Below are 72,089 nucleotides of genomic sequence, written 5' to 3' on the forward strand. Positions count from 1 at the left end.
CAAGATGCTATAGAGGATTTAGCCTGGAAAACAACAGGCCCATTTTATGAATATTCATGTGCAACAACCACAACCAAAAATATCAGAGGAAAAATATCTAAGACTTTTTTGGGGCATGGGAGGGGTGTTACATTGTTTAAATTGAGAACAGATGGGGTCTCTTGGGTGGCTCAGATGGTTAAGTATTTGCCTTCAGCTCAGGTCATGATCTCCAGGTCCTTAGAAGGAGCCCCATGTTGGGGCTCCCAGCTCAGCAGGGAGTCTGCTTCTCCCTCTCCATCTGCCTCTCCTCCTGCTTGTGCTCTCTCTGCTTCTCTTTCTCTCAAACGAGTAAATAAAATCCTTAAAAAATAAATAAATTGGGAACAGATGAAAATCAATGTGTTGTTCTGCTTAAATGGGAAAGGTTTCAAAATAAATTTGGTAACTCAAAAATAAAGATTTTAACATTAGACATGCGATAACTCAGATAACAAATGAATAGCTTCCTAATAAATAAAGACTAAAAATTTATCAACATTTATAACCACTGGCATAAAATTTTTGTTTGTCCTAAGTAAATGAGTACTTAGGAGACAGCAACAACAACAAAAAATCCATTAAAAATCCATAGATGCCTGATATTCATAAATACTTTTGAAAATGAACATGAAATAATTATTAAGATTTAGATTCTGTTAATTAGGAAGTTTGTTGGCTTATAATAGACGAAGATGCTGGATATATCAAAGAACAGTACTAAAATCTTCTTAATAAGTATCTTTAACTATATATAATTTACCATTTTCAGTAATTTGCTTTCTCCTTTAAAAAAAATTTGGGGGTACCTGGGTGGCTCAGTGGGTTACAGCCTCTGCCTTCGGCTCAGGTCATGATCTCAGGGTCCTGGGATCGAGCTCCGCATCGGGCTCTCCACTTGGCGGGGAGCCTGCTTCTCTCTCTCTCGAGTCTCTATCTGCTTCTCTGCCTACTTGTGATCTCTCTCTCTCTCTGTCAAATAAATAAATAAAATCTTTAAAAAAAATTGAAGATTTTATTTATTCATTTGAGAGAAAGAGAGAGAGAGCACATGAGTGAGTGGGAGAGAGGCAGGGGGAAATACAGTTTCCCCTTGAGCAAGGAGCCAACATGGGGCTTGATCAGAGGACTCCAAGATTATGACCCAAGCCAAAGGCAGAAGCTTAACCATCTGAGCCACCCAGGTATGCCTCCTTTCTCTTTTTTGAGGGTCCGCTTGCTCAAGGTACTACTTAAGAGGGAATATAGCATCACAGTCAAAACACAGGCTCTATAACCAAATCACTGCGTCGTGACCTTTAACAAGTTACTTAACCTCTCCATGTTTCATTTCCCCATCCATAAATGATAATAGTACTTATTTCAAGGAGTTGTAAATATTCAAAGTTTAATATACTTAAAATATACTTAAGCTGACTGGCACTTTATAAACTTTAAATAAGAGCTCCAAAGATAATTGGATTTTTACCTTCTTATGTGGCTTCTTAGTTTTTATGAATATTTTTATACACTATTAATTGCAATATTCTTGTGAAATATCCATTGTTAATCCTATTTTTCAAATATGGGAATGAAGCAGAAGAGATTGCTCAAGGCCACTTAGCCAGTTAGACCCAAATTTGGAAGCAGAGTCCAGATCCCATGGCTCCTGCTATAGGATGCAATCCACTGTGTCCCACTGTCTCTTGACAATTGAATTTTAACTAAGGCTGTAGGTAAGTATGTGCATGATGTGAGACAGAACTTAGGATATGCAAAGAAAATAATCTCACTAAAAATGTATTTTACTTTTAAAAAGATTTACTTATTTTGGAAAGAGAGAGAACAGAAGTAGGAGGGGCAGAGGGAGAGAGAATCTCAAGCAGACTCTTCATTGAGCGTAGAGCCCAACACAGGCTCCATGTAGGGCTTGATCTCACGACCCTGAGATCCTGACCCTGAGATCATAACCTGAGCCAAAAAAAGAGATGGACACTTAACCAAACACAACACCCATATATCCCTAAGAATGTTCTTTTAGAAAAGTAGTTATTTAAACATAGCTAAAGAAGTGAACAGAGCACAATGAGGAGGCAATTAATCAGAAGTCCACCAGCTGGTTTCATTTTATTTCAGTGTATTGAGCACAGTGTCAATCAGGGGCTAAGAAAGAAATCCAGCCCCTGAGTCTGTGCTCACCAGTTTTCCCCAGGGTGCCAGGACCTTGCTGTGGGGCAAACAGAGGCACAGACCCTGAAACCCACCAGGGGAAGACAAGGCAGTGACTGTCCTTAATTAAATCATCTGTAACCCTTTATCTTGTTTTGGTTCTCAGAAACAAATCAAGGACATCATAAACAGAATGTAAATTGGCCTTTGTAGTCTTGCCCTCTGGCATAATTAGCAGATGCCTGATCATAATGCAAGCCAGTTGAGGGAAAATCTATTTACATAATGAAGTATGCTATTTCCATGTTATCTAGAAACTGCTTCTTGAAGTTTCTGTGTTCCTTTTGTTAGGATGACTTGGAAAGGGGTGCTTTACTATGTTAATTCCCAGCCTAGAATCCCTGGACCTAGAGTCCTCAAAATATAAAGGAACATTTTTTAAAAAAATGAAATGGAAATGTACTGTCATAAGCTTTCCTAAAAGATAGCTACAAATCCTAGTGGATTCGTTTTTTTTTTTTTGTTCTACAGTCTGGAAACACTGACAGCATGAATGGAAAAAATGTCACTTTAATATTTAATAGCAATTTTGAGAAAACAAAGCTTTCCAAACAAGGTATACAGAGGAGAGAGACAAAGAGTGAGAGAGACTTTAAATTGGAAATGTGGGGAATCTTTCCTAGTAGACAAAGGGAGGTCATTTTCAGATGGAAGACAAAAAATGATGAAGGTTCAAACAGAAATCATAAAGGAGGAAAGACTAACATAATACACTCTATGGGTGTTATCTAGACTTATTTAGGTCTTAAAAGCAATTTTTCAATGCAAATTGGATTTTGAAAAGAGATATGCCTAATTTGCTTGGCTACCTATCTTTTCTTGCTTCATCTGCCAAAGTATACTTCACTGAAAAAGATGGAAGAAATCTAGCAGGTATTTTGTAGGATTTCTTTGCAATAAAAATGTTTAGAAATCAAATACATATCCACCTGTAAGGTGGCAACTTACCAGCTAATGAGAAGTTTATAAGCAATTTAGCTATACATAACTTAGTAAAATTTAAAGTGGAGTATATTAAAGCTAAGAATATAAAACCTACAATTAAAAAAAATAGTAGCTATGCAGAGATAGACCTGGTGGTCTTACTGAAATATCAAGAGTAAGATTTGTGTTCATGTTCAATGTGTTTATAATATGATTAACTAATTAAAAAAAAAAACTCTGGGAAAATTTCTTTTAAAATTAAATAAAATGGATAATTTTAGAAAATACTTTGACTTAACGACCCCAGCCAAGAGAAACCTAAAGACACCAGTTGCCATAGAATAAAAGAGAAAGTAATTAAAAAGCATCAGACCTTGATGGTGTCATAAAAGACTTGATTCATCCTCCAAAGTAAGCTTTAGAAATCCTGTCACGTCAATGCTCTTTAATTATTCCAGTGCAGGGGAAAACAGATAAAAATGCTTATTTTATGCAAATGAATAAAAGATTTTTTCCTCCAAACTTGATAGATCCCATCAAAAAAGAAAAGTATAGACCAATCTCTCTGATTAATATCTACATAAATATCTTTGATCACTTACTAGCAAATAGAATTCAGCAACGCGTTAACAAACTGTACATCTTGTCCAAGTAAGATTTACTCTAGGAATTAAAGAATAGTTAAATATTAGAAAATCCATTAATAAAATCTAAGGTTGCTGAGTTAAAATTTTAAAAACCTCGATGGTCATGTCTGTTTCTCAGAGATGCAAGAAAGGCATTTGACAAAATTTAATATCTATTGTGCTTTAAAAATAAAAGAAAACACTCAATAGAGTAAGAATTGATAGATAAGTCCTTAATATGGCCACATTAATATGGGCTGAGTTTATGTATGCTTCTCACTACTATGTAAATTTATTTAAAAATAAAGTGAAAGTATTACATAGATTTAAAATGGAAGACAACATTTCTTTAAGTATTAAAAAAAGAGATGTTGGGGCGCCTGGGTGGCTCAGTGGGTTAAACCTCTGCCTTCGGCTCAGGCTCAGGTCATGGTCTCAGAGTCCTGGGACCGAGCCCCATGTCAGGCTCTCTGCTCCGTGGGGAGCCTGCTTCTTCCTCTCTCTCTGTCTGCCTCTCTGCCTACTTGTGATCTCTCTGTCAAACACATAAAATCTTAAAAAAAAATAAATAAATAAAAAATAAAAAAAGAGATGTTTGGAAACAAGTCTTTAAACAAATGTTTAAACAAATTGAAGTGTCCAGGTGATGAGGCAGAGCCTAGAGTCAACAGACTCCAAGGGAACCCAGTGTGACATTCCTAGAGCCTGGAGAGCTGTAGAGTTAGTCCTAGAAGGTGGAGTCTAATGAGTGAGGGAGCCAGGGGAGGGATGGGAGTATTCTGCCACTTGAACTCTTAAGAACAGTGTGGAGATGGGGCACCTGGGTGGCTCAGTGGGTTAAAGCCTCTGCCTTCAGCTCAGGTCATGATCTCAGGGTTCTGGGATTGAGCCCCGCATCGGGCTCTCTGCTCAGTGGGGAGCCTGCTTCTCTCTCTCCCTCTGCCTGCCTCTCTGCCTACTTGTGATCTCTGTCTGTCAAATAAATAAATAAAATCTTTAAAAAAAAAATAATGGTGTGGAGATTCTTTTGGGGTTTTTTTTTCCCCTCCTGTTTTTGATAGTTTGGAGATTTGACTTCTGATTTTTCACAAGAACTGGATTTAAAAATGCAATGTAATGAAATGTCCATAAACGATTAACCTTATTATCTGGTCAGTAAGATACAGGTTTGCCTCCTCTTATCCCACTTACATTTTTTTCCCTATTTCCCTTCCTGTGATTTATACATTACTCTGAAACTTCTGTATTCCCGGAATTCTTTTAAAAATGGCAACCTCTTACCAATGACTTCTAATATCACAAGTTTATTTTGCAAGTGGGAAATTGTGAGTGTTTTGAGAATTTGAAAGAAATATATAAGGATAATGCTTTCCTAGCTCTTACAGTTTCATGTCACTGGATGGTGCATGTCCTGAATGTGGGCACCATGTCCAGTGTAATCACTGCCATGTCCTCGAGATCCAGCACTATGCCTGCACACGTTAAATTAAGGATACGAGTTGATGGAGTAAGTGCCATCTTAATGACCGTTACTGATTTTGCTGTCTACATTGATAACATTTCCTCCTAAATATTCCCCATGTACCACACTGATAGTCAAAGAATATTACCTTTTTTGCAGAAAAACAGCTTTCCTCCACTAAGACTAAATAAGTAACAGGGACCGACTATAAAAGCCATGCAATCAAGTTAGTGTGAACTTCACCAAGGCCATTTGACTCAGCCATGTAAAAGCTACCAGCCAGATGAGAGGTTTCCATTCTGAAGAAGCAAATCAATGAGAGTTGAAGAAGACTTCTAACTAACATATTCAAAAAACTGTAATCCAAACACAGACATTGCCAGGAAACTGCCCGCTTTTTAAACCAGTAGACGGACATGGTGGTGAAATGATCTTTCTAATTCATTTACCTAAAATCTTTCATTTTCCTTACTGGTCTCATGCTCACAGGCATAAGGTCACTGTGAGATTAGTGATAAAGATACACAGGTTTCAGAGTTCATAACACAGCTGACTTGGGAAGATTTCACATGTCCAGTGCATGCCCCCCCAGAGAAGAGTGTTTATTTCAGCCAGTAACAAACATGGCAAACGATGTGTCTCTCTGACGTCATCACTACTGGTCACTGGAAATGCTGGCTGAACATCAGCCCAGAACCCACTCCCAAGGGTCCCCTGCCAAACTGCTTGACTAAATCCAGACAAGTTTATAATTTTTGATTTGGCTGAAAAAAATGCTGAAAAAAGTCTCTTGTGCTTGGCAATCTAAACACACTTGAGGACATTTGAGGGTAGACTTTTTTATACTGAAAAAGTACTTCTGAATTTCTTAAAAGCATCTTTATTGAAATATAATTCACATACCATACAGCCCACATACCGTGGGGCTTTTAGTATATTCACAGTTTATGTACCCGTGATCACAATCCATTTTAGAACATTTGCGTTGCCTTGAAAAGAAGCTTCCCACTCCTGCTCCATCACCTCCCCCATCTTCTTATCCTCCTCAGCTCTAGGAAAGTACTAATGACTCCCCTTCTTTCCCCCAGAGTTGTTTTTTGTTGCTATTTGCTTATTTGTTTGTTTAGCAATATGCTAGTCTATTTCAGTGAAATCTTTTTCCCCTCTGAGTGTGAAACCTTTGGTGTCTAAGAGGGCATTGCCTAAGGCCTGCACACAGTTAGGGTTAGCAGGGATCTCTTTGAAGTCTTTCCTGATCTCTCTTTTAAACCGGCTGCCTCATTGGATCTTATACCCACCTGTTAGGCTCCACTAATTACCAACTGCTTTTGATGATGCCATGGGACATAAGTTGCTCTGTAGTCTAAACCTGTGAAATTCAGTCAGGAGTAGGTTTTGAGGAGTCTTAGTCATTATTCTGACCTCAGGAGGATCCTTCTTGCTATCTCTTTCTCTGTTTTGTCTCTAGTGAGTCAGCTCTTCTATGTTTATGCTTTTTGCTCCTCATTAAGAGGACATATTGCTTTCAGGAATATCCTGGAGATTGAACTTCATGCACTAAAATAAAGGCAGTTCCTTTGGGGAGAGCTTCCAAGGTCTCTTTTCTTAGAGACTATCTCTCCATCTGGGAAAAATTTCTCAATCCTACCCTGGGGCTGGCTGGAGCAGTTAGTGTCTGGTCCTCTGGTCTTTGGGCCTCACTGTCCTGGTGTGGATCTTCTGTCCAGTGATTGAACTGATGTCCGAGCAGCAGGGAGCCCCTTCTGGCCAACCACTCCTGGAGTAGAACTTCTATACTTTGCTTCAGGGCTGACTGGAGGAGAATGGTCTCCAGTCTCTCTCTCACGCACCCCTGGAATATATCCTCTTCAAGTTAGAGTCAGAGGGGAGGAGAAATGTTGATGATCTGCCTCTTCCAATAAGATACAATAACCCTGGACGGGAAGCTGAGGGGAGGAGAACCCCATAATCTTGGTTACATTCACCTGGGTTGGCGCTATGTCAGGCTGAACTGAGGGTGGAGAGGGAGAGAGGGGCCATGTCCCCCATGCCCATGACTCTCACTGCTTTTACTGAGTTTTGGTAAGTTTTCTCCAATTAAATTTTTTGGGTTTTTTATTTGTTCTATGCCATTAGGACAATTTCCAGAGATTTTAAGTTTTTGCTGTTTTGTTTGCATTTTTTATTTTTTAAAGATTTATTTATTTTATATATATATATAGAGAGAGAGAGAGAGAGAGAGAGAGAAAGAATGCACAAGAGGTGCAGGGGGAGAGAGAGAATCTCAGGTAGGGTCTGCCCTGAGTGCAGAGGTAGACGCAGGCTCAGTCTCATACCCTTGAGATCAGGATGGGAACTGAATTGAAACCAAGAGTCAGACCCTTCCCCAACTGTGCCACCCAAGCAAGCACCCCTTGTTTTATTTTTAAAATATACTTCACCGGTTTCGCTTGTTTTGCTGGAAAGTGGGTCAGGAGAGCTAGGCGGCCAGCATCTCCACAGTGGGACTCTGATCCCTTGCATGTTGTTTTCATGACGTCCTCTTCTTTATGGCGTGAACTCTGGGTAACTGATGCTAAAACCAATGGCAAGAACATTTAAGTGTTTGTTGACATCCATCAAGCGTTGCAATTTATATCTTCATAAATACTTTCTAGGTGAAGAAAAACTACTACAAAAGATTTTTATGGATAAATAATGAAATTAAGAAGTAAATTGGCATCAGTTAACAGTTCTTAGTGTGCGAACTCTAAAAGCATTTGGTACATTTAAAACTATTTTAAAGATTCCAAGCCATATCACTCCCTGTGTAAAAAGATAACCTCCTTTTATTTCTGTAGCTTTAGCGTCAAAGTTGGAAAAAAAATATCATAGCTATGTATTATGCCCATCTCCTACACAGTTCAAAGTGTAAAATCCTGGAAGGGGTTAGGATATGGTTAGCACCTTGGAAAGCCAGTGGTGTGTACCTTTCTTTAGCTTTGCACATAAAATAATGGTATTAGTTAATTTTACCTCTCAGTGTGTGTGTTTTTTTTTTTCAGTGTGTTTTTATAAAAAAAAAAATAAAGGTTGGCCTAAGTGGACAATAAATGTTTGCTTACCTTCTTTCCACTGCTTTGTTTAGCATATATGAACTGGCACTCCTACTCTGTTATTCTGAGATTATTCTGCAGTGGAGGAGCTGAGGTCGTGACTGAAGGAACCCGCTTTGCCATTGTATAGAGAGCTAGGCTGGAGTTTATGTTGTTCTTATAGCAGTCTGTCCCTTTCTCTTAGCTCCTAGTACCTCGCTTTCCCTTGAACCTGAATGAAAAGTTTCAAAGCAGTCTTGTTCTAAATTTCAAGTTGCCTGATGGTCCCACTTATCATTCACATATAGATATAAATTTACAGTAACAGTTCAGTTATATAAATTTTCTTAAAAGCCCTTGTCAGGAATACTTACGTATATATCCATCCATTCTGTCACTTATTCAACAAGGCAATTATTATGTTCAGTGATGAAACTCATACGAATAAGACAGAGAGCCTATGATAAAATATTAGGGGAGTGAGACATAATGGCATGTGCTATGAAGGAGATATTTACAAGGCCATCTGGGAGTAAGAGGAGGACAGAGTCACATGACAGGCTAAGGGATAAAGAAATAATCCTCCTCTCCTTACGTTAAGGATCAGGTCCTGATTCACTATGAATTAAGGAGTATAAAATATGTATGTCATTGGGAATGGAATTAGAAGGAATGTGTGTGTATGTAAGACTTTTGGGACATCTGGATGGATCATATGGTTAAGCCTGTAGAAGCCAGGTTGTTGTTCATCTGAGTCAGCAAGCTTGAATTTGGAGATGGCATAAAAATGAAGCTATATGAGAAATTTAGGTAGAAAAAGTCAGTGGCAGGTAAAGGAACTCAAAAGACTGACTTGAGAGAGACTTTTTTTGTAGAGTGGAATAGGAACATCATCAGTCTCAGGCAAAGTTATTGCCACGTGTTTACACATGTTCTCATTTCTCGTTTATTTCTAAGTGAGGAGTGGAGGAAGAAGGCATACTATGAGAACCATCCAGGGTGGGGAAAGAACAATAACAATATGGCCAACACCTTACCCATGGGGATCCCAGGGAGAAATCTTATTACCCACCAGCACCCTGCTTGGGAACATGCATAAATTAGGATTGCCTCGAGGAAGAACAGTGATCCATAGGGTAACTCTCAGGCCTATAGAACGGAGATAGTCAAGGCACTTTAGTCAGACCTTGCCTAGGGTAATACTATGGACTTTCATAATAATCCCTTCTTATTCTTGTCTATAGAGATGAGCAAATCAAGGCCCAGGAAGCTGAAGTGTCTTGTCCAATGTCACATCATTATATCGGAGAGAAATAAAAACTATAACCCCACTTTTAAAGTTAGATATCATCTCCCAAATATCAGGCTGCCTTATAACTGCAGAATGCAGTCTTCACTTCTGTAAAATTTTCTAGTCTCACCAGATTTTTTGATGCTTGGACTCCCTCCTCCCTTAATTTTACCTAGTAAATTTAACACCACACGTTCCTATACTCACAATATAGCAAACCAGAAAAACGAAAATAATTGCATGCCCTTGAACTGGTGGGAGCTGAGGAAGAAGAACAAAAAAATGACCTGACTTCTAAGATCCAGATGGTCACACTGTTGGAGTAATTTCATTGAATAAACAACAGTAGAAATCCAACTCAACACAACTTGACTGAGTGGTCATTGGATTTATGTCTACACATTGTAAATGTTTAATAAGAGAAAAAGATATCATATGGATATTTCACATGTTATCACCTTTCCTGATCTTGGTTGACTAACCAAGTCATAGAAACTCTCTAGACACAGATGGAAGGGAGACCTTCTCATTAAGAAATATTTGGATATAATTCACTTGTATTTTGCTTACTCATATTTTCCCAGTTTCTAGCACAGTGGCTAGCATAAAATGGGTCTTGATAATCTTTGATAAATAAGTGAATGAATAGTGCAAAATTGTTGTTGCACATTTTATATCATATTGTATTAGTACTTTATGACATGTTCCCAAAAGCTTCATCCCAACTAACTTCAAGATCGCCTGCCAGAACTCAGCCTTTGCAGGTTTGCTCGACTTGGTGGATTCATCCAATAATTTTTTTTTTAAATTTAGTCAACATACTCCATATACTCTGCCAGGTTTTAGGCACACAAAGACATTTTTGACCAAAGCCATAATTTGGAGCCAATTAAGTCATAACAGTCAATACTAAAAGTATTGTTGATGCTTCTTATCTCTATTTTCTCAACTTCTACTCACTGTTGAACCTACTCTGGTTTGGCTTTTACCACTGCTGCTGCACCAGAAACACTTCTTGAGAGATCACTAATGACATGCATGTCATCAAAGCCAGTGCTGTTTTCCCTCCTTCCTCTTATGTGATCCTGCAGGTGTACTGACACTGTTCACCACACCCTTGTTACTGAAATACTCTGATCCTTTGTCTGTCATGACCTCACATCTTTTTGTTTTTTTTTCCTCTTTCTTGCTTTTGCCTGTTCATTCGTTGCTACCTGGCCTTAAATAGTTGCTATTTTCCAGAGTTTTATCCTAGGCCTATTATCTAGTTTTTAATTTCCTAGTTAATCTCAACCACAACCAGAGCCTCAATCATTTTACAATTCTCTGCTTTATCTGTTGACTCTAACTCTTCTCTGAACTCCGGATTCATACAGCCAACGGACTCCTTGCTTATCGCATGGGCATCCTATGCATCTCTAAAGCCAAGCTCATAATTCCCTCTCCACATCTGGCTCTCCCCCATTATCCCTTATCTCAGGGAGTGAGTCTGCTATCTATTCAATTGCACAAGCTGGTAGTTGGGAATTATCTTGGACATCTTCCCTTTCTTGGTCTCCACATTCAACCAGTCACCGAGGCTCCCAATCTTTCTTCTAGTTATTTCTCAAATTGACCTACTTCTTTTTATGTCTATGACTATTATGCTGGTTCAAGTTACTGTTACTTCTCATCTAGTCTACTTTTAATAGCCTCCATTCTGGCGCCTTACATCTGCTTTTGCACTCCTTAAATATTCTCCCTTCATTGTGCACAAAATGATCTTTTACCCCACTGAGCCACCCAGGCGCCCCCAAAATGATCTTTTAAAAATGCAAATCTGTTAATGTAATTCTTCTGCTTTAATGCCTTCTGTTCATATTTAGATAATATTAGATAATATTAGACAATATTCTAAAATTCTAAACATAGGCCACAGGCCTGTATGATCTAATGTCTGTCTACCTCATTAGTCATATCTGGAGCTGCTCAATCTCCATGTCCTCTGCTTGAGCCACATCAGTTTCCTTTCAGGTCTCTGAATATACTTTCTCTTCCTGTCTTAGTGCCTTTGTATACACTATTCCTTCTGTCAGCAATGATCTCTGTCCCAGAGATCTGCTAATCTCCACTCATACACATACTATTTATTGTTTATATATCACTCCTGCATTTCCTGATCCTCCAAAATAGTTGTTTCCTCTGTGAGATGCTCTTAGCTTCATTATGGTGCTTATTATAGCTACAATTAGTTAGTTGTTTAATATATTTAAATTCCCCATTCAAAACTAATGTGTTGAATGAATGACTCCAAAATCTGTATCTCTAGTTCTCTCTCCTGAAGCATTAGAGTTTTCTTTGGGTTTTTCTCCCCTTTCTTCTTCCTGATTATACTCTCTGAATGTTTCCTCTCATGCATGCCCAACCTCATCTAATAGTCTCATTATGTACTGGGTCTACATCATCTACATGTACTTCTTCCAAATCAGAGACATGGGAGTCATCCTCAAATCCTGTTTCCTCCTCATCTTCATATCCAATCATCCTAAGTCTTGCTGGGTTAACTTAATGAGGCACTTTCTGCATTCATATTGTTCACCAGCTCACAGACACCTTTAAGTATTTGTTTGTCTCATCTTCTCACTCTTCTGTCCTTTGATTCTAGAGGCCTTGCTTTGGGTTTTTCAATAATATTTGGTGGAAAAGTGGACCTATCATCCTATTTTGAAACTGGATCAATCTGAACAGATATCATTTGGACAGCTTTTTTTCTAGCTTATAATAAAAAAATCTTCCTCAATGGAAAATTTTGAGGCTACTTTGAGGAAACTTGTTTTAAGATAATCTCTTCCTTGGGGGGGGGAGATAATTTCTTCTTTGGGGCCAGAAAACTGAGACTTCTCATTAATATATAAATGTTTCCAGAGTTAATATCCAGAGACAAATTTTAGTTTGATTCTGCTCTTTTTGAGGGTTCCCTGCATATTATTTCATTTAAAAATGATTTAAAAGTGAACAAAAGAAAGCTGGGAGACACAATATATAAACAGACAATGGCTGGACTACTTAGAATAGAGCTCTGACCCACAACTTCTACTGTAACCAGCTCAGTAAGCAAACCACAACCTCTGCAGTAATTGGCCCCAAACAGTCAGGGCTTGCTCAATAATTTCTGATGTCTCTAATTTTTGTCACTGTTTTCAACTCAAGGCCAACAAGAAAAGGGCAAAGATAAACCCCAAACTAATCAATGGGATACCTTGCTTCTAGTTAGCTCACTTCCAACTTCCCCATTCTAAAAACTTGAAATGAGAATATACCTGAAGCCCTCCTTTTTTTTCCCTCACCATAAAATTTTCCCACTCCCCTGCCTACTTTTTGAGTCTCTGCCAAACCCAGTAGATGTGGTTGACTCCCTTGCTACAGCAAGCTCTGAATAAATAACCTTGGCTTGTTCTATTTGGGTGGCCACTATTTATTTTCATACCTGAATGTTGTAGTAGTTTTAAATCTACATAGTGTGTCTTGTTTCAGTTACCAATAAATAAATAAATAAATAAATAAATAAATAAATAAATATTATTTCAGCAAGCAGAGGGAGAGTTTTACTATCTGAAACAATACATTGTGTTTAGAATGTGGCCATAGTGGCTGAGGTCGGAGGGGCTGGTACCCTGAATGTCCACTTCCTAGGAGATTTGAGAGGCCCAGGGTACCTTGTGTAAATTTCCTCTGCCCCAGCCTTCTCTAATGAACTGAAGGGAACACCCAGTCTCAGATAAGACAAATAAATAGTCCATTGTTTATTCTAAATTTAAGAGTAGCTTAAGAACTTTTATAGGTATGCTTATCTCCTTAATATTTCTGGGATGATTTCTGGGCTGGGAAAGGGTGGGAAATATAAACATGGCATTATGCTTCCAAGGAGCACAGAAAAGAAGTTAGGAACAGGGCAAGCTTTATTGGGAGGTAAGAAGTTTCAGGCTTAAGTGTAGGCCAGAATACTTTTAAGGACAGTGGGAATTTTCCCAGACTTCTGGCTTTAGTACTACGTAGTATTGCTTTTGGTGTAAGTGAATTGAAGGGGAGCCATCAATTTCTGAATGGAAGTTACTAGACAATTACTGAATTTATATACCAAGATATAAATGTTCTAACAGATGGCAAGTCTCAGTGTAATTGGTACACAGATATCAATTATATTAGGAACATCTGAAATTTTGCAAGGCCGCCCACCTTCTGACAGAGCCAGATAGCAATAGGGCAGTTAACATTGGATGTGTTTCCTCAGGAAATCAGGGTTGACATAGTGGGAAAAGCCAGCCTCAGAGGCTGGAGGCAACTGATAGGCCCTTGCTACAACATATTTTTCCTTTACTCACTAATTGGGTGCAAATTTTGTAATTCATTTTGAACCTGCAGGGAGTGGTTCTTATCAAACTCTGTTATTATGATGGATTTTTGTTGTTTTATTAGGCTCCTTTGTCTTCAAATTTGGCCTTAATATTAGACTTTGTCACTACAGTCATTTTTAAATGTCTGTTTAGTCATTTGAGCTAGATAAATGTCTTTCTTAGACTGTCAGCTACCAACCACGCCTGTGTACATGCTGGGAACAGACTCTGAGAAAGTTTAAATATATTTATTCAAATATTTCTAATTATATCATTGTAATTAATAATGATAAATATCTTTGAAGATATAAAGAGCTGGGTATAATTAAATCCTGATAATGATAAAACAGTAGACAACTCATTTACTTACCTAGTGGAGCAAGTCGGACTTATATATTGAGACAAAAGACCCACATGATTTACAGATTTTAGATCTGATTTTATAGTGGGTGAAAGGTATTGATGAAAAATAAATACAACTTAGGAGAGGAAGAACAAATGTTCTTGTTCTGTGTTTTTATTGTCTACACAAGAAAGACTCAGATAATTCCAAAATGTATAGACTTCATTAATTTCGAATTCTACCTTTTAATCAAAAGACTATCCCAGATATTGAAGGATTTTTTCATCTGTTTTCTAACCTCAGTGTGTGGTTTAATCAGGAGCTATATTGTGGTTCTAAATGAAAATAAAGAATTAGATAATATATTCATTCCTTCATATAAAGGACTATTCTATGCAGGGATTCCATACTGTCAGATATGACAGAAGCTAGAAATGGGAAAGAAACATTAATTAATCAGTTTGGTCTCTATACTGAGGACAACATTGTTTGGTACAATATACTCTTCAGTGTTTCATAGTGTCAAAATATTCTACAAGATTAAGTCCAAGTAAAAATATCTTGAAACCCTGAGTTGTGAAGTAAATCAAAGTGATGGAAGATTAAATTACCCCTAAAAGCAACATCTATGCCCTAGAAATCTACTAATGCATGAGGAAATTACTGAGAAAAGCAATTGTTGAAAGAATAAGGAGTAGAAAACACTGCTAGAGCTGAATATTGAGTTGGATGTCTACAAGGCAATATCCAAGTGGCCTAAGAGTCCAGGAAAATTCAGATGTGAATTCAAGATTTTAGAAGACATCTACTAGTGGTAGACATTGTAAGCTCTCTAAAGCTCATTTATAGGTGAACAAAATCATTAAAAATCAAACCAGCTCGAACATGGATCTGCAGAGCTACTCTTTCCAGTATATAGAGGGGTAATCCTCTTGCCACTTCGTATCTTCTTCCTAATGGAGAGAAGAAAACAAAGAAAACACCTGCCAGGGATTCACATGTCTTACAATCCATCTCTAAAATATCCCTATGAAGGTGATTAGTCCATTTAACACACAGTAAAACTAGAGCTTCATGATATCAAGGAACTTGACCAAGATTGACAGTCATGGGTCTGTCTGATTCCAAAATTATGCTGTTTCATGATGTGTAATCTATATGCCTTTCTAAAATACATTCATTGTGAACTAAAAGGAATGCTTATCAGTGTCCACACATGAGTTAATTATTATTTAGCCCTCTTGCCTAGATGCTCCAGGAATGCCTATCCATATTTTAGATTACCCATTTTACATGATGAGTGACTCCAAGAATCTCTGACTTGAACTTCTGTTTCCCTGGGGGATACTCTCAGGGTCCTTTGTAACATGTTCTCCTTTCTCTAGCCTCCAAACCCTGGACTTCCTGAAAGGTAGGTCCAAGGCCCTCTTCTGATTTTTCTCTAAATCCTCTTCCTAGATTTTATCTATTTTCATAGCTTTATACTTCATCTCTAAAATATAAATCCAGGATGAATCTCATATTTATATGTCTAACCAAAATTGTTATTTGTGGTTAACCTAGAAGAGAAACTAAGACTGGAGGTGGTAGTCAAAGGGACTTAGTTTAATTGTTCATATTTTAGGTTTTATTTTTAAGTAAGAGAAAAGCTATTTTGGCATTTCCTATGAAATTAAAATTAACAATTTCTTTTCTTTTTTTTCCATTTTATCCATTTTATTTATTTTTTCAGCGTAACAGTATTCATTCTTTTTGCACAACACCCAGTGCTCCATGCAAAACATGCCCTCCCCATTACCCACCACCTGTTCCCCCAACCTCCCACCCCTGACCCTTCAAAACCCTCAGGTTGTTTTTCAGAGTCCACAGTCTCTTAAGGTTCGCCTCCCCTTCCAATTTTTTTTTTTAAATAAACATATAATGTATTTTTATCCCCAGGGGTACAGGTCTGTGAATCACCAGGTTTACACACTTCACAGCACTCACGATAGCACTTACCCTCCCCAATGTCCATAGTCCCATCCCCCTCTCCCAATCCCACCTCCCCCCAGCAACCCCCAGTTTGTTTTGTGAGATTAAGAGTCATTTATGGTTTGTCTCCCTCCCAATCCCATCTTGTTTCATTTATTCTTCTCCTATCCCCCTACCCCCCCATGTTGCTTCTCCATGTCCTCATATCAGGGAGATCATATGATAGTTGTCTTTCTCCGATTGACTTATTTCACTAAGCATGATACGCTCTAGTTCCATCCACGTCGTCGCAAATGGCATGATTTCATTTCTTTTGATGGCTGCATAGTATTCCATTGTGTATATATACCACATCTTCTTTATCCATTCATCTGTTGATGGACATCTAGGTTCTTTCCATAGTTTGGTTATTATAGACATTGCTGCTATAAACGTTCCTCAAAATGTTGAAAATAGAACTACCCTATGACCCAGCAATTGCACTACTGGGTATTTTCCCTAAAGATACAAACATAGTGAACAATTTCTTTTTTTAAAAAAAGATTTTATTTATTTTTTTGACACAGAGAGTGAGAGAACGAGAGCACAAGCAAACAGAGCAAAAGGCAGAGGGAGAAGCAGACTCCCTGATGAGCAGGAAGCCCAACATGACGCTCCATCCCAGAACCCTGGGATTGTGACCTGAGCTGAAGGCAGATGCTGAACCAACGGAGCCACCCAGGTGTCCCCCAAATTAATAATTTCTAAAAGAATCTCCCTTGGGGTTTTTTAATCAACCTGGATAACATGAACCCAAACTGGAAAATGGAATCAAGACTCTGTTGCCTGAATAAGCAAAAATCTTTACAATCTTTTGTCTTATCAAAGCTAATTCTTTCAGGTTCTGTTATATGTTGCATTTGGGTGTTGGGGATGCAAGTTTTGACTGGTCAGAAGATCAAGCCCAGTGAGGAGGAGAATGCAGAATTTTCAGGGACTATATTCATTTAGGAAAACTGTTCAGAGTCATCTCGTAGGGACAGGGCCTGAACACTGCCAGGATTTTAAGATCAGTCTTTAGGAGGTATTTAATACCTTCGTTGGCTAAGTAGCTGAAATCCAAGAATAGAAAGGTCCTGGGACAGTGTGATAAAACAATAGAAACAAGTATTTGATAACAGCCAAGTTCATTGACAAAGAAATCATTCTTTGCTTCAATTTATTCTTCACTCTCATCTCTAACAAACTTAAGGATTTACATGAAGTATGCACTGCATTTCTGCATGTTTTATTTTATAATCCCTATCTCCTTGTCTCCACTGTGGGCCCCAAAATCCATTCTTCACACAGTACCCAAAGTAATTCTTTTTTTTTTCTTGAAGATTTTATTGATTTGTCTGAAAGAGATAGAGAGAATGAGAGAGATAAAGATGGGGTAGAGGGAGAAACAGTCTCCACGCCAAGCAGGGAGCCCAACATGGGACTGGATCCCAGGACCCTGGGATCATGACTGGAGCAGAAGGCAGATGCTTAATTATTGAGGCACCCAGAGCCCCTCCAAAGTGATTCTTTAAGAATACTTTCCACTCAGGGCACTTGAGTGGCTTTTCATCACACTTGGCATGAAATCTGAATCCCTCATTTAGTCTCTAAGCACACATGGACACTAGACCCATTCTCCAATCTCCTGCCTACTCCTCATCCACTCCTTGTCTTTCTTGTCTTTGTGCTTGTAAGCAAAGGAACAGGAAATTTGTCCCTGTACCTCTCTTCTGCACAACTAAGTCTAGCATCATTGTTGGAACATATTGGGAATTTAGTGATTTAAATAATTATGAACAAAGAACTGGAACTGAGAGATGAGCCCAAGGTCACAATCCTGTGAGAGTTAGAAGCACATTTTGAACTCCAATTTTCTTAACTTAGATCCATTGTTCTTTCTACTATACCAAAGATGTCATATTTATTTGTGTAAATGCTTTTTTGGTTCATCAGTCTATTTGATAAAGGATTATAATGGTGAACATTTTTCTTAGAAAAATTATACACACACATACACATACACTATGAGAAGATTGTTCTTAAATACCTGCTTCTGGTCATCATCTATGCTTGATGAAAAGTTTCTTTGGGGAAAGGAAAGAAGCAGTTGGGTGGGGCATAGAAGAAACTCATAATTAGTGGTAGCGTTGAGATTTGAAACCCAAAACTGCTATGTTTCCAAGTTACTGTGTTCCATTTGCAGTGCTTATATCCTGAATAGGATTGAAGAGATCTATTGGAACTAAGTATGATTTGCATCCAAATAATTCTAGCATGTGTATATCTTTTTGAAATTGGAGCTATGAGAACAATATCTTCTAATGTCAAGATAACCTAAAATTATAGTAAGAAAACAGCACTACTATGAAATATCAGCTGTCACCCGGAGGCTACTGATTTTCTACTTAGTGAATAGGAAACGATCTTACCTTGAAACTCCAATCCTAAATAGAGTAGACTCTCATTGGTATTGAAATAATTCAAGTTTTGGATTTATAACTTATCTGCAAGATAATTCAAATAATTCCCTAATATCTGGATTTTTGCCATGAAAACATGCCACTGGTCTTGAAACACCTGCCATTTTGCCCACGTGAAAAATAAAAGCAAGAGAGTCAATAACTAACAACACTCATCCAGATAACCTACTTCCTGAAAACAGTTGCTTAACACTCTTATGTACAGATTACTGGCCTTACTGTACATTTCTGACTACCACAATGTATGAAATACATCATCTGCTATTGGACTGTGTATAAATCCAACCATGCTTGTTCCAAGGGTAGTCTCTCTCCCTCCCCGGCTGATTTTCCTATGGTAAATTTATTTCCTTTTTGGGAAAATGCATTTGCCCCCTTTCCAAATATTTAGTTCAATGAGCTCATTTCTGGAATCCAAAAGTCTGGAGTCTTTAAGATTTGGCAGATTAAAAGATAATCTCTTTTGGGAATGGAGCTTAAATACAATGAGTTTTGTCCATTCTAATGGTATCAAATCATAAGCTTACACATCCAGAGTTGTTTCAAAATTCTGTATTATCATTTAAAGAAAAAGTTTGTGTCATATCTAAAAGGCAGGGACCTTATGTTATATGGGTTTATGACTAAGTCAAATGCATATCTGCTCTCTAAGTAATTTATTTTATTTTATCATCACTTGAGAAGAGTAGAAAGACGGGAGAAAATATATCAAATAAGTTCTTTGGCATATTATAACAAAATACACTGGCTGTTAAATAACTTGCAGGAGAATTTCCAGAACGCATATTGAGAAAAAGCAATTGCTCATCTTTGGATAGTCTAGGGAAAGCAGAGGAATCAAGACAGAATACAAATTGCAAAGTTCTTGAGGTTCCATAAGGATTCTGCTGCAATTGATACTTCTCTATACACAAGAAGAAAGACAAAGCATTTAGATATATAAATTTCAGAATAAAATACATATGGTAATCATCACAAAAGTCATCACATTTTATTTCCCATCTGCTAGGTGCTAGATACTCAAGAAGTTGAGACTTAGTAGGGTTAAGTTCTTTAGCTAGTAAGGAGGTACCACTATACACCAATGTGACTCCAAGGTGTAGCATAGCTAATATTTATTGAGCATTCATTAAGTGTAGAGCACTCTTCCAAGATCTTAATCCTCAAAACACAAGGTAGGTACTATTAATACCATCATCCCTGCTTTACAGATTAGTATATCAAGGCTTAAAGTGGCTAACTGTACAAAAGTTTGACAACTAGCTTATTATGGAGAATGGGCATGAGCCCAGTTCTGTCAGCCAGAATTCCAAGGCTTTTAAAGATTTGTTTTTATTTGAGAGAGAGAGAACATGAGCAGGAGGAGGGGCAAAGGGAGAAGAAGAGAGAAAATCTCAACCAGACTCCCTGCTGAGTGGGGAGCCCCATACAGGGCTTGATCTCACGAGACCATAACCTGAGCCAAAATCAAGAGTCCATGCTTAACTGACAGGGCTGCCCAGATGCCCTCGGAATTCTTTTAGAATTTTAGAGTGTAGACACTACTCTATTTCCTTCCAGTGGTCAGGACAGCTGCAGAGATTAAGAGATGTGGGTGTTAAAAGCAGGTGGTGGCTTGCAGTCCATGTGATCTTTCCAGGCAAGTCTTACTGTGGCTTGGGCTATCCCTGCTGTAACTCTCTGGAATTACCTTGGAGATTGCCCAGGGAAGTGCCCTAGCTGAAAACTTTGAATGACGACTCCTTTCCCAAACACCTAGATTGAACAGGGATGATCTAGGATTTATCACAGCAGATAGAAGGCATGAGCATACTTTTTGTGTGTGTGTTTAAATCTGAGTTGGCCACTGAAAACCTACTCAGTCTCATTCTGCCTTCTTTTCTGTCAATTGCTTAAAAATTGTATTCCAAGACTTATCACCTAATTTACTCAGTGTTGTGAGAATCCCAGCTATCCTAGTCTATAAAAATTCTTATCTCTGATGCCATCTTTGGGGCCCGTGTAATCTATTTATGAAAAGACCAATGTCAGACACTGTGACTTCTCTTGCTTCCATGCTTAATAGGATAGAACATCCTCCTCCTTTGCATTAGAGTGTGTTAGTATGTTCTCACATCGGGAAGCAAGAATTCAATCTTGTCTTTCCTCAATCTTCCAAATTATTTTCAGTTAATGAGTTGTCAGCAGAGTCATGAGAGAGAGTGCCAGTTGCCAATGTAATACCCCATCTCTCCTTCCCAACGGACTGCCAATTTTTAGCAGACCATAGGACCACTTCAAATAAAAATGATAATTTCCAGGCAGTTTGGGACTGTTGCATCCACTCAATTTAGATGTGAAAGAGCAGGTGTGGTGGAGGAGACTTCCAAGAAGACCCTTTAAAGGGACCTTATAGGAAACTAATTTTGCTTTCTTATATTCTTCTTTCTGTTGTCTGGCATGTGAGTGAGACGGCTAGAACTCTAGCATCTATTCTGGATCATGAAGTAACCCTAAGTCTGGAAGCAATCCACCAAAAATGGTAGAGTGGAAAAGACGGAGATCCTGGATGCCCAGAGATTACATAATGTTGACATACCAGTTCTCAACTCCCTGACCTTGGTCTTCGTTTTTGTGAGAAAATACACACTTGAGTGGTTGAACCACCACTATTTTGGAGTTATTGTTATTCCTCATCAATATAAGACACTTTTTAAAATAAAAATAATTATAATTTTTTGAAGAAGAAGCTGAGTGTAGTATACATTTTATTTTTATGGTTAGTTAGGTTTATTTTATGATCATTTGCATGATCCAGATGAATAATTAAATCTGAAGAAAGCAGTTTGCCTGAGTGAAATAAAAGTCAGTCATCAGCCATTTCTTTGATCTTGTGATCATTAGTTAATGTGGTTTTTCCATAAGAGCATTAATATACAAAACACTTTAAGAAGCAAAAACCATTTCATTTTTCATAGTGCCCGTTTTGAATAATTTAGACCAAATTCTATTTGGCCTGTATTATTGTCTTACAAGAAAGTAAACACTTTGTTATTTATATTTAGCTATAGATTCCAAGAAAATCTTTGTTTTGTCCATGTGAAACAGTTCTAAAACTGACAAACTCATCCATTATACCTAAAGTTCAATTGTTGATGGCAAAACACATCAAATTAGTTCTTTCTTCAAAAGGTTGTTCCATAAATGTACCTATTATAAAACATAAATAACTCAATAATTTGCATAGATATTTATTTTTCTCTTGGACATATTTCAGTGAAAGAATCTTGGATTAGATTTGAAATTCTTAAAAAAGAAAAAAAGTAAAAAGTAGTTCAATGTCCTTCAGGATCTTACATTTTAGGGCAGATTCCTCCAGAGCTATCTTATGTTATCAAAGCAACATGTGAACTTTGGAAGACGTGATGTTTTTTAGCAAAGAAAACTTCAATGTTGAGATCATGAACTTGAAGTCAAACCGGTTAAAACGTAATTAAATATATTTGGCGAGGCAAAAAGTATTTCGGTAAGTAAACAAACAAAATGTTACTGAATCTCATTCTTTACAACTAGCAGACAATTTGTTTGTAGCTGTTTGGTATCTACAACAGGGTTTTTCTCCTGATGATCCACTTTGTATACAGTCAGTAGAAGAAAAAAGGATTCTCTAAAGAGTTCCATAAGAGGTGTAGACCTCTATTATGAATGGTTTACAAAATATAGTTCTGAAATATCTCTTTATAAAAGTGTGGGTTAGAGGTTTTATGTAGTCAAATTATTATTACATTACTGAGGCGTAGTTTGAAAATAGTAATTTGATGTTTTCATTCTACTTTCTTACAAATCATTTTGATTTGGAAGCCATTAGTCCATTAGTGTGTGGTACAATAAAAGTCAGAGAACAAACAAGAGAAAATCTGTTCATAACACAAACTTAGGCTCAATTGTTTTCAGAACATTTCACTTTAAATGGCGAAACCTCCAGATTTGTGACCAAAGAAATCCTAAGATAATTTTTATATACTTTCTCCTTAAATGTTGTATTTAAAAAGTTGTATTTTTTCTCTTTGGAAATTGAATTTATGTCTTTTTATATGTTCCATGTTTCTCCTTAACTTACTGATGGTTTCCTCTACTCTCTGGAACATATGAAATATAGTTTTAATAACTCATGATAACTCTCATGATTGTCTACAAATTCTTTCAGCTGTGACATTTCTGGATCTGGTTCAATTAATAGATTTTTCTCTTCGTTCTGAGACATACATTCCTTCCTTTTTGCTTGCCTGTCATTTTTTCATCAGATTTTAGATGTTCTAGCTTTTACCCTGATGGGTACAGGATATTCATGTGTGTGTACCTGCATGTGTGTGTATTAATATTCTTAAACCTTGATGTGGGACACAATTAAGCTACATGGAAAGAGCTTACTCTTTTCAAGAGTTGGTTTTAAGCTTTGTCTGGCAGGTTCAGAGACATCTTTAACTTGGGGCTGATTTTTTTTTCTTTACCCATTGCTAAGGCAGTATCTGAGTGTTCTATCCTGTACTCCGTAAGTTATGAGGTTTTCTACTCTGGCTTCTGGAAACAAACTATTCCAAAGATTGTTCTGCCTATTTCTTTTTAGTGGTTCTTTCCCCTACCAGGGGCAAGTCTCCATAGGTCTTGGGCACTCCCTTTCATTGTTTCTTTCTCATCTTTGGTACTCAGCCCTGAGAATTCTAGTCTACTTCTCCTTCCCGGACTCCCCATTCTATCTCCACTCAGGAAGATCACAGGATCCCATCTATATTCCCTTTGTCTACACTAAATCCTGGGAGGGACACTCCCAGGCAGTAATCTGGTACAATCATATGGTTTACTTCATTTGTATCTCTTCTTTTTAAGGATCACTGTCCTATACTTACTGCCTATTGTCCAATGTCTGAAAAGCTGTTATTTTATTTTTCCCCCATTCTTTTCCAGTTGTTTAAAGAGGCAGAAGAGTAAATTGGCTGCTTTGACTTCATCTTGGCTAGAAATGAAAGTCTTTCTTTTTTAGTATTTTAAAAATAATCATTTTTTTCTGGCAAATGTTGAAAGTCATTGAACAAAGTCATGTAAAATAGGATTATTCATAATCTTCAGTTATTTTTAAACACCTACTGATAACTTTTATTCATTGGGTCAACAAACACTTGTTCAAATGTTTACTGTATGCCTGGTATTATGCCAGGAGCTGGATATTATTGAATTAAAAGGCTGATTTTTGCCATATGCATAGGCTTAAGAAGGTTTTAGTATTTTAATTATTATTTCTCAAAAGTATATTACTAGTTTATTTTTATATACTTAGAGATTTCATCTTTTTATTTTTTAATTTTTTTATTTATTTATTTTTAAAATATTTTATTTATTTGACAGAGAGAAATCACAACTAGGCAGAGATGCAGGCAGAGAGAGAGGAGGAAGCAGGCTCCCTGCGGAGCAGAGAGCCCGATGTGGGGCTCGATCCCAGGACCCTGGGACCATGACCTGAGCCGAAGGCAGAGGCTTTAACCCACTGAGCCACCCAGGCGCCCCAGATTTCATCTTTTTAAATACAAATTCATCTATATGACACCATGAATGAGAATTAATTTTTTTGGTTTCCAAAGTTGTTTGTTTTTTTTCAGTTATATTGATCTTGCGCATGCTAATGAAAATTTTAATCTCATTAAAAGTTTTAACATATAATTAAATAAAGTTTTAACATATAATTACCAATTTTTGCTGAAAACATAGAAGTGAAGAAATACTTAAGAATTCACAGAAAATTTATAAAAATGATTAAGAGAGAGTAACGAGAATACAGCTTTTTAAAATTAATTTTTAAAAACCTGATATAAAAAACACATCCACTCTTGGCTCACTGTTGTCTATTTTGGCTGAGAGAAAGTTGGAAGCCATTGTGCCTGTGAAATGAAGTTTAGGCAGCAATAGTGTTCTCTCAGATATAGATGGGGCTTTTCTATCTAAACTAAGACCTCTAAATACTCCTCTTTCCCAATTATTGTGCCTCTTAAGATTAAAAAATAAAAATCTTCTTGATTTTTCCCCTCTTGATATACAAATAATATATGAAATTTTTTAAAAAGTCAAAGCTTAAAAGGACATATTTTCATATATCTTAAAAAACCATCTCAAATCCAGTACTCTGAAATAATCCACATTAATTTTTGATTACTATCATGTTAAGTATCTTTTGATGTAAGTATAATTTCATATATAAAGAACCACATTACACACTATTTTACTTTATTTTAAAAAATTTTTTATTTTTTATTAACATATAATGTATTATTAGCCCCAGGGGTACAGGTCTGTGAATTGCCAGGTTTACATACTTCACAGCACTCACCATAGCACATACCTTCCCCAATGTCCATGACCCAACCACTCTCTCCCTACCCCCTTCCCCCAGCAACCTTCAGTTTGTTTTGTGAGATTGAGAGTCTCTTCTGGTTTGTCTCCCTCCTGATCCCATCTTGTTTCATTTTTTCCTTCCCTACCTCCCAAACCCCCCATGTTCCCTCTCAAATTCTTCATATCAAGGAGATCATATGATAATTGTCCTTCTCTTATTGACTTATTTCACTCAGCATAACACCCTCTAGTTCCATCCACATCATCGCAAATGGCAAGATTTCATTTCTTTTGATGGCTGCATAGTATTCCATTGTATATATACACCACATCTTTTTTTTTTTTTAAAGATTTTGTTTATTTATTTGACAGACAGAGATCACAAGTAGGCAGAGAGGCAGGCAGAGAGAGAGGAGGAAGCAGGCTCCCTGATGAGCAGAAAGCCTGATGTGGGGCTTGATCCCAGGAACCCGGGATCATGACCTGAGCCAAAGGCAGAGGCTTTAACCCACTGAGCCACCCAGGTGCCCCTATACCACATCTTCTTTATCCATTCATCTGTTGATTGACATCTAGATTCTTTCCACAGTTTGGCTACTGTGGACATTGCTGCTATAAACATTCAGATGCGCATGTCCCTTCAGATCACTACATTTGTATCTTTAGGGTAAATACCCAGTATTGCGATTGCTGCGTTATAGCTGTATTCTCAACTTTTTGAGTAACCTCCATGCTGTTTTCCAGAGTGGTTGCACCAGCTTGCATTCCCACCAACAGTGTAGGAGGGTTCCCCTTTTTCTGCAACCTCGCCAGCATCTGTCGTTTCCTGACTTGTTAATTTTAGCCATTCTGACTAGTGTGAGGTGGTATCTCATTGTGCTTTTTTTTCCCCCAAACATTCTATTTATTTATTTGACAGAGCAAGAGACAGAGAGAGAGGGAACACAAGCAGGGGGAGTGGGAGAGGGAGAAGCAGGCTTCCGCCAAGTGGGGAGCCTGATGTGGGGCTTGATCCCAGGGCCCGGGATCATGACCTGAGCCAAAGGCAGACGCCTAATGACTGAGCCCCCCAGGAACCCCTCATTGCGGTTTTGATTTGTATTTCCCTGATGCCGAGTGATGTGGAACACTTTTTCATGTGTCTGTTGGCCATCTGGATGTCTTCTTTCCAGAAATGTCTGTTCATGTCCTCTGCCCATTTCTTGATTGGATTATTTGTTCTTTGGGTGTTGAGTTTGATAAGTTCTTTATAGATTTTGGATACTAGTCCTTTATCTGATATATCGTTTGCAAATATCTTTTCCCATTCTGTCAGTTGTCTTTTTGGTTTTGTTGACTGTTTCCTTTGCTGTGCAAAAGCTTTTGATCTTGATGAAATCCCAATAGTTCATTTTTGCCCTTGCTTCCCTTGCCTTTGGTGATGTTTTGAGGAAGAAGTTGCTGCAGCTACACATAATTTTAAAATGATGATGAATTCTTATTTTAAAGTTTCTCCTTCCCCCACCTCTCATTTTCTTATCTTTATTTATTTGGATGTTCTGCTGGAACCAAAATTTAGGTTTGGCTTACCAAAACCACATAGAATGAGGGTGGGAAAGGCTTATTTCTCCAAGGGAAACCAGGGGTACCATTAGCAGAATATGGTGGATGGATGCTGGACACTTAAAGTGTCTGTTAATTGTTCACTCCTTTTATTCATGCATTCATGATTTCAAGAAATACTTTGAGTATCTATTAGGTGCAGACACTCTACTAGGTGATCAGAATGCAATGTGGAGGAAAATCAGACACATGCTATCCTCAAGAAGCTTACAGATCCGAGTAAGACAGATACTAATCAAAGAATCACAGATGGAAATGTCAAATTACAGAATAAAGGGACATGACAGAAAGTTACCTGAAGAAGTAAATGATTGCTCCAAGCTCTGAAGGAAGGTTAGTGGTTGACTCGACAAGGATATAGGAGAGTGTTCTGTGTGGAAAAGAAGCATTGCAGGCTCTCCGGCAGTAAGCAGTACTGTGTGTCTGAGCAAATGCAGGAAGGCCAGCACTGCTAGAGTACAATGACTGAGTGATTGTCCAGCAGGAAGGAGGTTAAAGACAGGGTGGTCTGTGGTCAGAATTTTGTTTGTTATCCTGAGAACAAGGGGGCAATCATTGATGTATTTTTAAACAAAGCAGTGAATAATAAGATTTGCATTTTGAAATAATCATTTTGACTACAGAATTGGAGAAATGATGGTGGAAGGCTGGATGGCAAGTGGATGGGACTGGAGCAACCGGGGAGCCATTGGGGTAGTCAGGGCAGGAGAATTCGGTAGCTCGGACCAGGTTAACGTCACTGCATATTCAGAGGAGCAGATGATTGCAGGGTATATTTAGAATGTAAGGCTGGCGGAACTTCCTTCTGGCCTTGAGGTGGGAGACAGGGGATAGAGTGTGGGCGCGGAAAATCTTTATGACATTTTTTCTTGTGCGGTGGGATGGAAGATTTTACCACTTGCTGGGTATGGCTTGAAGATGTGGTTTGAAGCCAGAGAGCTTGAATCTGATTCTGAACATACTGAGTTTTAGTTGCCTCGGAAGAATCCAAATAGTGTAGAATAGTATGAGTCTGGGGGTCAGAAATGAGGCCTGGGCTAAAGATATAAGAGGGTGAGGTATCTCTCTATGTGTAATAATTTAAACTATGTCAGAGGAAGCAATCAATCACCTCAGGAGAATAGACAAGTCACCTCTTACCACTCATTTGCATATATTAAAAATGGCACATAAGATGTCAGGATAAAAGTTGCATTGTAAGTACCACATAAGTAACAAAAGTACTTAAAAGTAGTATATATACTATATATAAGTACTAGATAGACATATAAGTATTTCATATACATTTATATATTATATATTATCACTATATGTAAGTACATATGTATAAAATTATATATAAATAGTATAATTACTCTAAATACTACTTAAAATAGTTTCCTTGCTCCACATTAATGGTCGTTGATTCACATATTGAAGATTTAGCTTATAGGCCATTTTTTTAATTACCTTCAACATAATGATGCCATTTTAATTTTGTGAAACAATGCAATATATGGCATTTAAAGATATTCTAAAGATCCTTTAGAGAATGCCTTCATAATATACTTTTTAAAATTAGTAATTTTGTGGAAGCTATATTCTTCAAAGGTTAATGTGTTGAAACTTGGCTGTAGATACATTTTAAGAAGTGATTTATTATTGTCCTCGATTTGTATTACTCTATGTTGGTGGTCTACAATGTATATTTTCTGCTGTGTTTTTCTTTACCCTTTATGACAGGCCTGAGGGTAATATTAACATAAAAATTTATAATTTCCTGTTTCCTTTCCCTGCACTATCTTTTTGCATACTTTATCTCCTGTTTGACCATTGCTTTAAACATCTAAATTATTATCGGTTTATATTGCCTACAAAATTGACAAAGCGCTGGCTTTACCCTTAACTTGGAGTACTGCTGCTTGCAAACATTCCATTGCAAAAACAATGGTCTTTAATGGCTATGGAGTACACCAGCAAAGCACTCCAGAACCTGTAAATTAAAACAGAAGCAGAATAAGGAAAACAGTCTTATAAAGGAGGATAACAATTATCTAAATTATTATATTTAATTTATGATGACTTCTTTAGGTTTCTCATAAGCTTTACAGCAGGTTTGACAGTATACATGGGCACAGGTCTATGTAGTGAAAAGTCAGTTGATAAAATCACCCTTCCACAGCACATAGGGCATGATGGCCATGCCTGTATTCTTGTACGCGAAGCCTTTTATGATTGGGTGGAAGAAATGTGAGGAGAATATGGAAGTCTGTTGGATTCAGGTCTAGAGCTTAAAAGCATTGTGGGCTGTGTTTTAGTGTATTAGAAGCTAAATTTCCCATTGCACCCATGAGGAGTTTTGAAGTCTCACTTTTAATCTTAAAAATTTGCTTTAAAGTTTCTTTTTGTCTGATATATTATGTTTTAACATAAACTAAAATTAGTAATTGATAAAATTATGTAACTTTTCCTTTCAAAATCTTAAAGTTAAAATCAGTTTGTCAGCAGGATATATGTATCTTGTAGTGTTTACCTATTCTGTAGCTCACCACTAATGATGCGTAGGCCACAGCGTAAAAGCACTGTATACTGCTTTGGCTATGTTGTTCTTACAAGCATTTAACCTTAGTTATAAAGTTTTAGCTACATTGATGTACCAAAGCAGAATAAAGCCATTACAATTACCTATTTCATGTAGGCAAATAATTTGAGCAACAGACTCATGTAGTGGTATTAAGTTTCATTTCTAGAAATTGAAGTTGCACATCTGGATTATTATCTAGATTTTTCTTTGTGTTTTGTGGCATGAATTCCTCAGGGGTAGAGTTGCTAGTTACTTGGTGTATTAGCATCTGGCACAGTACATGGAGCATAAGAGAAGATCAGGAACTAAATACTAAGCAAGTGAAGGAAATGGGTAAATGAATTACCTGTGTATAGTACATTCTAGCTGAAGTGATTTTTGCCCCACTTTTTAACTGGTTACTAATATATGGAGACACTTTTCATAAAACATTGAGTATAAGAATAATGTTTAAAATTTCAAGTGTATTTTATAGATTCTCAGAGCATGCTAATATAGCCACATAACATACAGTTATTGGATATTAGAAAATAAGTGGTACTTAGATGATGGAGAATATCCAGCTAAAATTCGAATTACTTTTTCTTTTAGGTAAGAAAAATTTGAAATATAGTCTTCAAGAGTAAATAGGACTGTGGTTTTCCAATTAAACAAAATTCAATCCAAAATTTAGGTTTCTAGTGTTTTCATGAAAAACACTCTAAGTAGGTATTGCTTTGGAGATTGTCTTCTATAGATTTGTTCTTGCTTACTCTTTATATTTTTATTTCATTCTTTAAAAGTTGATACAGTTCTTGAATGGTTGTAAATCTTCAATGACTAGACTTGAAGCATTTAATTATACCTTAATGTGCTTGTCTAAAAAAAAAGATACATTCTAACTTTAAATATAGTTTTAAATTAAGGCAGAGGAAGCAAGGTTTGAAGTCAGTATCTTTTATTAAGTTAATTTTAGTTCTGACAGCCTGTAACTATTATCTAATTATAAAGACTTTCCTAAAAGAGAAACTCATTAGTATGTGACATAAGGTGCAGCCCTCACACTGTTCTTATTAAAGAAACCTAGCAAGTAAATATATCCACAGTGTCTTGAATTCACTGGACTTGCAAATTTTATTGCAAAATAGAGTTTCCTTCAAAGTAAATGAACTACTCCACCAAAGCTCCACTTGAATACAAACTTTAAGATTGAAACAAATGAAGTACCAATAGGTTGATTATCTAGTCAAGAGTTTGTGAGGCTCTGGAAACATATGGTTTATTTGGTGTTAAAGAGGACACGCTTAAATCTGTATTATGTATGTTTCCATAGGGGATGAATTAGTGAAGTAGATGAAAGTGATAGTAATAGTAAGTCTCTACTGATTTTATAGAAGACATCAATCCCTGTTTAAAAGCATGTCAGGACCCTTGCACTTCCAGGAAGATGGAGTAGACATATTTTTTCCTATTCTTTCCACTAAGTACAGCCACTACCTTGGACATTATACGTAAAACAAATGTAAGAAGACTTTGAAAGGTAGAGAGAAATACAGACATGTTAGGGATCTCAGGACTCATGAAATAACACAGTGATAAGTTTCCAGGCTTTTCTCTTTGCCTCGTTTGTTAAGACTTGGGGCTAAGGATGCTGACAATGCAGAGATGCCAAAAAGCTCAGACAAACAAAACAAAGCAAACCAAAAAAGCCTGCTCTTTCTAGCCAAGGACTAGTAAAGGGACAACCTCACAAGACAGAAAATGTTTACATAATAACCTCTCTACTCCAGGAAACAACACAGAATAAACTGTGGCCTCACCTTCCCCCTACCAGCAAAGGTCAAGAAGGCCCCCAGACTTTGACCTTTGCCAGGCTGTAACAGATGCCCCCAAAGCTCCATTCACTAGAGAAATTAAAACTTATATTCACACAAAAATCTGTACACAAATGTTCCTAGGCTGCCTTTGTAATGACCAAAACTGGAATCAACCCTCCTGTCTTCCAACTGGCAGATAGTTAAACAGCTTTGGTATGTTTATACCATGAAATAGTACTTAACAATCAAAAAGGAATGAATTATCGAGAGGTGCCTTGGTGGTTCAGTCCTTAAGTGTCTGCCTTCAGCTCAAGTCATGACCCCAGGGTCCTGGGATGGAGCCCCACATGGGGCTCCCTGCTCAGAGGGGAGTCTGCTTGTCCCTGTCACACACCCCTCCTCCCAGGCTCTCTCCCAAATAAATAAAATCTTAAAAAGAAAAAGAAAAAAGGAATGAACTATCTACAACATGTGACAAAGGAGTGAATCTCCAGAGAATTACACTGAATGATAATACACCAAAAGGTTGCATTCTGTATGATTCCATTTAAGCCATTCTTGAAATGACACAAGTATAAAAACCGATTAGTAGTTGCCCTGGGTGAAGGCGGACATGGGGGAAAAGGGTGGTGTGGGAGTCAGTGTAGCTCTAAGAGCTCACACCGGGGATCTTGGCAGGGATGGAAATGATCTCGATCAGTGTTAATATCCTGGGTGTGGTATTGTACTACAGTTTTGCAATTTACTATTATAGGAAGAGACTAAGTAAAATGTACAGGACATCTGTGTTACAACTGCATTTGAATCTATAATTATCTTAAAATTAAAAATTAAACTAAAAGCTGTATCAGGCAAAAAGTGAACATCTCTCATGAATGGGATCAGCTACCCAAATTTCTAAAACAAATAGGAAAATGTTGACACATTTCTCATAACATCTGGTTTGGCTCTCCCAATATTTGAAATGCATGGGGGATAGGCAGAGATATGCCGATCTTGAAAACTTGAGGGACCACATTGCCAGGATCTCTCAGTAAAGTTTCTTTAAGATTATTGGATGTCATTTGGCCAAAGTTTTAAGAACCTTCAAACCCATTCCTTTGATATTCATTCCCTACTGTCTTAACCAGTTAGGGAGTAGTTAAGAACTCTTGAGGAGATCTATAAAGAGCACACACAGAGTGAGCCCATTAAAATAAAGATAAAAACCAAGAGTTATGCAATGCAGGCAGAGAGAAATGGGAAAGAAAGTACTGCATTAAAAATTCTAAGCCTTTTTTTTCTGTTTTTGGTAAAATTGAAAAAAATACATCTCAGCTTTCTGTTATCATTAGCAAAAAGAGTATCATGATGGATTACATAACTTCTATTATGAAATAAGAGAGAATATATTAGTTGTTCAGGAGAAACACATTTTATGTTAGGGGTAAATTTGGAGGGCAATTTATTATATGGCTTTTAACTAGAGATTTAATTTTTTTTTAATAAATGTGCTTTTACAAAAACTTCATATTGTAAACCTTGTGGCTGGTCAAAAAAAATCATACAAACATACAAACAAATAAAAACATAAATGAATGTCTTAACCAATGATAAGGCCATAACACTGAACTGTGGTCCAGGGGATTCTTCCCATGATGGGCAGAGTGGGGAGAGTCTAAACTGAGTCACGGACTTGGGGCACCTGATTGCCTAGTCATCACCCTAAGATCATATCTGACCATAGTACTCTGGCCTCTGCAGTCAGGCTTGTGTCCCCACTATCATCTGCCTGGGATAGCCAATTCCACTGTCCTCCTAGCACAGTGATTACCTTGAATACGGGCTTGTCATAATAGCTCTCCTCTGCTGATCTCTCCCTCCCTGCTTTTCAACACTGGGTCCTTCTGGAGACATCCTTGTCTATACAGATCCTCAGATATTCAGATTATTTTCTGTACAACTGCTGCCAACATAATTTCCAGAGCACAGTACCTAAGACCTGACTATATATATGGCTTATCCAAGCATGTTGATTTATATTCCCAATCAGACTGCAAATGTCTTGAAAGAGGTCTATATCTACCTATCTCCTGATCTACCTCTCCGCTTATAGCCACAGGATCTGAAGTAAGTCTAGCCAGATTCCTAGCTCTGCCATTTCTTGGCTATGCTACCTTCGAAAAATTGTTGAATTTTTCTGGGTCTTTGTTGCCTCCTCTGTGTGGCGAGAGGGATAATTGCACTACATACCTCAAAGAGTTGTGAGAATTCAATTGAATTATACATGTTTAACTCATAGAACAGTACCTAGCATACTGTGACCATTCAGTAAGCTCTATCAGTTATCAGCTGTTTCTGGATTACTCAGCATTATATGGGAGAATCTTTATTCAACCTTACATAATTTTAAAAAGTAACCTAAGGACAGAAACTGTAAGCTGCTCACCCAAACGCCTGTCCTCCTTTTCTTTCTGGGTCTTTAGCTGGACCCTATTCCCCAATCTCTGTCAGGACTGAATGTTGACTAACAGACTGTGGGAGAGGGTATTTTGTGCCATTTCAGACCCAATTCATTAAAAACTTCCCCCATGCAGGTCTCTATACTTCTGGCCAGCTGGAGTGGAGATGAACTGAGCCATGGAAGCCACGTGTTGAAGGTGGCAGAGGCCCTGTCAGCTTCTCACCACCCAGTTATTTGCATCAGGTTGCAAGAAATAAACTACTATCGAATAAGACCCCTATTAGTCTCTTGGGTCTATTTGTGGTAACTGTTCATACAACCCCGCTGTTGCTCATAACAGACAGCTCTTAACAATTGTGTGTGAGAAAAGTAGCTTGACATTAAGTTGATGACCCTAAGAATGTCTGCCGTTTGGGGCGCCTGGGTGGCTCAGTGGATTAAGCCACTGCCTTCGGCTCGGGTCATGATCTCAGGGTCCTGGGATCGAGCCCCGCATCAGGGTCTGCTCAGTAGGAAGCCTGCTTCCCCTCCCCCCCACCCCGCCTGCCTCTCTCTGCCTGCTTGTGATCTCTGTCAAATAAATAAACAAAATCTTAAAAAAAAAAAAAAGAATGTCTGCCGTTTGACTTCTAATGGAGGCCTCCCATTCAGACAACTCCCTATTCCTCTACGGATGGCATGTCAACATGGACAGGTCTTCTCTACTCAGTGGTCTCATGGGATTCTAGTCAAATCGTAGTTTTAGCTCTCTTAATTACGATTGTCTATCTTTTATTAGTTTGTCTCAGAATTCTCCAAACAAGATTTTCATTGACTGTGTGCTTCTTTTTAAAGAGCATCCCAAACACCAAACACTAGCTTCAAAATTTGTTTAGCATTTTTCTAATGACTTGACAACAGAGAATGGTGTGTGTGTGTGTGTGTGTGTGTGTGTGTGTGTGTATGTAAATGTGTACTGGTATGTTTGTGACTTTCCTAAGCCAAGGCACAGGGCTGGCTGAATTCCATAACATATGAATTTACTGACTGAACAAAGCTGACTTCCCCTTCCCAAATTTGCTGGAGCTAAAGTAAATTGTTCTGCTGGGTAGCAGAAGATGCTACCCAGGAAAAGGTAGGTACAGGTATCCCCCGTTTTTTGAAAGTTTGTGTTATGCTACTTTGCTTTAAAACCTGCATTAGCACCTACTTCTGCTAACCAGAAGAAACTCTCAGATGCCTTTTGCATTTATGAGAAATGTGAAAATGAAAATAAAACTCAGTGTTTGCTTTGCAGTGAGCCCTCACAGAGGCAGTGGTAACCCTGAGCCTCGAAGGCGGCAACCCACCTCCCCCACCCCCGCACTCCTCAACCAGGCTCCTTCCCCAGAAACCACACACAGCATCTCAGCATCTCTGAGCTGCGTTTGTGCCTCCATCTGCAAAATGTGTCTTATGGTATCAGAGAAGCCTAAGGAGGTTATTTTTTGAGTCCGGGACACTCGAAAAATTTCCCATATAAATTAATGCTAATTGCCTTTTTGCTCCCCAGTATTTCTGATTACTTTCAGACAGAGGCGGAAAACTATATTCTTAAGTGAACACCACTTTCTGTTCTTAGAAGCAAACTTATTTGCTTATTTTGTCTCTTGATTCTCTCTCACTGTTTTATTCATTGAACAAACGTGTTTTTTTTTTTTTTTCCGAGGTAATGGGAAGACAGAGGTGCTTCAGCGCATGACAGGGTCAGGAGAGGCGATGAGACATCTGCCCAATTGTGATGTCACTGTAGAAGTTATTCTAGAGCCACTTTATGGAGAATTTCTACAAGGGGTCAGAATTTGTGAATAAGAAAACTGGTAAGCCAAACCCTCAAAATAATACAGGTGAGAAAAATTATTAAGTTCCAACATGGGTGGGGGGGATCTTTTGTCAGGGTCAGAAGTGGATGCTTTCCTTGAGTGCTGGAAATTTGAGATACTTTCCAGCATCATTGCGTGGGAACTGAACTCCCTGTCCTCAAAAGTAGAGTACATGAGCTATGAGCTATGTCTTTCTGTGAGGCACCTGAATTAAAACAAGAAACTCTAGAACTGCTACCAGTAATGATTCAGCTTAACCTGGAATGGGGTACATCATGTGCCCTGTCACTAGGAGTTCTGAGTCCTGGAGTCATGTCTTGGCCAAGAGAGGTTTGTTTCATTGTTAGTGGTTTGAGGAAGATGAATCAGCACCAACAGCCAAACAGAGTCAAAATTGAGCAATCTCATCCCCCACTTCTTTTCTCCTCAGACTTCCCTTCAGAGCTGTCTCACCCAAGTCTCAGCAGATGTTAGTGTTTGTGGGATGATCTTAAGAGGGCTGCATCAGGGCAAATTTGTGAGTTCAGGAGTTTCTCTGTCTCCCTTCCCTCCCTCTCCCTGGCAGCTGACAGTGCTGGGGAGAAAGAGAAGTATCCTGAGGGCTGGGACGAAACAAGAAACAAGTAATGAGTTTGCTAGAGTTTAAGGGGTTCCTGCTCCATCACACATTGTTCTTCATTAGGCTGGTCAGTCTTGGTATGACACAGCAGTTTTTTGATAACTTAAATCCAGCTTTAGTATTTTTAATACCACTTTAAGTGACTATAAGACTAAAGCTTGTCTCTTGATCCTGCAAAACACATGAGTCAAGTACAAGCTGCATAGTAATTTTTTTAAGATTCAGGATTTTGGTCAAGGTATAAAGCAATTGATATATACCCATTTGGAAATGTCTTAAATGCTAGAACTATACACACTCTATTACATATTCTAATATAGTCCTTTTCAGCTCTGGAAGTTAGTTCTTGGAGAAATCAAAGATAGTTATTCTAAGAGTGGTCAAATCACGTAAGCCCGCTAAAATTGGAGCAAGATACATTTGTTTTTATCTTGTTTGAATGTGGATTCCTTCCCAGATAATCCTTTGAGCTTACTTCCTGGACTTTGTCTGAAGGAAGTAAAAGCAATGCCACCAAATACGATATATAAGCAAGCATATATATCTGAACATTGTTTATAATAGGACTCATTGGAAAAAAAATTAAATACCTGCCAATGCAATATTGGCTTGAAGAATTGTATCATATTCATACAATGGAATGCCTTGAAGATCATTTAAAATAATATTTTATAAACATAAATTTTTTTAAAATACTATTTGATTATTATTATTAAACATGAAAACAACTTTTAAAAGTGCCTTAAAGTGAGAAAAGGGTAACAAACAAAACTATACATTAATGTGATAAAATAATATATATCTACATAGAAAACTTACTAAAATGGAATTATATATATTATGTACTCTCTATATTATCATAGAAAAATACTGTCTCAATGTTAACGATTGTTACTTCATGGTAGAATTACAGATTATTGGGTGCCTGGGTGGCTTAGTGGGTTAAAACCTCTGCCTTCAGCTCGGGTCATGATCACAGGATCCTGGGATCGAGCCCCACATCGGGCTCTCTGCTCAGCGGGGAGCCTGCTTCCTCCTCTCTCTCTGCCTGCTTCTCTGCCTACCTGCGATCTCTGTCAAATAAATAAATAAAATCTTTAAAAAAAATTTTTAAAAATTACAGATTATTATTTTTTCTTATATATTTTTGTGTGTGTACTTACTCCTTGTGCCATAAAGATGAAGTTATACTAAAATAGTATTGGTTTCAAGCTAAAATGGTAACTATACCTGGATTACAGAAGCTTTCTCCCTAACAGGTAATAATAAATAAAATATAATAGTAGAAAAAACAAAAATAATAATAATAAAGTATAAAATTTAACCAACAAACAGAAAGGATGAGCAACCACACGTTATCAACTTCAAATTGCCATGTTGAGGACAAAAATTAGTTTCTCCCATGGAGCTGAGTGCACCGGCTCCCACATTTCAGTAGTTGTAGTGGATAGGAAAGTTGAATCAATAACATTCAAAATTCAAAATTCTCAGTATTCTTTTTATGATTTATGTCTACCACCACTACCAGGTTAGAGAGCAGTAAAAAGGCTGAGGCTGGGAAGAAGAGAAAATTATTCTGAAAGAGTCAAGGACAAATCTTATAGAGAAAAGACTACATCAACTGAACCAACAGAAATGAACCTCAAAACCACTAGAGAGATTTGAGATTATCTGTGATTTCCTGATAAATTTTGGAAAAAATTTAAAGTCCCATGGACTCCCTTTCCAGATTTTAATCCTTTCCCAACTGGGTGAAATGATATGCAACATCAAAGAAGATCCCAAAGGAGAGAGCAGAGTTGCTGACCTTCAAAAAAGGACATGCATAGAACCAGCTGAGCTCCTTCCCACCTGCCATTTCCTCCCATAACACTCATCAGTGCCTCCCAGCTACAGAAAAACAAACGGAACACTAAGTTCAGTCTTCAAGGTAGCCAAGAAGAGCAGACAATAGGTTTTAAAAAGCAAGAGGGTGGGTGTCAATAAAATTTAAATACTTAAAGAAATTTCTGACACCTAAAGTGGGTTTTCCACACCAAGCAAATCTATAATTCTCTATAGCCACCAACTGCGTATCTTACAATTTATTTCAATTCTGACACTAACTACCTAGAGTAGGTAGAGCCCTTAACCTGCAAACCCCCAGCAGGTAAAGGGCTCAAGGACTTCAGATGCTAATCACAAGTAGTGTGTCTCCAGATTATCCACACTTCTGTCCAACTTGGCCACAAATCCATAATACTCCACAGTTTGATAATTTGTTGTTGAGACTCACAGAACTCAGGGAAACATTTCTATTTACCAGTTTATATTATAAGGAACATAAATGAGGAGGCAGACAAAGAAGTATATAGGGCAAGGTCTGGAAGGGTCCTAAGTGCAGGAGTTTCTGCCCTGGATGGCCAGTGGGCCATCTTTCTAGCACATGGATGCATTCACCAACCCCAAAGCTCCAGAAAATCCATTGTTTAGGGTTTTTATGGAGGTTCCATTATGTAAACATGATGGATTAAATAACTGACCATTGATGATTAACTTACTCCCCAGCTCCTCCCTTCTTCCTGGAAGTAGGGGGGTTGGGGCAGAAACTTTCAACCCTCCAATCACATGGTTGGCTCCTCTGGAAAGCCAAACCTCCATGCTGAAGCTATCTAGGAAGCAATCTTGGGGTCATCAGGCACCATTCATTCATTATCATACAAAAAGACATCCATCATTCCAGAGATTCTACTGGTCTTAAAAGCTCTTGTGTCAGGAACTGGGGACTGGGACCAAAAACAACACATGATGGTCCTCTCACTCAAAAAACTGTAAGCATTTTAGGGGCTCTGTGATAAAAAGAGGGAATGAAAATCAATATATATATTTCTTATTATATCAGAATATTACAATATTATATCCAATAAATAGATTTGGGTAGAGTCAGCCATATGAACCAGAAAGAAAAATGCAAAGAATTGCCATGGCAATGGTGAAAAATACCACATGGAAAAAAGAAACCTCATAGGACCAGTTCCATAAAGAACTATACTCCAGGGAAACAGATGAAATTTCCCTTCAAATTCATCATACAATAGAATAATTTAATAATGATATGAGTTGAATAACAAGAAGTTATTGGTGAATTGAGGATGCAAATGGCATTATTACAGAAATAATACATGAAAAATAATGCCAAGGGACAGAACAGATGGTAGAATATTAATTTGTTCTTCCAGAAAGTCTTAAAATAATCACAGGAAATGCTTAAGAAAAAGACAATGAAAAGTTAGGGAGAAAATAATGACTTTAGAAGTCAAAGATAATACAAAATCAGTGTCAATGAAATAGGGCATTCAGTTAGTGAAAAAATATTCAAGGAAAAAATAGAATAACACTTTTTTTCTGAAATGAAAAGAAAATCAAATGTTTTGAAAGAAGATAGTATGTTTTAGGAAATACAAACACACATCTCCATCATCATCATCATCATCATCAACATCAAACAAACAATACTGAAAAATATCTCATTTAGTTTAAAGATAAGAACTTTAAAGATAAATAAATTTTTTGGCCTAATGACAAAGTAAGTCACCTCTGTGGGAGGAAAAAATCAGGCTGCAGTTTGGTTTCTTAATACCAACAATTAATGCCAGAAAGCAAAGGAAAATTTCCACTAAATATTAAGGAAAAAAGTGTGACTTAAAATAGTATAAGTAGTTAAATTGTCAATTTAAGTATAAAGATATTTGGCAGACAATTCCAACATAAAAATAAAAGCAAGGAATAGAATATCTATAAATAGTTCTTGAAAAAATTCTTGAGGACAAAGAGTAACCAACCAGTAAGTAAGAGAATCTGTAGTGAAAGACAGGGAACAATAAATACTCAGTGATAAGAGACAGTGGAGCTATGTGTTCAGAGTTCTCAAGGAAAGAAAGTGAAACTCAAAAACAAAGTGTTCTTTGATATAACTCAAAGCCAGACATTTGCAACCAAGAAATATCCCAGGGAATGTGATATCTATGAGTCCTTCTAAAAAACCAAGTTGATGATGAAATCAAGTCTACCAAGAGGTAGGTATTAAAAAAATCAGGAATGGAAAGGGTGACATGAAATGAGTGGTAGCAATAACCCAATATGTTTGCAATAGAATAAAGACTCATTGTAGGAGCTATGGCAATGAAATAGAGTATAAATGTTATGAAACATTGAAAACATCCTGACACATTGAGAACAGTAATACAGCTGCCCTATCTTTATATGTGAGCCAAAGTCCTTGTACGTATGCTTGTCCAGTTTTTCGTTCTCTAATACCTCATATCTAATCCATCAGCAAATTCTGTCAGCTGTACTTTCAAAAACATATAGAACACAACTACTCACTGTCTTGACTACTAACGCCCAGGTCCAAGTGTCCATCACCTCTTTCCCTTGCAATTGTAAATCCCCTAACAGGTCTCCCCACTCTGCACTTGAACCCTAGAGTCTAGTCTCAATGCAGGACGATTATTATAAAAATGCCAGTTAATCTCATTGTATAGCACTAAGTGGTTTCCCATCTCACTCAGAATAAAATCCAAAGTTATTCCTGTGGCCACAATACCCCAAATGGATTTTTTGACCTCTTGCCCTCTTTCTGCCCTGTTGTATGTCCAGCCACACTGGCCTTCTTGCACTAACTATCCACCAGCTTGGAAAGGTCTTCCTTCAGTTATGTGCATGGCATTTCATGACCACACTTGATTGAGACTTTTGCTTAAATATCTCTTTGTCAGAAGGGCTTTTTTGATCACCCAAAATAAAAAGCACCTACCTTTACACTCTAACTTTACCCTACCTTAAGGTTTTCATAAAATATACCATAACCAGCAATAATTACTTATAAAACCTATAACACATTTATGTATGTTAACTATATATTATGTAAATACTATATTTGATAAATGTTTATGTGTATAAATACATATCAATAATATATAAATATATATATTTGTGACTTTATCATCTGACATATACATACCACAAGCACTAGCATGCAAACTACATGAGAATAGAAACTTTGTTCATTGTTATGACTCCCATCTCAGCACTGGCATGCAGTGGGTGTCCTCACTAAATATTTGTTGAAAGAATATTCAATGAATTAAGAGAAACCAAATATATCCATTACATCTTTAAAAATAGAATAAAATGCATATAACAGTATACTATTTTAGGTTGAAGAAATAAAAACAGTCATACAGTCTATCCTCATAGTTTTGCCCATGTCAAAATGAGGTTCAGAGGAAAAAAGTGAGAGAAAATGAAGTCCAGAGATACTGAATAATTTGCTAAGAGAAGTACTGAGGTGTGTAAGAGAGTATGGACTTTGGAGTCAGGCAAAACGTGAGTCAACCCCTTCTTAGCCATACGGGCTTAAGGAAATTATCTGTATTCATTGTCCCTTTACTACCTAAGGTGAAATATTTGGACTCCATATTTTGCAAAACTTTCAAAATAATAAAGAGCAAATGTATGTGTAATAGGATATTGGAGGAAATCTTCCTTTTGCCATATAATTGGGATATGAATCCACAAATGAGCACCAAGAGACATTAAGTATCCTCCACTATAAAGAGACGAAAATGATTGGGTCCTCTCTCCCAGCCTCCGACTGTGCTTGCTAAATTCAGTAGTGCCAACGAAGCCACACCAAATAGAACCATTCTTTACTTCCCAGAGTGGAAGAGGCATCAGAAAAGAAAATACCTCTGGGGATGTGGGTTTTGAGGGAGGTTGGTGTTAGTAAGGAATGATTTTCTCTACCCATCCCATGAAGGAGGAGAAGGGATTCTCTCACTCAAATGATGGAAAGACTCCCACAGAATTATCAACATTAGGATGTCTAAGAGAGGAGACTGGCATCTACTCCTTGGCAGGATGCTTGCTGAGTCATGGAATCTTCAGATCCATCATGTTGACTTGGTTGAATGAAATAGAATACGGTAAAGAAGTTCAACATCACCTAGAGCTGTACATCTTATATTCAAGGCACCGGTTACTGCTGTTCTTCCCGAGACTTTAGGAGGATTAAAGATTTTTGGCATAGACCATGCTAGCATGGGTAGTGGATCTTGGGATGAATGATATCCTGTTTTCCACAACACTTGGCAGACCTCAGTGATTCACATAGTTGTATATGAGGAAGAACAGAGTTTAGAGAAGCTGAAGATTCCAAGTTGACCAAGTGGCCATCATAGAACAAAGATGGTGCTTACCAGGGGGAAAGGAACAGAAGATGGGTGTTATACTTTGAGGGTGTTCTTACAGATAGATAGGATACAGTGGAGTGCATGGAATCTCAGAAAAACCACAGACACCATTTGTATTGAGACAGAACCTCAGCAGAGCCCCAGCCGTGGTGAAGCCAGACCAAATCAGAGAATACCCGAGATGCCCCTACACTACTGATATGGGTGGGTGCAAACAGAGATTTCTGCCTTTTCTCCCTCTTCCTTCCTCCCCCTATGTATTAGAAGGAGAAAATGCCAGAGAATGTTTTGTGTAGGGGTGGCTCAGTTGGTTAAGTGTCTGTCTTCATCTTAAGTCATGATCCCGGGGTCCTGGGATTGAACCCCACATTGAGCTCCCTGCTCTGCAGAAAGCCTCTTTCTCCGTCTTCCATTCCCCTGCTTGTGTTCCCTCTCTGGTTATCTCTCTCTCTCTGTCAATAAATAAAATCTTAAAAAAAAAAAAAAGAATGATTTGTGTAGAGTTGAGTAGGGGTTTGCCCGTGAAAGTGTGTTGGGGACTGGACAACAAAGCTTGGCATAGAGGAAGGCACTAAAGCAGAACAGATACTCCTGATACCATAGCAACAATCTGAGGGGTGAAGATGGCTAAGCAGACCCAGACATTTTAGGCCCAACTCATGCACAGGTGTTTCCATGTTGGTGAAACTGCTTGCATCAAATGCAGGACCAGTAAAACTTCAAGGAAACTCTAACCCAAGGTGGTCTTTTAAGGGCGAATGTGCCTGCCATATGACATCATTCCTAGCAGAAAGTATTTAAAGCAATCCTTTTAAAAGTAGAAAAGCTGTGGGAAATTCCCATTAAAAATTATAGTTTCTCAAGATGGGATGGGGGGGAGACAAGTCATAAGAGACCCTTAATCTCATGAAACAAACTGAGGGTTGCTAGGGGGTGGGGGGTAAGGATAGGATGGCTGGGTGATGAACACTGGGGAGGGTATGTGCTATGGTCAGTGCTGTGAAGTGTGTAAGCCTGATGATTCATAGACCTGTACCCCTGGGGCAAATAATACATTATGCTAATTTTAAAAAAATCAGTCAATGGACAAAAAAAAGAAAAGAAAGAATCCCTACAAGATAGGAACCTCAAGTCTCTTGAATCCAATATTTTCATTTTCCTTTATTTGAATCAAATGCAGTTGACCCTTAAACAACATGAATTTGTTCATTTGTATGTGGACTTTTTTCAATAAATACAGTACAGCATTGTAAAAAAATTATAATTTCTGAGCAAACTGTTAGTAACCAAAATTATTTTAATATTTCCACCAAACCATATGTGATTGAGCATAGAGTTATTTAGTCAATTTAACTTTTTAAAAAATACATTTTAAAACTCTAAATAACAGCATACATTTTTGTAATGCTAGTATAAAGATATTCCCCTATGTATATATGTAGCAAATTAGATAATCTCATAATCCACTGAGGACATTAAATTTCTTTCAAATAAAAAGATGGATGATATGCCAAAATCTAGATCAGGCATATGTTTATGGCTTTAGAAACAAAATGAGATAGAAGGCTTAGGAAAGTATTTGGATAAAAATGCCAAAGACTTAGCTAACATGAGAGAAAAAAGTGGTTTTCTGAACTGAATTATTTGAATTGATTGCACAAGTGACAGAGAAAAGAGAGGGAAGCAAAAGGAACAGAAAAATCACAATAAATCTTAATTTAGATGTAGATCATGTTAGGATCTCTTTCCTCTAGTTTTGATCTTGTCTTCATATCACTCACACTCTCAAGTTGAACTAACAAGAAAATGTGAAATTTATATAGAATTCAGGTATTTATTCCGATGAGTTAGAGAGACAAAGAAATCCCTTCCTTTAACTGCCTGAGTCTTAACTCAGGTTGTGTACTATGTATTGTGTGAGATAATGTGTCCACCTCTTAACCACAGGGAATGGTCTTTTATGAGTAATCAGCTGGACAGCAGTTGTGCAATCAGTTGGATCACCTGAGAAGTCACTGAGAAGTGAGAAGTGGAGCACCTGAGAAGTGTAAGAAAGTTTGAAGCACATGAGGATAAGGAGAGCTCCAGATCTCCCAGGGGAATCAGCAAATTTACAGGTTCAGGTAAAAATGATATGTTTTGGCATTTCTATCTCAGAAATATACTGGAGATTATTCCCAAAAAAGTCAGTGGGTCTGCAGTCACAGATTTTATTTAGGAAAAACAAAACCAAACTGGAGAAAAATCTTATGGCTATCTTTATATAGCCAAGTTTGCAAGAGAAAGTGCTCTTTGTTACTCTGTAGGGTAATATTCCAAAGCATTCTGTGGTCTCGCTGTCCCTCTGCAGAAACCTTGCCAATTTAGGAAAGTGATTAATTTCAATCTGCAATTTTTCTTCATTCTCTTTTAGATCCTCATTTTAGCAGCATAGCAGGAAGTTTAAGAGTTCTTACAACTCCCCTTGCTGGCAGCAAATAAGAAGTGCAACTTTAATGTGGAAAACTTCATATTAATCTGGAAAATAATAGCTACATATAAGATCAACTTTTAATTTTAAAAACAAGACTGCTCCCAGCTCCAGCTTCTGAGTAAGTTTAAAATGTAAATTAAGAACACAAAAAGGAATCATTACCTTTGTTGGAGACCCTAATTTCCGGAAAAGTCAGATCAATAATGAAACTCTTAGATTAAGGCATTTAATTCAATAGCATAGTTTCCAAAATTCGCATTTCTGAGATCTGATACAGAATCACATTTTCATCTCCTGAACATTTAGATTGTACCCCTAGCTTGTTGCTATTCTGTCTCCAGAGATCCATCATCGTCTGTGGCAGGAATGGAAGGTTCGCTGGTCATTAAATCTACTCCTGCACCCATTTCAGCCCCCTTGTTGTTCTTGCAGTTGGGCAGGGCAGCAGAGATGGGCTTCACTTACTGGTGCTCCAACAAAAAAGCCAGCCCACAATCCCCAAATCTCTCCTTCATTGCTGTGGTCACTATAGACGTCCCTGCCTAGTACTTGAGTGGGTGTATGGAGCAGACTACCCTGTGTGCCCACCCTTTCTATTCAACCACAGTCGAGTTTGAGTGAGAAATCCCTGTTAAGAGTTAAGCAATTCAGGGGGCGCCTGGGTGGTTCAGTGGGTTAAGCTTCTGCCTTCCACTCAGGTCATAATCCCAGGTCCTGGGATCGAGCCCCACATCAGGCTCTCTGCTCCGTGGGGAGCCTGCTTCTTCCTCTCTCTCTGCCTGCCTCTCTGCCTACTTGTGATCTCTCTCTGTCAAATAAATAAATAAAATCTTAAAAAAAAAGAGTTAAACAATTCAGATTGTGAGGCTCTTAATGTCCTGAAGATAATAAATTAGCTGATGTTTTTATTTTTGATTTTTTTTAAAGATTTTATTTATTTATTAGACAGACAGAGAGAGCTCATGCACACACAAGCAGGCAAAATGGCAGGCAGAAAGTGGGAGAGAAGCAGGCTCCCTGCTGGAGCCAGACATGGACCTTGAACCCAGGACCCCGGGATCATGACCTGAGCCAAAGGTAAACACTTAAACAACTGAGCCACCAAGGAACCCACCCCTAATTAGTGTTTTTAGAACACTTGTAGCACACTAGGCACGATCCTGAATACTTTGTATGTCTTACTTGGTGTTTGCAACAATCCAGTGAAGTATTTGCTATTTTATTAGCCACATTTTATAAATGACAAAACTGTGGCAAAGGTAGAGTAAGTAACTGGTCCAAGGTCAGAGGGCGGGCAAGGAAGTGATGAAACCAGGAATCAACTCAGTCTCCAAATTCCCTGAATTTTTATTTCTACTCTACACTGTCTAATAAGCCAGACTTCACAATTATTTAAGATTAATTACATTAAATTGAATGCCATAATTCTATTTAATAAGTTATAAAGGCAAGTTATTGTATACTTACCCATTTAACCAAAAAATAGTTATCAACAGTCTACTTTGTATGAAGTATGAAAAGCGTATGAAATGTGGTTCCTTTATCCTCAGAGCTTATTACATCAAGCTAGAGAGACCAACGGGAGAAACAAGGGAAGCCCAATGGCAATACAGGAGACTTTGCAAACAGTGCATGACTAGTTGTCAAATTAGCCTTCACAGAATAAGTGATCAGTAAATGTTTACCAGGAGGAGGAAGTGGGGACACATAGGAAGGAAAATCAAGAAAGAAAGGTATAGAAAAAACTAACAAAGGAGCACCTGGATAGCTCAGTTGGTTAAGCATCTGCCTTTGACTAAGGTCATGATCACAGGGTCCTGGGATCAAGGCCTGTATCAGGCTCCCTGCTCAACAGGGTTTTGCTTTTCCCTCTCTCACTTTTCTCTCTCTCTCAAGTAAAAAAATAAAATCTTAAGGAAAAAAAAGAAGAGAAAAAAATAAAACTAGCAAAGAAAGTAAATAAGGGGCTCTTAAATGGCTCAGTCGGTCAAGCATCTGCCTTTGGCTCAAGTCATGATGCCAGGGTCCTGGGATTGAGTCTGGAATCGGGCTCCCTGCTCAGCAGGAAGCCTGCTTCTCCTGCTGCCTACCACTCCCCTTGCTTGTGTTCTCTTTCTCTCTGACAAAGAAAATTGAAAAAAAAAAAAAAAAAAGATTCTTTCCTTCCCTCTCCACCTACCCACCCCCACCTCCGTTTGCACTCTCCCATGCTCTATCTCTCTCCCCAAAACAAGAACAACAACAACAAAAAGAAGGTAAATAAGATTACAGTGCAGATTCCCATCCTGTAAGATAGGATAGTCAAACAAGACTCCATAGACCAGGTGGGGCTTGAGATAAAGTTGATGGATGGGCAGGGTTTGTATCAACAGAGAGGGTGGGTCAGGGTGTTTCGAGTGAGTATAGCAGCACAAATACGTGGATAGGCTCACAATATCTCTAAGAAGAGTTAGTAGGCTACCTTGGCAGGGAGAGACAGCTTATGTGTTATTTAACACTGTGAGATCAGGCACATAAGGATCATGGCCACCAAATTCTGAAGGTCCCTATTTAGGAAGTTGTAAAGATATATTTAATATTTGTAGAATATTGAGCTGTCAGTGAAGTATAGATGGCCTGAAGCAGATATAGTCAGAAAGGCAGCTGGTGGGATTGGAATACACACACACACAGGCTCACGTGCATGTTGCTTTAGCTAGCACCATCTGTCCCCAGTGTCTGCAGATACGATTTCTCAAATTTTTGTGTGAACCGATTATTTTCCTATTCAGAAAGTGATATCTGTTAACAGCTTTTATGCTATTCTATTGTGTTATTTGATTCTGCATTATTTAATATAAAACAAATGAGGAACCATAGACAAAGTATGTTGAACATTATTTTTATTAGAGAAATTTATGAATTTGGGTTGTATCTAATATGTATCAATACAGTTCTACTCAGGGGTAAGCACTTTGAACTGTCTCTGAGTTTGGGATGGTAATTACCTTTCTAAGTCTAAATGATGTGCTTCTACTCCTATTTCTTGACTATTCACATTTTTAAAATACCTCTTCTTAATATAAAAATATGAGAATTTATCTCATGCTACACTCTTTTTCTTAATTTGATGTTTTATATCATTTCCTATTTATTTTTTAATTAATTTTATAACTTTTAATAATGTTCTTAATTTCTCTTTATTTTTCCATCAACTTGGGACAATACTTCTCCACTCCTTTGGCCTTTCTGTCCACAAGTTTTCTTTCTTCTGAAAATCTGACTTGCAGCTATAGTTTTACTTGGATTTTCTCAAGATTACTAACATTAAAATCTCTCCAGTAACCCCAGACTAAGTCTTTCAACTTTTGACAACACATTGATGATAAACTTTGAAGATCAAGAAGCAATCTTTACACTGGTCTGGTCATATACCCATTACTATTCAGTACTGTGCCAAGTTGTATGCTTAAATCAGTTTCCTCTCTATAGGACCAATGCCTTCATCTCTTGGCCATCTTAAGGAAATGTTTTCAGAGTTAAAGTCAACTCAAATCCCCCTTTTAAATACTTCATCAATTATTAAGTTCAGGCCACATTTAGTTTGCTTTTTATCTAGACATTGAACTTCACCATCAGGACTTTTTGTTTTCTTTGAGGTTTTTAATTGCCTTTCTTTTTAACTTGTGTTGGTCATATTCATTATAACCTGTTTTTCCTCTTGTTCTTCTGTTATGCACTTAATATGTCCTGATCTCTAAAAATATTAGAGGTTTTCTGAATATCTTTATTTTGTCCAAGGTCTGTGTTCTGGTTGTTATTCTCATTCCTGTTACTGGTCTGCCTATGAGTCTTTGTATGCCTGGTGATAGTTATCCATTCAGGGCTGCAAAGCTAGGGTGAGTTTCCACTGTTATTGCATTTCTTAGCTGAAGTTTCTCCTGGTGAGGGGATTATAATTGGCAGCTCCTAGTGGGACTGATGAAGGCCAAAGTGATGATTGGGTCCCTGCTCATCTCTGATAGCAGTACAGTTTCACCCTTTCTTGGTATAGAAGGAGGAGATAGTGACCACAGTTGTTGTTCTTTCTTTTTTTTCCCATCTGAAAAAGATTGCTCTGGTAGCTCTAGGACTAAGAGGTTTCATTTTAGGAGAAATCAGTAGGGAATCAGTTCTTTGCCTCCAGCTCTCCAAATTCCAGAATGAGGAGGACCTTCGGTGGTTGGGGAAGTAATATCCCTACTGGAATCTATGACTTTCCCCCTATACTTTGGCTCAATTTCTTTAAAAAATAGCCTTGTGGGGCACCTGGGTGGCTCAGTTGGTTAAGCAACTGCCTTCAACTCAGGTCATGATCCTGGAGTTCCGGGATCGAGTCCCTCCTCGGGCTCCCAGCTCTGCTCGGAGTCTGCTTCTCCCTCTGACCTTCTCCCCTCTCATGCTCTCTCTCTCTCTCTCTCAAATAAATAAATAAATAAAATCTTTTTAAAAAATAGCCTTGTGATGCTTTCCAAGGTGGGAATGCCAACTGCCTGGGCTCTGTGCTAGATATGGGTGGCCACACAGACTGGTACAATGATCTCATAGAAGATCATTATCTACAACCCTGTTTCTGCCTCATTTCCCTTTCCTACACTTGCTCTTCAGGTCTTCAGCTGATTCTGAATTCAGAGTCCCTTGGGGGTACCACTGGACAGATACTCCTCACTCCCTGGGAACATAGTCTAGGCTAACTCTACCTATTGTTTCATTTCCATCCTTACTGTCTTTCAGACATATTTTAGAAATGTTTGTTCATTGATAACTTTTTCCCAGTCATCATCTTGTGCTTCCTCCACCTCAGCCTGCCGCCACTGATGTTTTAAAAAAAGTGGGGAGGGGAGAGCATGTAGGGATGGCAGCCACATCATCTCTATTTCCCAGAGATATCATATAGTTTGGAATCCCTAAGTAAAAATCTCTAGATTCCAAGAGGAAAGTAAGTCTGAAGGATAAGATGTAGAAGCTACTACTTAAGGAGTCAAGCTGAAGGAAGGAAATAAACACACAGTGGCAATGGACCACCAATTGTCTTCCTCAGCCTTATGAGAAGAATTGAACCAAATGGATTTTGATCCAGAAAATACACTTGTAGTCTTTTTAGAATCCCTTATTTCTGTCCTTTCAACTGTGTCTGGTTCAGTGTGGACTGTATTTCAAGCTTATTTCTCCATACATTAGGTTTCCTGACTCGGTGTTTTGAAAAATGTTTTCTTTCACATCTCTCTAGTGATGTCGCCACAAAAGAATTTAACTACAGCTTTTGTTTTATCACCATCATCATCATTGTTATTATGACTTAAAGGGTTGGATTTCACTGATTCCGATTTCTAACCTCTTAAAATCCCTTTGGATTTTTAATCTGCAATTCCCAGTGTTTGCCATTTTAGTACCATCTGCAAATTAGTTAATGTGCTGTTTAGCCTTTCTTTGAAATCAGTAATTAAGATGTAAAGTAAGACTGAGCCCAAGACTAATTCTCTGGGCTTCCCACTGGGACCACTCCTGAGCTCCATAACTCTTTTATCACCACCTCTGGCTTATCATTTTCCAGCCAAGTCTCAAGCCATTTTACTAGGTATATAATTAAGTTGATTTATGAGGGTCACTAGATTAATTTCATTTTGTTAAATGTTGTCTGATACATATATTTGTTTTGCTTAGCTTTATATTTACTTATGTTGAAACAGTATAGCCAAAGAAGAGAAGAGTATTTTCAGAAAAGCTAACCCTGGTATTTTCTGATAGACAACCATTTTGGAGATATACACAGATAGTATCTTAATATCAGTTCTATCATTTAAAAACACCCAAAGTTCAGCGTCTAGAATATAATTATAATTCAATGACATTTTTCTGCTATTTTACTTACTATTTTTCATATTTTTCTAGGTCTCTAGTATCTTTCCACTTTTTTAGGGTAACAACAACAAAGTGTCTCTGTTTTGGTAAATGTATTCACTTATTCCCCGAGCAACCATAGAAGAATCTTTTGTTTTTGGGTCTTAGGCATTTTCTATTAGCTGCCAATTATCTATGTCTCAGACTGACATTCAAATAATTAAATATTCAGGTGCACTGATCCTGCCACCAAGGGTTTTATGGGCATTTGAGAAATTTGTTTAAGTTTAATTGGGAAATTAAGCCATGGGGCAACGTTACTGCAAAGCTATACTGCTGTGTTCTGAGTAACTAGACTAATCTAGGTCAGAAAAGCACAATATAAGATACAAATGCCCAAAGAACTCACCATTGTGTTTGTAATGACTGCCAAATTCTGAGATACTTTAATCTTCCCCTTCTGGGACTCTTTTTTCTTTGGATTTGCAGACTGGGCTCTGGTTTGTAGCCTAAATCGTAGTGTTTTCTAGCCTTGCTTCTTTCCTCTGGTCCTCCTCTCTCCCTCAGAACTTACTTGAGTATTTTACTACTTGTGTGTTTGCAAAGCAGATAACACTGCTCACATTCTGAGTCAGATGTTGGTTTCTCTGTTTCCGGGAAATGCATCAGCCAGACAGTAAACATTTTTATTTCACCATAAATACTTGAAAGTTTTTGATGTATACATGATTGTGGAATGACTGATTATTTATTCTTAAATACCTCCTGGCAGAGAAGACCAAATGAATGGCCCTTTTTCATTTTATATTTTCCTTAAGACCTGCTTAACATAATTTGAAAATTACCCAAAGGTAAAGGAAAAGAAAGAAAAAGAAGAGAGAGAGAAAGAAGGAAGGAAAGATGGAAGAGAGGGAGGGAGGGAGGGGAGAGGGAAGTAGAGAGGGAGAGAGAGAAAGCATGACAGTATGTAAACTTTCTTTCCTAAAGTTGAACTCACACTTCCCTAGCTGTTTTCTGTTATCTTTACAGTCATAGGGCTTTTTTTTTTTTTTTTTAATATCGTGAATTCTCCTTGGTGAAAATTTTCATTGCTACATGGCTACATTTCCTCCTTTTTGCCTTCTTAGTAGTGAAGTGATAAGCACATGTTAATTGCTTTAAGATAACTTTACATGTTTAAGACTTTTGAAATCTTGACCCTTATGAGATGAATACAGAAGTATCAGGTTTATTTTCTTAATAGAAGTCTTTTAATTATGAGTTTGAATAAAATTGAAGAGAATTTTTTCAGAGTTTTTCCAAGTTCTGCTGTTCTTTGTGAATCAAGTGGCAACCTATCTTCATCAGATTAAATGAGCTTTTGTAATTATGATTTTGGCTTATTGTTTTTGAATATGTGCTACTCTCTTCTTCTTCTCCCTGCTATTTTACATTGATGGTGACTTACAGTAAAGCTCTATGTGACCTAAACCATATATGAAAGAATAATTAGCATACTTCTTTTTTCTCTGTATATATTCATATAATCCTAACATACACATCCATATATGAAATATATAATCTTAAATATTATTTGAATCATAATAGACTTGGTTTTCTTCTGTATACATTCTCTTATTTTTTTTGTTAAAATAAACCGCCTTATAATTGCTTATTTTTTAGATAACATGGTAGAACAGATTAGCACTGTGGGGATGACAGTGTTCTTAATAGCTAGGTGGAATTCAGTTACCTGATAGTCACTATTTCCTATCAGATGGTTTCAGGAACAGAGCTATGGTTGTAAAGATTCTTGGTCTGTGATGTCGAATTAGACTATGATCCTACCTGTATCTTAGTTGGATTTGCCATTAAAATGACATACTTTGAAGCTCTAAGGCAGTTTGGAAGTCAACTACTCTACCGTTTTATCTAAGTGATAAGATAACGGAAGTTGACAGAAATAAATACTACAGACAAGGTAATACAGAGTGCGGAACTAGAAGGGACTAGAACTGGAGTTTAGGTAGAATGCTCTTCCATTCTCTTTCCATAAAGATTACTACTTCATCTGAGTATGATAGAAGAATTGAGGGAGGGGCGCCTGGGTGGCTCAGTGGGTTAAAGCCTCTGCCTTCGGCTCAGGTCATGATCTCAGGGTCCTGGAATCGAGGCCCGCATCCGGCTCTCTGCTCTGCAGGGAGCCTGCTTCCTCCTCTCTCTCTGCCTGCCTCTCTGCCTACTTGTGATTTCTGTCTGTCAAATCAATAAAATATTAAAAAAAAAAAAAAGAATTGATGGAAATACTGTTTTGCCTTCAAGAGAAATATCTACAAGCCTTGGCTGGCCCCAATGTAAAACCTCCGGAAATGTACACAAATGACAAATATAGTTGCATGCTACTTGTAAATTATAAAAGTAATAGGTAGGTTGGCAATCACTGAAAGCCTTTGGCTGTATAGCTCAGAAAGAAATTATCAGAATACAAACTACAGAAGTAAATGTCCTGGGTTTTTCTGTTGGATAATAAAATCAGCTATAAAGAACCCACCATGTAAATATGCAAACAAAACATTAAGGATGTTTCTAAATGTGTCCCTTCTTTGCATTATATAAAACATTTTTTCCTAGAAATTCTTAAAATCTGGGAATTATGTTTTAATTAATAACTTGCTCTGCTATATAGGTTGTGCAATGAATGATGGAAGAGGTCAAGCATCATGGACACCATTAGATGGCAGTATGACACAAAACTATTGTTTCCATTAAGTGTTAGCTTCCAATACCTTTTACATGTACATCCATATTGCGGTGACGGTAAGTTATTAACTTTTTTTTTTAAAGGAATAAATTGGAGATTCTAATACAAGAGAATGTGACACTACTCAGAGGAAAGAGAAAAGAAAGACTAGGAAAGAGTAATAAGACGTTAAAGCCAATGACAGGAAAAAGATGTATTCCAGGAAGATGGACAGGACTTCTGTCTACCATGCTGGCTCCATGACCATGTGATTACCAAGCAAAGCTTGGTAATTTGGGGAGCAAGATTATTTTATTTAAAAAATCAAAATGATAGTCATGTAATCTGTCTATGACATTTTAATTTCAAAATGAAAAAGTAGCCCATATACCAACTGCCCTTAGATGTATAGATATCAATACATATTTTTTTTATATCATTAAGTTTGAGTTTCTAAGAGTTGGATATTTACCTAAATATAATTTTGTCTGATAATGGTTTAGCATATTAAAAACTTCTGTTTTAAAAACAATCCAATTCTTTTTTAGAGTGAGGTGTTATCTGACAAAAAATTTAAATCCAGCATATGGAATGCAACTTCCTTTCGAGGCTTGACATCCTTTGTAGATGGCCCATATTATAAGTGTTAACAGAAAGAAAAAATTTAAAGAGTAACTCCAGGCTTTTTGTATCTAAAATTATTTTTTATAAGGTGCAATGGACACAATGCCTAGGTAGTATTTTTTGGTAACACAGAAACACTCTCTTTCCAGGTGAGCATGTAGAAGGTGGCAAGCCTAGAAAGCTCTACTCCCGTTTTTTTTAATTGGGCAGTGGTAGATGTAAGTTTTGAGGGACAGAACATGATTACTACATTTTAATACTCTTCGCTCCTCTGCTCCTTCCTTTATATGGGCAGCTCCTGACATAATGAGAGAAAAGTAGCCTACTGGGACCATGTCAATTCCGTGGCATGTTTTAACAAGGCAAGGTCCTCTTAATGCCAGGGACTTTTTGGAGCCCCAATGTTATAGCCTTATAAATAGAGTCTGTCCAATGCCCAGATACATGGTATAGACCTTCCAATAGGAAGGTTCTTCCTTTCCCAGTTCATTCCCTACAGTAGTGGTCCCATCTGGTTAGTTCAGTATTTTAGCCCACAAGCATAGACTTTGTTACACTGAGAGGGCTATCATTCACATAAATAGAGATTTTTGAAGACAAAAGTTTTCCCTGCCCTTCCAGGAAAAAAAAAAAAAAAAAAAGACAGTAAAGAGCTGCCCTATTTTCAGGGAGCCTGATTCGTTCCTGCTTCAGGGCATATTGTTATCACCAGCTGTGGTCAGGGAGAAAAAAATCCCCGTCCCTGTGATGTAATACAGTACCATTAGGCACATAATGTAGATTTTATGCTTTTCTCTGAAACATCTGGCATGTACTACTTTCTAAAACCAAACCTTGGAGAGCAGACCTCCTGTAGCATTTTAATATCAATGTGTCTTTTCGCATATTAGTTATCTAATGTTTGTGCCAGTTCCTGAAGACACTATATCCTAAATATCACCTCTCGAATGAGTGTAAATTCAAAATGCTTGCCAGGGGGTTATGTGTTTTGGGGGGTGGGGGAGGAACTAATATCTGCCCTAATCTAAATACCAAATGAATTTTAGATTGTCATTCTAGCCCAGCATTAGCATTGGCCCTTGGGAAAATCGTTGTTTATGTATTCTTTTCAGATACTCGGAATTAAGAATCAATCTATTTAAACCTTGTTGCTAACATTTCATTTGTGTCTCTGACATATTGGGAAAATGTGCATAAAGTTATTGCTCTTGTCCATTACTTTTGAAGAAGTTAGCAATGAAAAGTTTTAAACAAATTATCTGCAAGTTCTCAGGAAAAAAGAATTGAGTCACCGGAGGAAGAGAGAAAATACTGTCCTGAAATCCTCCTGAACAAAAAAACTCTCTCACTGGGATCTATGATCTCCTCAAGGCAGGGCAATCGGGCTGGAAGGAACTGCTTTAGCAGAGTATACTTACTGGTCTTACTTGTCACACCATCTTCCTATGGTTCCCACGTTCCCCCAAATCCATGATCAGGACAAGCAAAATATAAAAAAAGTAAGCAAAGGCCACATGAAAGTAAAACTAAGAATAAGAGAAGGAAAATTTGGGTGAGTCATATATTTAGATGTTTTAATAATATAGTAAAATGTTGATAAAACATTCCCAAATGTACACAAAAATGGCTTGTATTAATTTATAAAACAATTGGCTTTTAGTCATGATTAGATTAATTATACTGAAATTTTAAAGAGTAAATTGTGAAATTGTTTGAACCCACCACAACATGGATAAACTCTAAACTACTAGAAATATTAAAACAAAATGTTATAAACTGTATAGACAATTGTCCACACTCCAGATAACCGCTTTAAGATTTATTAATAAGTTTAATGAGAGATTATCTGGATTCTTATTTTAACAATAGAATGTTGGGTTGATTCTGACTTTGTGCCTTGGTGTTATTTCGATAAAGATATTACAAAGACGTTAGGAAATTGTTCTGGAACTCTCAGAGTCTTGGTTTTCTCATTTATAAGAGTTGGTTACATTGAGATGGCTTCTGAGGTAGTTTCCAGCTCTAAAACACAAAACCCATGGATTTTAATGTAATATTCTATAATTGCATGGTGAATGCCTTGCTTTATAAGAATATTAAATCTGTTATTTGTACATTTTGGTATATTTACATCATAGTGATTTTTAATAAACAACAAAAAGCAATGATCCAACTCCATAATAAAAAAAAATGTTAGAAACAGATGGCAGTGCTGGATATGTTTAAGTAGGAGGACAGATGGAGTAGGACTTACATTCTTTCTGACCTGGGTGGCTTTGAAGGGGTTGAATGACAAGACTTATTTTTCCTCTAATTTAAGAAGTAATTTGCTGTAAGGACAAAGAGTAGTATTCCAACTATGAGGAATAATAGGAAAAAAATAATGAGTAATATAGCAGACTGACCTAATAGAAACCACTTTCCCTTTACTAAAACTCATGAAATGCTGTATAAAACATCATAATATGTTTAGTGAAACTACAAAGATGAGTTGGAAGAAAAGACCAGAAAATTCCTACTCGCACAGTCAGTAACTACAAGTAGAGGGCAAGCATATGAATTACGACTCTGGTCCTTGTAACACTGACATTCTACTACTAGTCCAAGAAAGAAACAGAAAGTGAGCTTTACACGAGGTATAGAGGATAAATTCAGGAACCTGGAAAGGCTGACCTTCCCTGAAGAACATCCTGGGAAGAATCAAGAATGCCTGTCTTTAGAGGAATAAATAAATCTCCTATAATAAAAGCTCAAATGTGAAGTCCATATTTATACATCCATGTTGCGTGTGATTCTCAAGTAGAGAAATTAATGGACTATCTAGTCCTAAATTAACAAAATCTCTGGGATAGTCTATGAAAGCAAATATAGTGTCTCTTCTATAAGCAGATCGCACAAAACCTCCACACGAGAAAAAACAGATTACAAAAAAAAAAATAGCAACAATAATAAAATATCAACTGAAGATAAGACCACAATAAAGATGATGAAGTATGTAAGAAAATGATAACCTCTATGAGTAAAATTCAACAGAAACACGAACAAGAACTGCTTCGATGAAGAACAATAAAAAAATTGGTACAAAATATGTATATGCCAACAATATTCAAATCAGGAGAGTGGGAATACAAATGGTTATTATTCTTTCATTTGAATTTTTCTTTAGTTTATAAAATGTTCCACCAGTAACTGGTATTTATCTTACAACGAGAAAAATATTGTGAAGATTTCTGTTTTGTAGCATTCAACATACTAATTCTTGGGGAAATCTTTCAAGTTGCTCTCAGGTCAATGGAAACAGAAATGTAAAGATTTCATTTGAATTATATTTTTATTTGAAATACTGCAAAAATGCTAATATTTTAGTTTGTAATACAGTTTTATTTTTATTCCCAAATAAGCCTACCAATGCTTATTTTTTTAAATCAAATTCTGAAAATGCTTCAGCAATCATGGAAATAATTATTTTTTCTAACTCAATATTACATAGTAAATATCTCTATACCTGTTCCCTCACAGCAATATAAAAGGCATGGCAATCTCAGTTATGACATGATATTTTATTGGTACACTGTCTTAATTTGATGATTACAATAAATTGTAATTCATTAATATCAGAGTTTCCAGATATAACGGAGGTAAATTACATTAGAACGCAAAGACTGTTGAGCTGGAGGTAATCATATATTTTCCCTGTTTGTCTGTAGTAGAAGTACAAATAACCTTTCTTTTTCTTCAAAAAAATCAGCGTGGAGCCCAGATGGGGGCACACTCAGCTCTTAGCAAAAGGAGGGGCAGGGCTAACAAGGGGCTGCCTTCAAAGTTGGTTGAAACCCAAGGGGATTTTCATCACAGGTTTTTGGCACTGGAAGGTCTTTGAAGATTTTTGGATTTTTGCTTAACAGGTGGTCTCTGCGCCTGCTGCCGTTTCTGCTGATCTGAAGCCACACCGCTCAGTACGACTCCTACCTGCTTGGTTTTCTGGAGGTAAAGCCCCAGGAGTTTTCCTTTTTTTCATCCAAAGATTACTTTTCTTATGAGAGGGTTACAGTTTCCCTTCCCCACTTTCCCACCCACTACCAACTGGCGCCCTTCGCTGTGAGCATGACACCTGCCCCTCAGTCACCGAAGCCAGGGAGAACCCAAAGTAAAAAAAAAGCAGTGTGATGGAAGGGGCCCCCCACTAGGTGGCAGAATTGATTAAGCAGACAGTGTGTAAAGGCTGTGAACTCCGGGAACAAGAACAGGATGGATAGAGCTCTGAGAGTCCCCAGCTTCTGTTTCCCAGCACTGCCCACCCACCCACCAGGGCTCAGCTAATCCTGGTTCCACTGTTTTTCCTTTCCTCAGGGAGGTAGCACTTTAGAGAGTGACATCGTAGTGTCTCACAGCTACTGGTGTTAAACACTGGGATGCTATCACTGCAGATAAGAGATATCCCCGAAGGCTTTAATTTGGGAAGGGGTGACCCTCAAGACAGAGTAGTCTACCCACCCATGAAGCTAACTGTCTATTTTCTTAACTTCCCAAGCAGAATGTTAACAATGCCTCTCGTTTTTGAGAGAACGTACTGTCTACAAACTCTAAATTCTCTCTTACAGGAGATTGTCCTGATCCAATCAACAGAAATTGAATAGGTTCTTTAGTTATCTACTAGAGTTGACACTGGCAAATTATTTACTGACTCATCAGCATCCATTAGAGTACCTGAAGATTGAAACAAACTTTATGAAAAATACGAAAGAACTCATCATTCAAAAGGCACACTAAAATTTTGTTTAGCTCTCAGTTGGGCTCGTCTCACACCCACATACTTTCTTACTCATACTTGGCTTGCTCTATGCAGCCAGTCTATACCTCAGCAGTTTTATGCTACTGAGAAGGCACATGGAGTACTTTAGGCCTGGATTTAGCCTAAGTCCTAACCATTACTCTCCTCTTACCAGTAGTGTCAACAGCATGGGGCTTCCAAGTGACGTTGAAACACTCACAGGAAGTTACTGAATGCTTCCCATGTTGGGAATGGTCATCTTTTCAGCTGACCTAGGACTCAGATTCTGTTGCCCGCTTTGTTTTTGGAGGAAGGGAGAACTAAAGAACAAAGCAGATAAGAACCTCGAGAAGATCCACAGCTAGTAATGATAAAGCAGAATTGGATGACAGAATAGTTCAGGAGAACTTGTCTTCCCTCAGAAATTTCTGTATTGAAAGATAAATTTCATTCCTTTCTTAGATGAATTCTGACAGAATAAACATTTCACCTCTATTTAATGACTGTGTAGATGGTCAAATTTATATTTTCACTAATTTTTAAATAAACCAAAACTGATGCATATTCTGAATAATGACTAGCATATACTGTGGGCTCCTCTCAATTATTTTAATTCATTATAATTAGACTATAAGGTTTATATTTTCTAGTCAAATGTGGAATAATAGGTTGGACTGTGTATCTACAGAGCTCAAAATAGAAAATGAAACTTTGGTGCAAGTGGTTATGTGAATCCAGACTAATAGTAGTGTAGGGGCCTACTTAGCCAGAGCGACTCCATCTCGGTTAAACAGCCATTTTGTTAAAACTTAAACTGACCCTGCCCCCTGCCCACCCCCCCCCCACCCCCCCCGCTGCAAGAGGAACTTACTTAAAAGCTAGTCTGGGGAACCAGTAAAATATGGTCTACCAGTCCCTGATAACAGAGCCCAAATACAAGGACAGGTCAGGTCAGGTGGAGATAACAGAGCCCAGAATGCAAGGACAAGTCAGGCCAGGTGGAGATAATCTTATTGGCCAGGCTCAATCACATGGCCTTTGCTCTGTAAAAGCTAGTCTGTGAAGCTGGGGCAGGGGCGGGGGCGGGTCGCTCTCTCCGTAAGAGACAGCCCCGGCTGGTCCGTTAGATTCTCAGTGCTGGCACGAAATAAAGCTTTGCTTGACCTTCGCTTTGTATCAGTCTCACTCCTTTAATCACAGACTCCATCAGTAGCTGTCTTTCACTTTGGTGGTGGTGAAAATTGTTGGTATTATAATTTCTATATGTGTTGATGGGATATGTTATTGAATGTTAATGTTGTTTCAGATCTTCTGTTGTTCTTCTAAAGCAACCCAACAGCTGAAGGGGAATCAAGAACTACCCTTCTGGGTATCTCTCTTTTTGTTACCTTTTTATTTTGGAATAATTTCAGATTTTGAGAAAAGTTGCCAAGCTGGTACAAGAGTTTCTATCAACCTTCATCCAGTTTCCACTCTTGTTAACATGTTACTTAACATGGTACACTTAGCAAAACTAAGATATTCACTTTGGTAAAATAGTATGAACCAGGCTATTAATGTTAGTCAAATTTGACTATTTTTCTACTAATATCCTTTCTTTATTCTAGGATCCAATCCCCAGATACCATGATTCATCTTGTGTCCTTCTTTCTTTATCTAATTAGTAGCACCATCTCCTCCATCTTCTACCCATTTGGTTTGAAGAGAATCAGTTTCAATTCCAGATATTTAATGCACATCTCATGAGTTTGGGTCAAACGAGAACCTGCCTTAGCAGCCCTAGACCTTGGATACTTTGTCTTAAACTCACTCTCATCTTTTCTGCTCTCCTTCCTCACTGAGCTACTTAAAAAGAAATCTCTTCATCCCTTCTGTTAAAAATAATAATAATAATAAAAATCCAAGCAATACTTTGTCATTGGAGGGATACAAATAGATTTTTAAAGCATCTTTTGACACTGTTCCTTTTCATTATTCTTGGTTTATCCAATGAGTGAATCACGACTTCTTTGGGAAGAATACTGAAGAAGTTTCCTCACTATTAAGAGTTTTTGGTGGTCATTTTATTCTGTGTCCTCTCTGGCTTCCCAATATTATGAGTCATTTTGTATCAATACATCAAACAGTGCTGCAATTTTCTATTGGTCATACAAAATAATTGTTAACTGGAAACGAGAATAATAGAGAATTAATGTAAATTCTAAAGGGGGTCTCAGGACAAAATCCCTTTTAATTCCATATGTGACAAGAGAGATCTTTACATGATGACAACTACTTAGAAACAGTACACTCAAGAAAGCCACTTGGGTCATACGAGAAGGGCACATTTATTACTATTATTAGCAGTAGTAGTAGTACAACTAATGAGACTTCCTATATATGATTTAAAAATAACTTTCTGGTTTCTCAGCTGCCATCTCTGTGCTTGGGCTATGCCTGTGACAGTCACACAGATGGGAAGGTTGTATTAAAACCAGAATCAAAGGCAGCAGGAGTGGGAATCAGCCTACATTAATGAACCATTGAAGCCTCTCTGGCACAGATGAACACTAAATCACTGGTTAGATCTCTGGTGATTTCCCACTTGAGAGATGTGAAGAAAATGGCACATTCAGATGAACAGTAAAGCCTTAGCAACTTGTCAAAATACTTTCTAACATACAAGCTTAAAAATTATTTTAAAATTATCTTCATAGAGCTGTTGGAAATTTTCCCTCCAGCATTTGATTTGTCGGTGACCCTTGAAGGAGCATGTCACTGCTTAGGAAAGCAACCGGCTCTATCTGATAGGTCTTCTCTGGCATTATCAACCACTTTGGTCACAATTAACAAGGGTTCTTTCATGGCTCAACCAAAGGACATAAAATTATGGGTCTTTTTTCAAACTGACTAGAATATGATGTTGACTCTTCTCCCTTGCTTGTGACTACCTGCACGCAGTCAAACCATGTTTAATAGCATTTTTAAATACAGAGTGCTTGGTGTTGGGCTGATTTCTGATGCAGATTAAGAGATGGGTGGCAGATCTTGATGCTGACCACTCCATCTTCTAATAGGGATTTACATTATAGAAATAAAATTTGCCTTTTTGTCTTTTATAAAGGACTTGTACCTTATTTTAAATTAAGTTGAAAATATATATGGAGCATCTGTTGTGTATTTGTTTGGCTACTTGCATTGTTATTTGCAATTTAATTAGCATGCCTCCTATGTGCTATGCAGTATGGGTGTTTGAGTGTCGTGAAACTCATAGTCTTTAAATTTTTTAGTATATAGTTGAGGAGAAAAAGAGGAAGAAGAAAGGGAAGAAAAATTAAATAAGGCAAGATGAAAAACATTCTTTCTGTTATTATTTTGCTAACATGTAATCTGGGTTATGTCCTTGGTGTTTTCATATTCAATACCCTTGTTTCTGGATCACAGAAGGCTCATGTTTAGAAAAGTAACATTTTACTAACATTTAGATTAGCTGGTAAGTTCCTTAGCTGTATAATTTCAATGCAGAAGTCTTAATAAAGTCTCAGTATTTTTCTCCTTTTGCATCTGAAAATTATATAGTAAATTAAACATAAATATTTCCAGATACGTCCAAAAGCAGAAGTGTTCTGTGAGTCTAAGTGATTTTTGTACTCACCAAAGAAAAATTTTTAATTAGACAGAATATAATCAATCCGTGGGCCCAGGGTGCTGGTTTAGGTTCTGTTCGCGTTAATTTCAGTTTAGAATCTGTACAGGATAAAGAAGTCAATGAATTTTTTTCTCACCTTTGCACAAGGTCTGCTGGGCAAGAATAGCTCAGCAAGAATATGCAGCAGCCAGTTATATAAGGAGGTAAAGAGATGATTCTAGAAAGTCTAGTTTAAGACTCTAGATAGAGAATGAAAAAAAAAATGCCTCCAGAAGTATGCATTGTTAACAAGAAGATTATGTAGATCAGTTTAATTGGTGAGGAGAGAACCACTTAAGACTAGTTATAAGGTTTCGAGAAAGACATGAAATTTATACAGGACTTGGAAAAACGGTTTTCTTCTGTGGGAGAAGAATCAAAACAATTCCAAGAGGATAGTATGTTAAGAATACAATTCCAGAGTGACATGAATGCCAAGGTGCCTTGGAAATAATGATAAGCCTACTTTACATGGGCATGTGGAGAAATAAAATTACAAAAATGAGAGCAGACCTTTAGTGCCAGGCTAAAGGGGATAGATTCCATCTTGAAAGTGTTGGGAAGATATAGATTTTAATTACATGATTAAACTACTATTTTAGAAGGTTAATTTAGAGACAAACATGGTAAGGTTGATATAAAGATTAATTAGAGGTAGGATAACAAATTGGAAGATTTTTGCAACCGTCCATTTGTGTATCCAAAGGGTCTGAACTGAAGTGGGAGAATTGAAAATATAAGGGAAGAGAAGGGTGTAAGAGGCAACTGAAAGCGAAGATTGGCAGGATGAAACTTCGCTCCGAACTGGATTTGGAGGATGAGGTAGTGTGGCGAGTTGAAAATAGCACGAAAGCTCTGAGTCTCCAGGACTGAGGCAATGACGATAAAATGAATTCAAACGGAGAACAAGAATACTTGCCTTACAGGGCCATCAAGAGAGGAAGTCTAAATAACAACCAAAAGGTATGGAGGTAATGGATTCAGTATGAGGAAATTGAAGTTTGTGGCTACCCAAGGAAAGATGGCCATTCTGAATTACCTCCATGGGTATAAACGGGAAAATCCACTATTAGGAATAAAGGGGACAGAGGGCAGCATAGATTCAGCTGTAAAACTTACTGGAAACATAAAATGCCCAAGTCCATTTGGTAGTGGGTTAGTTAAATAAGAAAGGCACCGAGGCATCACATAAGGAGAAATAAAGAAAGGGTGTTTACTGAGTGTGTACACAGCATATCGGGTGCTTTCGCTCACACATTTCATTTAACTCATCCTTACGCGAGGTGGTAGGATCCTCCCTTTAGAGATAAGAAACATGGCATTCTGAGACTTGTGGTGAATTAACAAGACTTCTCAATTAATAAGGAGTGAAACTGGTTTTCTGATTCCAGGGCTGGTGTCTTTCAAACAGACCATCTGTAGCTTCATCTTCACATATTAGGACAATTCGGCTTCGTTGATATAACTGTTCTGAACCTTGGTTCTTACATCTATGAAGTGGAAATGATAATGTTTAATTTACATAGCTGTTGTAAGTTTAAATGTCAAATGTCAAATGTCAAAGTTTTAATGTCAAATGTTGTGCAAATGGTATACTGGGCCATCTTTATGATTACTAGCATGTGATGATCAGCACCCTGCTCCAAGCATGCGGGTGTGCAACTCTACTTGGAAAGGTAGCTACGAAATCATCGATGTCTGGCTGACATTCTGTAATCATTGGACTTAAAATTTCCCAAAATAAGTTTTTATTGAACAAATAACTCTCAAATATTTCTTCCACTTGATTTATGCAAAGCAGAACAATAGAATTATTGTCTCTCCTGAGACAAAGAGTTTTTAAGAATCACTTAAAATTTGCTATGAAGTTCCTTGATTTCCAATCTTAAGACTCCTTGAATATGTTATGCTAATATTTCTCTTTCATAAAGACAACACTCCCATACTGAACAGATGACAACGCTTATTTAAAACCCAGAATGCTTAGAAGCATAATTTTCAAAATTATGGTCACCATTTTATTCTATAATACTGTTTATCTTCTGTGAAATCCTGCCACATTCCATAGCCATGTGTCTGTTAATGAAAGAATAATGACAACTAACAGAATATAAGAGCCATGTCAGTGGACAACCATCAGAGCAAATCAAAACAAAACTGCATAAAGACAATATGAATCCAGATCTGAAGCTACATGGTTCTTAACTAGTTTTATGTTAATGAAACAATTATTAGAACACACAAAACCCTTCCTTTTTAATTTGATAAATTGAGTGGTGATGTGAGTTAATTGAACCATTGGTGAGATAATAAGATGCAATTGGTATGATTTATCAGAGGATGACATGGTTACAGGCATTGCTTCCACAGAAAATAATGGCTCTTATTAGCACTTCCTGAGGTGAGCAGGTAAGCCATAAACCTCGGTTATTGTTACACAGGTCAGAGAGAAGAGGGCTCCATTTTGCCATTCATCTAAGTGGATATTTTAAGACTGTCTCTTTGGGGGCATACTTAATAATCCTGTGCTTATTTTCCCATTTTTCATAAACAATGTCAATACTGAGAGTTTGGGTGGGTTATTTTATAACCTTAACCCATTTAGCCAAGTGTTAAAATAAAAAACTAAGTCTCCAAGAGCTTTGAGTTCTCATATTGGTAATTAAAGGGTCATCTTGGGTCTTCCATTCTGAATCATGCTATCATGTGGAGATATTTCACAAGCTGTTGTTATTCTTGTAGAATAATCCTCTAGGGCTCTGCAGCAGCTTGAGAAGCAAAGCCTGTGTTTTTTCATACATGATTCAGAGAGAATATTACATGCTACCCACCTTCTAGTTGGGGAATAAGAAGGAAATGATCACGAAACCCATCAGATTCGAAAAAAAAAAAAAGAAAGAAAGAAAAGAAAAAAGAAAAAGTGACATTTACATTGTTATATTTCTTTATATCTTAAATGACTTTAAAATAAATCAATGTCATTGTATACCTGAGATATATTTATTTGGACGTGGGATTTATTTCTGACACAGAGAGATACTGGTAAAAACACTTAGCATATGTTCACACTATCAAAAATCAATACCAGATCAGGGAACAAGCTTGTATTTATGCTGAGGAAGATATACCTTAAAATACTAATAATTCTCTATTTTTTAGGAATTGTATATTCACTTGTCAGTTTTCCTTTTAAATTCCATTTATGTGTATTTTGACACATTTTTGAACATGCACACACATATATTTAATTCTTATGCCTCTTCTGATGTTGGCATGATTAATCCCAGTTTTAAAGATGAAGTGAAACATAGGGTGATCATATAATTGATTATATAGAATAAGAAATTTTGGGAGGGAAAGACGAGGTCTTCTTAATTAATCCAGGACAGCAGGCATGAACCAGGACTGCCCTGGGATCAGAAAATACAGTTACCCCTGGTAAGAGGTTCATCAAAATTAAGACATGTAGCATAGCTGGAGAATGGCAGAGATAGAATTTGTTTCCACACCTTCTATCATTCCTTCCCAGTAGATCTGGTCATTTTCTTGTCTACTAATTATGACATGATTGGAGGGAAGTAAGTCAGGGATCCTGGCCTAGAAAATATCAGTCCTAATGTAGATGCTATGTCTTGTTTATCTTTGTGTGTCTACCTTCAAACACAACAGGTCTTCAATAAATATTTTTGGATCTGAACTAAATCATACCATTTAACACTTCATCATTTCAGATTTATTCCTTTAAATGGCAGAGAGTTTTCTGTCATCAAGAATCAATGATTAGAATAAAGATATATATACAGGAAGATAGAAACTCAGATCTGCCATTTCTTCATTGTCTATTATTCTTTTTTTTTAAGATTTTTTTTTTTTTATTTGACAGATAGAGATCACAAGTAGGGAGAGAGGCAGGCAGAGAGAGTGAGGAGGAAGCAGGCTCCCTGCTGAGCAGAGAGCCCAATGCGGGGCTCGATCCCAGGACCCTGGGATCATGACCTGAGCGAAAGGCAGAGGCTTTAACCCACTGAGCCACCCAGGCGCCCCCATTATTCTTGTTTATAACAATCTGGACAGCAATTTTACAAAAAAAATGATGACAACTGTTGGAGAGTTTCTAGCCTTAGAAGGAAACTGAAGCACACTGTCTAAGAAGGTAGCAAAAGAGCAGCTTTGGTTGCTTTCACCATTTCTTCAAATAGCTAGCCCTAATGCCAGGGCTTACTTTGTCTGTTTTCTTTCATAGTTTTACTGGTTGCACAGACAGTGCTAATTGGAAACAACTTCCTTTTATAGGACCTTCTGGTCTAGGTGAAAATTTTAATTTACTTAACCCACATTTGATTATGAAACATATCATCTGCAAACTAGGAACTACTAAGAAGAATGGCTAATGAGAGGATATGGAAAATAGGAAAGAAGCCAAATTAGATATTGTAATCACTATACACTGCATAAAAACCTACAGTACATTATTAACTTCATTCTCTGGGCCTCAGAATTCCCATCTATAAAATGGGTCAATTAGTTTAGAGGACACAGCTTCTAAAAAATAGTTCTACTATTTCACTGCTTTGTAAACCAATTGTGCTTAGTAAGGCAATATAATTCTTACTCTAAGACATGAAGAAATTTCTATGGCCTCTACTCTTTAGCAGGAATCACCTGGACACTGAATGTTGTCCTCTCTTGAAAAAGAAAGAAAAGTTTCAGACATAAATTTTTATTTCTATCATATTAGTAAAAGCTATAAATAAAGACTAAATTTAAGAAGAACCTCAGCGTGGAAAAAATCTTCATTTCCCTACATATTTAAATTTTAGGAGATATTTCTCAAAGTAATTTCTAGATGTATTTTGCTACATTCTTGGGTTGTCAAGATGACAAATTTCTACTTATTATTCAATTCTATTATTCCTCAGTTGTTCTTTCACCCCTTTTCTCATTCCCCAATGATATACTTTAAATTCTAACTTGCCACACTACCTAGCTGTGAGACACTAGGTATGTTTCTTACACTTTCTGAGTCTGTTCATGCATCTACAAAATGGAAACTATGGTATCTCCACCCGATCTCAGAGGAAAGAGGTAAGCTTTCATTTTGATGTGGCTGCAAATAAAGCTTTTTGACCATTTTGAAAAATTAAGTAGGCAGTACTCGAGAGCCCATGATTTATGAATCAGATTTTAGCGACTTGTTTCTCAGGAAGATTAGCCATTCCTGAGAGCATTGCTCTTGGACACTTCCAGGCATCATAAAGAACTTGACATGTATGGTTCTGAAGTGTTGAAGGATTTCCTACTCATGTTTTACAGAAGGCATATTTGCATATCACAATAATTATCTGTTGGTAATCCTGTCACCTTTCTTCAATAATGGGACAGAGACTACAGAAACATAAGTAAGATAAGATTCTAATTTCCTTATATCATCTTTAGCTTGAACCATATTTGTTGTCCTTAAGAAAGCTATTTATATATAAATAACTCCTTAAATTTGGATTAAATAAATACACATTTTTTGAGAACCAATCTAACTTTGTTTCTTACACCGTTAACAGTCAACACTTAAGAGAAGTCCATCTTTCTGGGCTTTTACCATATACAGTTAACTATGTGGTTGTGGTAGAACCATATCCTTATCATGTAACAGAAGTAAGGAACAAGATACACAGCACAAAGAAGATACTAGTTTGTAAACTAAAGGGAGAGGAGATGATTTCTTATTCCTTTTCTGCCACCTGCAAATCCGTAAGTCACTTAGAGATATTCAGTGCTCAGATACTTACAGAATTTGATGTTTCAAATAAGTTCAAAAGTCATGAAACTGATTAAATTAAATTTAAATGAATTCTAATACTTTGACATTAGGGTTTGTATTTAATGTAGACAAACTCCTAAATCTTAATAGTTTTGAAGTTGGAAAACTTTTTAGATACCAATTATTTATTTATTTATTTATTTTCAGCATAACAGTATTCATTGTTTTTGCACCACACCCAGTGCTCCATGCAATACGTGCCCTCCCTATTATTCACCACCTTGTTCCCCCAACCTCCCACCCCCTGCCCCTTCAAAACCCTCAGGTTGTTTTTCAGAGTCCATAGTCTCTCATGGTTCATCTCCCTTTCCACTTTCCCTCAACTCCCTCCTCCTCTCCATCTCCCTATGTCCTCTGTGTTCTTTGTTATGCTCCACAAATAAGTGAAACCATATGATATTTGACTCTCTCTGCTTGACTTATTTCACTCAGCATAATCTCCTCCAGTCCCATCCATGTTGCTACAAAAGTTGTGTATTCATCCTTTCTGATGGAGGCATAATATTCCATCGTGTATATGTACCACATCTTCCTTATCCATTCGTCCATTGAAGGGCATAAGATACCAATTTTTTTGAGACTAAAGATGATCCAGTAAGCTCTCAACAAAAGAAACTGAAAGGCAACATGCTTATCACAAATTTGATAATCTGCAATTTTTATTGGCAAGTCAAAGAAGTTTAAACAAACATTAAGAAATACAGATACTCATTTTTTTTTAAGTTTCCACACAATGTTGAACCATTTTGTCAGTATTCAATCAGTCTTTATGAGTGAAGGTGGGCCTGATATGTGATAGGAGGTACATAAATGGTGACTATTATTATTATTATTATTATTATTATTATTACACAACTTCTCAAAGGCATATTCTAAGAAAACAAACAGGATTATCATTAATAAAAAAATAGAATTTTCTCTATCCTGGCACCTCAATACTTCTCTACTGCAAATACTATCTAAAAGTTCTTTGTATAAATACTTTCTATTGAAACCAGACTATCAAAGTGATGAGGTATCAATGTGTAAAACTGGTGTGACTTGTCAGTCAAAAGAACAATGCCAGGAACCACCTCCAAATATCTACATTAAGTCAAACTGACTAAAGCATTTTTCTGTCATCCTGCGCCCACATTCAGGCAGTTGGTAGACTTGTTTCTACCTAGACGTTTATATTCATCAACCAGGCTGAGTTTGCTGGGAATGTGAGAGGTACAGCTAGTTGTATTATGTTATGTTGATAATATTTGGTGTGATTTGTTCCATATCTCCAGTGGTCTGTGGAGAGATAGTGTTTCCAGCCTTCTAGTACACAGAAGATGACATGAAATATATTGTTGACTCTATTGCACTGTCAGCACAGGGGCTCCAGATGCACGATCAGACTTCTGAAGGCTGAGGTTATACACTAGCTTGCTCTAGAGAAACCCTATACATGTCCAAAGATCTCTAGAGGTGATAGAAAGCTTAAAGTTCCAAAAGAATGTTCCTATGTTGCAATGTGATCTATAATGACAATGTACCAGACTAAAACCTAGAAAATGAGATCTGGTTGTAATGTAAACTTTAGGAAGAGCTGGAGACACAGTGACAAGTAATTGTTTTACTTGTTAATATGAAATGCAAGCCATATTCCCCACATCGGTTGATATTTCTTCCTTTAATTAAGAGGAGCCTGATATAAAAATGCAATTAGGATGTATTATAGACAAACAGACAAGAAACAGATTAGCAAGCATAAAAACAGAGATAAATATACATGGGACTTTAGGTTATAATAAAGGTGCCAACTCAGATCACTGGAGTAAACTTGGGCCATTTTAATAAATGCCATTAGAGCAAATAAGTGACTATTTTAGGAAAAAGACAAAGTTGAATCTCTTGTGTTATACATCAAGAAAATAAAAACAAGATTTAAATGTGAAAAGGGAAACCACTGAAAAACTAGGAAAAAGCATAGCTTTCTTCCTTTCTCTTTTTTTTAATAATCTTGGATTGGAAAAAAATGTTTCTATGATCCCCAAATCCAGAAGCCATAAAGGAAAAGATTGAGGGTGTTTGTTATATAAAAATAAGAAATATATCACTATGACAAAAAGGAAACAACTCTGTAATTCAACAATTACATACATTACAAAATGTTCACACCAATAAATGTAGGTACATATAAAATTATTACGATTTCATTGATTATAACCCCTACACTGTGCTTTTCATCACTTGACTTATTTTGTAAATAAGTACTTTATTTATGTCTGAAGTTTGTATTCCTTAATCCCCCTTTACCCATTTTGCCAACCCCTCACCTTCTTTCCCTCTGGTAACCACTGGTTTGTTTTCTGAATTTATGAGTCAGTTTCTGTTTGTTTATCTTGTTTTTAGATTCCACATATAAATGAAATCATGTGGTATTTTTCTTTCTCTGATGATCTATTTCACTTAGCATAATACCCTTTAGGTCTATTCATGTTATTGTAAATGACAAGATTTCACTCTTTTTATGGCTGAGTAATATTCCATTGTGTATGGGGTGTGTACATATATTATATCTTCTTTATCCATTCATTTATCAATGGGCACGTAAGTTGTTTCCATAGCTTGGCTACTGAAATAATGTTGTGGTAATAACATAGGAATGCATGAATTAGTATTTTTGTTTTATTCAGATGAGTACACAGAAGTGTTGTACATCTGAATGTGTTATCATGTCTATGTCAATTGTACTTCAATTAAAATAAAACAAAATACAACAAGACAAAACATATTTAAACAAAGTCAAATGACAAATGCCAAATTAGGGAAAACTATCTACAGCTCATATTGGATACAGTGGTTAATCTTCATGATCTATAGAGACCTACTAGAAAATTGAGTGGAAATAGACCAATACCTTGTAGAAAAAAATGAGCAGGAGACATAGAGACATAGAAAAAGAAATATAACTGGTATCAAAATATAAACAGAAGGAAAACATCACCCATAATGAGAGATATGTAAACTGAAACTAGATATCTTTTCTCAACTCTTAGATTGGAAAAAAATCAAGAAGTTGTTAACATGCTCTGTTGATGAGGTCATGGGGGAAGGAGATACTGATTACACATTTTTGGGAAGTGCAGAATAGTACGTTTAGGGAAGGTAGACTTGACAATAGCTTCAAATTTATAGATGCATTTACTCTTGAACCCAGAAATGCTGCTTCTGCGAATGTAGCCTGCAGATACACTGCACAACTCAAGTGACTCAATTACAGTAATACACTGAGATATTGCTTATAATAATACTGGAAACAAGCCAGTATAGACTATGATATATCCAAAAATTGTAGAATTATGCAGCTATAAAGAAGAGATGGGTATCTTTGCATATAGAATGGCAGAGACAGAGAATACATGATTATGTGAAAAAGTAAGGTCCAGAACGGTAGCATGCTACATTTGGTATATGAACACAAGGAAGAATAAGACTATATCATATTAACATATGCATAAGAATATTCTAGAGCTAATAAAAATCCTGGGGAAATGAGATTAGGAAGAATAATGGTGGGAACATGAAGTATAGTACTTGATAAAAAATAAATTGAAAAAAATAAAGAGAAAAACCATAAAGGTTTAAGAATGGTGGAGATGCACAGGTAGGATGCTGTTGTTTTAGGAAACAACTGGTGTTGACGAAGATAAGGAGAAAAGGAATCTTATACTGTTGGTGGGAATGCAAGTTGGTAAAGAGACTCTGGAAAACAGTTTGGAGGTTCCTCAAAAGGGTAAAAGTAGAACTTCCCTATAATCCCAAAGGATACAAAAATACTAATTCAAAGGGATACATGCACCCCAATGTTTATAACAGCATTATCTACAATAACCAAATTATGGAAAGACTCTAAATGTCCATCGATTCATGAATG

This window comes from Meles meles, chromosome 14 (genome assembly GCF_922984935.1).
Source record: "Meles meles chromosome 14, mMelMel3.1 paternal haplotype, whole genome shotgun sequence".
NCBI lineage: Eukaryota > Metazoa > Chordata > Mammalia > Carnivora > Mustelidae > Meles > Meles meles.